This window comes from Haliotis rubra, unplaced genomic scaffold, assembly GCF_003918875.1.
Source record: "Haliotis rubra isolate DU_JTF1 unplaced genomic scaffold, ASM391887v1 Scf524, whole genome shotgun sequence".
NCBI lineage: Eukaryota > Metazoa > Mollusca > Gastropoda > Lepetellida > Haliotidae > Haliotis > Haliotis rubra.
The window spans coordinates 722,895-794,983 of NW_025767218.1; the positions used below are offsets into that span (position 1 = coordinate 722,895).

At 41.0% G+C, this 72,089-nt stretch overlaps 1 protein-coding gene and 1 long non-coding RNA gene across 2 annotated transcripts; both read left to right on the top strand.

The window, feature by feature from the left end:
- Positions 1-2,473: 2,473 nt before the first annotated feature.
- On the top strand, positions 2,474-58,416 carry LOC124252781 (uncharacterized oxidoreductase MexAM1_META1p0182-like). The gene is made up of 10 exons (XM_046686438.1): positions 2,474-2,494; positions 5,427-5,568; positions 7,399-7,529; positions 7,772-7,867; positions 55,166-55,304; positions 56,117-56,157; positions 56,839-56,908; positions 57,159-57,195; positions 57,705-57,765; positions 58,025-58,416. The coding sequence occupies exons 1-10, from the start codon at positions 2,474-2,476 to the stop codon at positions 58,187-58,189; spliced, it is 903 nt and encodes a 300-aa protein (XP_046542394.1). The 3' UTR covers positions 58,190-58,416.
- Positions 47,032-48,314, top strand: LOC124252797. Its single transcript, XR_006892030.1, has 2 exons — positions 47,032-47,780; positions 47,846-48,314. It is a non-coding gene; the product is annotated as an uncharacterized LOC124252797 (long non-coding RNA).
- Positions 58,417-72,089: the final 13,673 nt, after the last annotated feature.

The window sequence follows — 72,089 nt, forward strand, 5'->3', positions numbered from 1 at the left end:
GGATCTTTTTTTATAAAATATATCATTTTGTCACTTGAATCAATATGCCTCGATAAATTGTTTAACACGCTTCTTATTTTAGATATAGATATGTATACTTTGATCATAAAATCTAAAACATATGTATTATATTTTTTTTCTGAACCATTTCTTCAGTCAATATAGTCCATACAACGACTTGAGTAAATAGAGTTCCTACTCCCGTGGTCGAATTCTGCAAGTCATTCAACGGATATGTCGAACGTTGTGAATTTTTTCATGGGCAATCTTTCAGACTGCCCCAAGTGGTGATCGTTGCTGCACGTCAGACCACTGATTTTTGGTTTGCTACGTATTCGGTGACAGGCTAGGCGAGTTACGGTGTGCACGCTTTCCGCGAGTGATCAGTCCCATGACTCCATTCTGCACGTTCCTTTCCGCGATCGGAGATTATCATTACATTACCGTTATGCAGTCACAACAATCGTTTCACAGGTGTCCTACTTATCTGAAAGAGAATATCGCGCTCACATACCTGTGTTGTAGTGCACTAATGCTCCGGGAATGTTCACGTTAAAGGGGCACTGATCCAGAGCGATTAATGTTTCGTAACAACAATCTAATTACGAAAAAAACTATTTCTTCATCAACTTTGAGGTCAGAGATTTTAGAAAAACATTGATAACTCACATATATGGGTTATCAACTAGATAAATTGATCTTTTATCCTTTTAATGACACTTATGAAAACATGAAGTACTCACATACAAAGGGAGATTGAAAGGACGTATTAAATATTTAGATGGGTCTTTGATCTTTTACATGACATTTAGAAACATGAAGTACTTACATTTTTGGATTATATCTTTAAAACAATATTTTCAAAGGCATAAGTTGTAAGTGGCAAAGTGTCTTACATTTACATGAAGTACTTATATTTTGTGATTATATCGGACAGAATAGATATTCAAGTTCATCTTTGATCTTTAAAACAATGTTTTGAAGTATGAATGAATACGAGTCAGTAGACATTAATATTCATCAATAATCTGTAGTAGGAATGAAGCTGAAAACCCCTGTAATGTATATAGGATCTGTCTATTTTACATTTATTGTATGAACATACAATACATGAAAGTCAATAAACGCTATGAAAAACTATAAAAAAATAACAAATACTTTTAATTCTTTTGTCAAAAATTCCTTTTTCAAAATAGGACTTTTCCGGAGGACTTTTTTTCCTAGACAAATTTAGGACTTTTTTTTCGGTACTTTTTTTCTGAGGACTTTTTTTCCGCACACCGTCATACAGACCTGAAGCAAATATATCCGCGAAAGCCCACGCAAGTCTAGAAAATGTGGCAAGTCTAGATTTCCACAGAAAATGAATAAAGTCTCGGGCTCCTTTTCGTCATATATTTTTTTTACAATGATTTTTTTCTGTAGAATGTGTTCATTTCAGAGACTAGTTCTTAGTCTAGAATCCTAGCTGCTTGGTGGCCAGTCCCTGATCCCTCGACCGTGATGGACACGGAGACTGGGCTACTGTCCACCTTGGCAGGGACATTAAGAAGGGGGTGGGGGGTGGGGGTGCCCAAGAAATGCTGTTATTTGAAAATATCTCGTGTGGTTCTTGTCTGATTGTAAAGTATCCCAGCAGTGTAGGCTTTTTCGGATTTTGTAATGCGTGGATGGTATGATGACTGATCCAATTTCACGTCATGTTAAAATGACATGTCTATTACCTATGACATAAAAACACACATTTGATTTATTTCATACCGTAAACTAACAACCCCACATTGCCATTGCTAGAAAAATCTGAAAATGAACTTCGGTAATTAGGTATGTACAGTTCTTAACTTTAGCACACAACAAGGCTTATATGTATTCCTTATGCAATAATGAAGTTCCGTTAGTATCCTCAAAACAATGTCCACCCGTCCATGGTTTAGGCAATTGAAATTGCATGCAACGCAGCGTTTACTATTCCCTTGCTGAAACCCATGTCAAGTTGGTGGTATAAACCTACACTTGTATTTGTCATCGATCACTTGACGCTCATTCAATGAATTTATAGCAGGCATAATTAGTGGTAACACCATTCTGATTACCCGACAAAGGTTCCCATTTGGCATTTCTCGTGTTTGGCGGAACTACTCAACATTATGAATTGAGGTCTCATGTGATAAATATATTACATGTTATGTAGAATGCCCATGGAAGCTGAATTATTAGCTGAGTTGAAAACAAAAGATCGATCAAAGGATTAACCGATAACACGCTGATTGATTAATTACTTGCACAGCGGATTGGTCAAAAGGTAGTGTTCATGTATGGAGATTTACTTCCGTATACTGAATACATCCACATTCTGCCCTAAAGTGCATGTGTAAAAACAACGTCCTTCATTCAAATGAATAACCGCCAATACGTTGATTGTTTGCTCATTGTTGGCTAACTAAATTACTTTTTTTAAAGAATATTGGACATTATGCAAATAGTTAGTGTGCAGGTGAGCTATCTTGAATGACCATTGAGACTACACACTAATGTGAAAAACCTGAAACAGTGACATTAGTTACAACGATATATACATTTTGTGCATATGAGACTGTTAAAAGACACGTGACATGGAATAGGTTTCTTTGTCAGCTGCATATGAATGGCATATCGTTCCTTTATGTGGATATTGACGGACACATTCCTCGAACAAGGTAATAGAGTGATATCATTGCTAGAAGTTTAGTCGTTTTTAATTGTAATATTTGTCGGAATGTCGGGTGTCGATATACCATGGATAACATAATGTCAGGTGCAGATATACCATTGATAACAAAATGTAAGGTGTAGACTTACCATGGATAACAGAAAGTTATGATCAGGTGCAGATATACAATGGATAACAGAATGTCAGGTGTAGATATACCATGGAGAACAGAATGTCAGGTGTAGATATAACATGGATAACAGACAGTCGGGTGTAGATATACCATGGATAACAGAAAGTCGGGTGTAGATATACCATGGAAAACAGAATGTCAGGTGTAGATATACCATGGATAACAGACTGTCGGGTGTAGATATACCATGGATAACGGAAAGCCGGGTGTAGATATACCATGGATAACAGACTGTCGGGTGTAGATATACCATGGATAACAGAAAGTCGGGTGTAGATATACCATGGATAACAGAATGTCGGGTGTAGATATACCGTGGGTGACAGAATGTCGGGTGTAGATATACCATGGAAAACAGAATGTCAGGTGTAGATATACCATGGATTACAGAATGTCAGGTGTAGATGTACCATGGATAACATACTGTCGGATGTAGATATACCATGGATAACAGAAAGTCGGGTGTAGATATACCTAGATAACAGAAAGTCGGTGTAGATATACCATGGATAACAGACTGTCGGGTGTAGATATACCATGGATAACAGAAAGTCAGGTGTAGATATAACATGGATAACAGAAAGTCGGGTGTAGATATACCGTCGGTGACAGAATGTCAGGTGTAGATATACCATGGAAAACAGAATGTCAGGTGTAGATATTACATGGATAACAGAATGTCGGGTGTAGATATACCATGGATAAAAGACTGTCGGGTGTAGATATACAATGGATAACAGAAAGTCGGGTGTAGATATACCATGGATAACAGAATGTCAGGTGTAGATATACCATGGATTACAGAAAGTCGGGTGTAGATATACCTTGGGTGACAGAATGTCGGGTGTAGATATACCATGGATAACAGAAAGTCAGGTGTAGATATAACATGGATAACAGAAAGTCGGGTGTAGATATACCGTCGGTGACAGAAAGCCGGGTGTAGATATACCATGGATAACAGACTGTCGGGTGTAGATATACCATGGATAACAGAAAGTCGGGTGTAGATATACCATGGATAACAGAATGTCGGGTGTAGATATACCGTGGGTGACAGAATGTCGGGTGTAGATATACCATGGAAAACAGAATGTCAGGTGTAGATATACCATGGATTACAGAATGTCAGGTGTAGATGTACCATGGATAACATACTGTCGGATGTAGATATACCATGGATAACAGAAAGTCGGGTGTGGATATACCATGGATAACAGACTGTCGGGTGTAGATATACCATGGATAACAGAAAGTCGGGTGTAGATATACCTTGGGTGACAGAATGTCGGGTGTAGATATGCCATGGAGAACAGAATGTCAGGTCGAGATATTCCATGGATATCAGGTTTAAAAGAGGTCCCATGCTTTATCTCGAGGATGACTAAACGGAACGGGTGATCTAAGTCTTGGTTCAGGGTATAAAGTGTACTCGAGAATAATAATGCCTCATAATATCAACCACTAGGATGTCAGGTCCAGGCGAACTGGTCAACAGAACACCGTCTCTTATCTCGACTATACAAGATGTGAATAAACGGGGGGTTAAGGACAGACGTCGAGCAACAGTGAAAACACGTCCGTACATTACGCATGTACAGAGCTAGGACAGGGTGACTCCATGTGCTCAAATGTAATGTTCTGGGTGTAGATATACCACAGATATGAGGACCCGTGAAGATCCGGGGTAGACTAGATCATCAGCAACCCATGTGCTTGCCATAAAAAGCGACTATGCTTGTCGTAAGAGGCGACTAACGGGATCGGGTGGTCAGTTTCGCTGACTTGGTTGACACATGTCATCGGTTCCCAATTGCGCAGATCGATGCTCATGCTGTTGATCACTGGATTGTCTGGTCCAGACTCGATTATTTACAGACCGCCGCCATATAGCTAGGATATTGCCGAGTGCGGCGTAAAACTAAACTCACTCACTCACCACAGATATGAGAAAGTCGGTGCGGATATACCATGGGTGACAGAAAACAAAATGTAAACAAACAGGTCTTTCATTGTTAATGAATGTACAAAGCCACGACAGGTTGATATAATATCCTTAATACAATATTCTGGTCTTGTATATACTGTGAGCAACAGAAAGCCGGATGTAGATATGCCATGGATAAATGAATGTCGGGTGTAGGTTTTCCATGGCAGAAAAAAAAATGTAAACAAACAGGCCGTTCATTGACGCCACGACAGGTTGGTGCAATGTCCTTAAATACAATATTTAGAATACATCCTTTCTCTGTGAACAATTTAAGCTGTAATAGAAACACAGTCTTCAATAATTAATCAATCAACACGTGACATCTGTACATAACCTTAAAGTAGTTGATGATGGATACTAGCCGTCCTGGAAAATCACACTGGGACAAGAAATGGTGACAGGGTCAAGTCTTGTCAAAATGCATGGACGTAAATTGCTGAGTCATGATCTGGGACGGTATCTTACTACCAGCGTAAGCAGTTGTGCGCATGCGTTGACATTGCTATATATAACATGCTGTTGATTACAAAGTTACCTTACTCGTCGCCGTGCAGGTATTGAAACACAAACAGGACCTCGACAAACAGGACCTCGACAAACAGGACCTCGGCAAACAGGACCTCAAACAAACAGATTTGCTTGACCAGTCACCTCCTGTTGAAATGGCGCTGAGAGGAAAAGTTGCTATCATTACAGGTGAGATATTTTATTGTGTAATGCGTATAAAGGATATGTTTTTCATGGGTTTGAATCCTCGACCATTGGTATGTCAACAAGCCTGTGAGCAGACCCAGGCTGTAAGATGCGCAAGGAGGCTCAACTAACCGCATCCCTGAGTCTGGCCATCTGACCCTTAAGTCACCAGCATACAGTCAGACTTATGGGGCTAGATTCTAAGCAAGTGGAAACAAAACCTGCCGATGTTGTGGTAGTGATGTTGTGGTAGTGATGTTGTGGTAGTGATGTTGTGGAACTGATGTTGTAGTACTGATGTTGTGGTACAGATGTTTTTGGTGCTTCTAAACGTTCCCATATTACATCCGTGTTGAAAGAACTGCACTGGCTACCGGTTAGGACCAGAATCGAATTTAAGATCCTCTGTCTGACTACAAGTGCCTCCATGGTTTGACTCCATCCTATTTGTCTGAGCTCTACATCCCTATGTTCTCGCACATAACTTGCGCTCAAACACACAAAATCTACATGTCATCCCACCCTACAAACTGAAACCCTCTGGATACTGATCGTTTTCTTACTCTGCACCTGTGCTTTGGAACTCTGACACAACTGACATTTTTAAGTCCTGACGTAAAACCCACCTTTTCTCAGCATATTACTTAAACTGTAAATACTCCTGTGTAAATATTCTGTAGCGCTTTGAGCATGCCTTAGGGTGTGGAATAGACGCATTATAAATATGCATTTATTATTATTGCTGTAAATGTTATGTGTGTCGTTGAGTTTTGTTCAAAAACTAATGTCATTACATACATTGAAATTAAGTGTAGTTACGTAAAATGTATAAAAGAATTCGGAGGCGTGATCTATCTGCAGATCATGTTTACGATTAAAGATTGAAGACAGTCTAATTATTCAGTAAAACTGCCTAGATGCATACGTTTTCTGTCCACGTGAAAAGGGGTGTTGTTTAGACTAACGCTTATTCCCTGAATATATATAATTTAGATAGCAACAAATAAACCCACTCTGACTTTAAAACAAAATGGTTATGTCTCTTTCAAGTCAACTACATTTTAGATTAGCATGGTGAGTTTCTCTCTTCTGCACCCTTACCTCTCACTTTCCCTTACCTCTCACCTTCCCTTACCTCTCTCTTTCCCCATCCTCTTTATTTTTTATCTTCTTTTTTTCATCCAAGTTATTAATAACGGCATCAATAATTCATCAACTGTAACATGCGTCATGTTATCTGTATTACCTTGATGAAATGTAAAATACCATGTACCGTTATTAGTAATAATAATATAAAAATAAATAAATAAATAAACCCAGATCGAAAAGGAGCCCCAGTGTGCCGGGAGAACCTGGAGAAATCTTGAGACTTGCTTCATTTAAGGCTTAAGCATTGCAGGGAAGGCAAGGCAAGGCAGTTGGGGAAATAATGTAGTTCAGGGACTGTGAAACAGATTAGGGTGTTGTGTGTTGACATGAATATATATTATGTAACCAACCGATAGCACCAATTTCTCACCGAGAAAAAAATGTTCAGTACTTTGTGAAAAAAGATTTGTAATTCACAAGGACGTAATATAATGTAATCCCTCGTGAGTTGATTGTCAAAACAGACATGTGACATTTTCTTACGCATCAAAATATGATCAGATCCTTACTGGATGAGTTTGACAGTCAAATGATAGTGTCAGTCCAAGGGCACATAATTCAGCCCAAAGGTTTCTCCTGCTCTTACACATGGGTATATGGATTACTTCATACTACGCCATTAATACACGAGGAATTCTTTGTGTGTTTGATATGAGTCAACACAATATTAATCTCCTCTTTCAGGTTCCAGTTCAGGAATTGGTGCAGGGATTGCAGTAGCGTTTGCAAAAGAAGGGGCCAAACTGTCACTGACTGGTAGGAACCAGAAGAATTTGGAGGACGTGGTCAAGGACTGCAAGAAGGCAGGGTCTCCGGTAAGCAGAGCGCGATGGAGGAAGTCCTCATTCAGTACATCCCCAGAAGTCCAAGGCGCTGCAATTAGGCTTTCAATGTCGTGTCCATTAAGCGAAACAGGTCCGCAAATATACACTGGTACAGTTTGCAATCATGTTAGAAAATAAGTGCCTAAAGCCCTCGATGTCTAACCTCACTGCCACATCGAAGACGGTTATATAGAATAGAAATTATTAAGGTGACGATTACCTTTCTATTTCAGGATGTTCTCATAAACGTGGGAGACGTCACGAAGGATGCTTTCAGAAGGACTCTCGTGGAGGCAACCAAGAAGAAGTTCGGGAAAACAGACATACTGGTGAGTATACTTTAGGTATCGCAGACGGGATGGAAGGACATATGTATGCATATATTCTGTATCACCACGACACATTGGAAAGTCAAAATTAAGTATATCTGTGTTTATTTAGAAGTTGTCACACACTGAGACTCCACAGAGTCACATCTATATGCGTTCTTTGGAGTACTCGAGTTTTATCCCTATTGACTGAACTGTATGGCAATATCGCGATGGGCTACACGGAATTGGGTTTCACATAATGTACCCGTGGGGAATCGAACCAGTCATCAGTGCAAACCCGAGCAAACCCTTCAACCACTAGGCTAAATCACCAGATGGGTTTTAAAGAGATTTGATAGTCAGTGGTAAATTGGTTGATAACGAGTCATAATACCTTGGGGGCGTGGATTGTTGCTCATATTATCAATCACTGGGTTTGCAGACACTTTACATTACCCGACAATGTACAGCCCAGACGCTACAGATGTTGGCGTTAACACCGTGATACAAAGACACAAGTTCTATCATACATGTATGTCTGTGTTTAGGTGAACAATGCTGGGGTCTCAGACCTGAGTCCCCTGCTATCAGCGACCAAAGAGCAGTACGACAGAATGATGGCTGTCAACGTGGAGGCACCTTTGTTTTTGACACAGTTAGTTGCACCGCATTTGATTGAAACAAAAGGTACTTTCTAAATGATTGTGGATTCATGTGTGGATTTATGCCTCGATTTCATTTGTGAAAACAATGTATTCTGAACAAAATTGAAACAAACAGCTTCAGGATTTAAACACAAAGACAGATTACCACTAGACAATTTGCTGTATGCCCTGGAAAAAGGTGTTGTCACCACAAATTGTTCAACTTCTCGTTTCAGAGAAATCATTGTATGTCGTGAAGCTGTAAGTAAAATAGATTCAGTCCTTAACAAATGTCATATAGAACTAGAACTAATTATAGTAGCTGTATGTCCTTTCGACTGCCTATAAGATGTTAAAATGAACACATGATATTTCCTGCTTTCTTCCTGAAGATGTAAAGTCATTAGTTTTAGTCATTAGCTGATTAAATAATTTTGTTTCAGGAAACGTGGTCAATACGTCGTCTTGCGGAACGACCATGATTGTGAGTGTGATGTATATAAGAATAATTCACAACCTGTAAAATGAACAACTTTAAACACCCCATAGCCCTTTGGGTTTATAATAGGTCACACTCTTTACATACGAAGCCGAGCGGATGGTGTATGACCAACATGAGTGCTGTGTAAGGAAAGAGTGAGAGTGTTGGCAATAGAAGTTTCTTTCCTTTTCAAGTTCAGAGACCCTTAATAAATATCATCCTTTTCACATCTATATAAAATGAAGTGAACAGACTGATATTTTCATATATCATGCAAATATGTGAACAGATTTTCAATCTTCTTTCCCGTTCAGATGCCGAATGGAGGTGTCTACATCATGTCGAAGGCGGCCACAGACACATTTACAAGATACCTTGCTCATGGTAAGTATTTATTAGAGGATCAGTAAACCATGTTACCCACTCAAGGCATATCAATCTTATGGAAGCCAAAGCTTTTATCTTACTTGTCTTGAACACTTGACAATGTAAGAATCTGAGATTTAATAGATGCTATATATGCTAATTTAATTCATAAAGAATCTGCGTAACAGTTTGTCCAAGACTATCCTCCCCCGTCACAGAAGTCAAAAGCATAGTTAAGCAACAAATAAACAACAAACACAATTTCTTTCCACAGAACTGTCTCGACATGGAGTACGTGTCAATTCAATCAAGTAAGTACAACCAGAAAACAATAATTGTTGTTGAGGAAAGGTTATGGGGAGATGAGGAATGGTGTAACTTTCACTTGAGTTCAGTTTAAAATGAGATTCACTAACCTGAGCAATATACATCATATGTTTTCATTAGTTGTCATTCCTCCTGGCGGGACGGTTAGTGGAGGCGTCTTACTCAACTCAGTTCAGAATGTCCAATATTCAAAAGATCTTCATTAATATTTCAGAGGCGTCAGAGTCACGCCGACCCTTTCTGGAGTCAGTCACAGATCAATATTATGTACTTTGTAGGCGAGTATTTCAAAAGTCGTACAACTGTACAATATCATCTTCATACATATATATGGTGAAGGTCATTATGTAGTAAGTTGACGTTATTTGACGTTATTTTGTGAATGTTTTATGCAATGACAATGGTGTGTTTTACATTTGTGGTTGATAATGAATATGTTATTCTTCGTTTCTTGCTGTTATTCCCTATACTTTCGACTGTTCTGTTGGTTTATTCTGATACATCGTGACTGTATTCTTTTACCGTTTTACCTGTGAAGGTCCGGGTTAGAATGAGCCTTCAGTAACCCATACTTGTCGTAAGAGGCGACTAACGGGATCGGGTGGTCAGGGTCGCTGGTTTGGTTGACACATGTCATCGGTTCCCAATTGCGTAGATCGATGCTCATGCTGTTGATCACTGGATTGTCTGATCCAGATTCGATTATTTACAGACCGCCGCCATATAGCTAGAATATTGCTGAGTGCGGCGTAAAACTAAACTCACTCACTCACTTTTACAGTTTTACATTCATTGTCAGTGTCGCGTTCATATAGATAGCTGTAGTCACTGTGCTGTTTTCATTGTTTCAGTCCAGGCTTTGTACCCAGTAACATGACTAAAGACGTACCCCCCCAGATAAATACATCTAACCCAGCACATCCTGTTAGGAAGCATGTGATTGAGTGTATACGTGTGTGAGCGAGAGAGAGATAGACATTGTACATATTTCTCCATAAAAATCGTTGTCACCGCCCCCTCCTCTCCCTGGCCCTAAACTTAGCAGTATTCCAGCAACATCACGGCGGGGGGCACCAGAAGTGAGCTTTACACATTGTACTCATGTGGTGAATCGAACCCTGGTCTCTGGCGTAACGGGCGAACGCTTTAACAACTAGGCTACCCCACCGCCCGTCTAAATTATGAACGACCCCTAAGCGTATAGAACCAGCGCCTAAAGTACTCTCTGATCATGGTACAAATACTACATTCTTTCACTATTTAATTCACTCACTTTTTTTCAGATGGCGGAAGCGATAAGAAAGGTGACGCCACTTGGTCGAGCGGGAATCCCAGAAGAAATGGGTCACATTGTGGCCTTCTTAGTCTCGGATAAGGCAGCATTTGTAACTGGAGAGAGTGTCAGGGTCGATGGTGGGTTGACAATGACTACACCAGCCCTTGGATAGAAAACGTTGAGGGAAGCTTGAGGTCTACTTGGATGCTCCATTAGTAGATTGTGTGAGGAACATACTCATGTGTACCAAACACATTCGCCCAACAGACAAATAACAGTGAAATCTGACAGTTGACTTTATTAACAGATGATATAATGCATGGGAAAAGAAATATTTTATGTATTTACTGGAACATTCTGAAATTGTTCTGAAAAATTAAAATTACTAATATGAATACAATGTCATGTATTTAATTCTGTAAGATATTGTCCCACTTATGTTAAACAAATAAATATGTATTCTCAAAACTTTCTCAAAGTTTGTTTTTCTGGTTAAGCAGTGGAGCAGATGTTGGTGATGGGGAGCTTCAGTTGCCGTATCCCCCATCTGGTCATCCTTATTGTGAGCATCAGTATTTTAACTTTTTAAATATATTGTCAAATATTGATTAGTTACCAACTCCATGAAGGCAGTCCGCGTTAGGCGCAGTCGGTAAGGGATGTTCATGATTCAGAACTTCCACCGATAAATCACCGTTAGACAGGAATATGTTGACAACTATGTTGGCTTGCAACACAACTGCTTGCATGGCATAAATATACGGCTGGTTTGCACAGAGCACAAATACTGGAGCGCGTGTGTTGTCTCAGTTTAACAGTCACGTGACAAAATTAATGTCGTTTTCAACTGATAATGAACCCCAATTTAGCATGGGCAAGAGGAACCTGGATGCAGATTTATCATGAATAACAGAAATTCGGGTGCAGACAATGTCCCTTCTAGGATTCCATTCCTGTAGGATGTTCGAGCTATGGTTCAGATACTATTACCCAAAGGCCGTTTTGAAATAGCTCAAATATTGCCAAACAAAATTCAACCATTCGAGTTTTACATCGACAAGAACAGGACACTCCGAGGGAATACTGGTTTGTCCCATACTTTCCATGAAGATGACTTTATGAAGATGTAGTCAGTCGAGGTGACTTGGTTCTGTGTGTGCAGTAATACCCTGACGGTGCTCATAATACCAGTCAGTAGTTTAACGGAAGTAGTATATACAATGGGGGTTCTGGATCACTTTCAACAAAAGCCTCTGCAAAGCCTTATTTGTGAAATAAGGCTTTGGTCGGGCCCTTAGCCCTTGCTACCATTACCCCTACTATAAAAAAGTTTGGGGTGATAGCGGGATACGAACGCCCAATGTTACACCTCCTAGCCACACCACTTAACCGACTGAGCGACCGGGGACATGGTTGAAATGTGTTGGTTTAATGGGTCTATCCTGGGATTGCATCATCCAATACTGGGCTGCGTCTAACGTGCCGCTAGGACACTATTGTGCCGCTATGCCATGTTTACCTCGATGAAACAGTTTAATGTGAATCGCCTATGATCTCTTTGGTGTTTGTAATAAAGGCTTGCTGGGCTTTTTTCACCCCTTGTTCTAGGTACTTTTTTTATCATCATCGCTGATAGCAGACTTACGAGACTTGGATCGAATCTCTTGTTTCATTTTGTTATATTTTGTGAGTTCAGAGAGGATTGAACTAAACTCCTCCTCTGAGATCTTACTGTCAGTGAGTGCAGTGGAAATACGCTCACTTACTGTGTTCAGCTTTGCTTCGGCCAGAACCCTGATCTCGTCGTGTTTCAATGCCTTACGATGCAGTCTGCGTGATGCAAACTTAAGCCACCCCAGCTGTTATTTCAATGCCTAGCACTATAGGTGCAGCCACGATGGTAGCTAACAACCCAACACCTGCCGCCCCTAGTCCCATGCTGATTGTCATAAGGGCAGTATCAGCCCCGTCCACGGTATTGAAAGCTCTATGGTACTTCTTACATAGTGCTTTCCGCGTGTCGCGGTCTTGTTCTAGTTGACGTTTTACATCTCATAACTGTCTCAAGCGGAACCCGTCTACGGTTTCCAGGGTCTTCGCTACTTCCTCTACGACTGGGTACAGCCCCATTCTGTGTGCCTATAATATATCTGACAAAATATTTTTTAATTGGGTATCAGTTAATAGCCGATCAACGTACTTGAGGTTTGTAAGGCCTACGTTCCCAGGTAGGTAAATAGTGCAAAGGTCAATAGGTAAATTTTGGCCCCTTACATCAAATACACAGGGGCTTGCTGAGCCATAGTCAGATAATATTAAGGGGGCAGCAACCCCTCACCAGGCCCCGAGTCCCGTCGTATAACGATACTACAATGGCGGTCTTCATAGCCAATAAAATTTTGGGTTATTTGCACCCCAGATAAAAGGTCCCATGAGGACCCCCCATGGATGTTTTTTAAAAAGAGTATTATGATTAATGTGGAGCCTGGGGGCATAAACTTAGGAAATGGTAGGTCAGAGTATATCTTAAATTATAACTGTGCATCTAACATGTAACCAGGGTGATTTGGGATTTGGGAAATTCTAATTTTTTTAGGGCCATCGGATTGAAACCCCCCGAGCAAGATACCGCTGTTCTTAATTTCAGCGATATCCCTACCATTACGAACAGAGACGTAAGGTGTGGTGAGGGTTATGTTGAGCAACCATTTGGACTCCATAAAGTGGTTGTGCAGACTTCTCATAAAGTCGTCTGGCAGGAGCCTCAGCACGTACACACCACCTATTAATTGTAGGACGTACAAGGCATCTTCCACACCAGGCTGATCGAATCCCTCTAGGTCCCTGAGTGTGAGTTTGGGTAGATGATCGGCTATTGCTGCCCGCCTATACACGTTGTCTTTTAAGTGTAGGACGTATGAGCCACCTTCCTCACCAGGCTGATCGAATCCCTCCGTGTCCCCTAGGTCGTTAAGCGTAGTGTTGGGGCGATGAGTGGTCATTGCTATAATACTACTACGATATAGTTTCCAACTGGTTTTCTGATAATAGGTCAGGGGTGCACTTCACCCCCATGAAGTGTATGTTGTCCGGTAGGAATATCTTGGTTAGTGATATCGTGTTTTCCACGACCACTGTGACTCCCTGCAGACTGGTTTTGGAGTCGACACCCGCCCGCACGTAAACTGTGCAAACGTGATACTGGTGTCATTTCACCCACCCGAGTTTGATCCCCTTCACGATCTCGACATCATTCCCCGATGGTTCCCCTAGGTAGACTTTGATGATCAGTGTTGAGTTCGCCGGTAGACTCTCCAGTATCCTGACCACGCCTTCGAATTCAGACACCAACTGCAATGTCACGTTTTGCATTCCCGGTTTACCTGATAGCATATGGGCTGCCATACTGGCGACTGGGCTGATGGCTACGCTACGTCTCTGAGTCGGGACGTAAGCCACGAGCAGGGTTCCGTTGTTCACAACTTTGTTTAGGTGGTTGTCTTTGTTATCCGTGAACACGTAAGGGGAGCCGAGCCTAATATTGAGAAACCAGTCATCTTTATCGGGTAACAACACCCACTTGTCATGGCTTGTTTCGGGCGACGGTAGTGCTCTCAACATCATCTAAGTCGAACAGTTTGCCCCCGAACGATGGGTATATTATCCATTTATCATCCCCGGTGGTGACTAGGGTGTACCGAGTGTTGACTGTCGCTCTTGTGGTATCTACTATATCACCTAGGGCTTCACCAGAGGGGACTTCAACGCGTTTGTAAATGTTGTTTTTCAGTTGCAAGGCGTACAATTTACCATCTACTCTGGGAGCGTCGAAACCGCGTGTGTCCCCGAGGTCGGAGATCCCCACATTGACGCATTTTTTCACCCCGGGCCCTTGTGCGCTGGTCATTTTATGTGAAGCGTTAAGCTGAGGTATCCTATATTCACGGGATTATGATTTATATCGAACACCGATATTATCAGCTCAGGTATGTTACCCTGAGTCAACCTCTTATACTGCCGCGGTGAAAACGACTCGGTTCTACCGTCTTTGTATTTCTCCGTTTTCACCGGCACTGCTCTCAGTATAGTGGAAGGGTGACCCCCTTGAATGTTGTACGTTGTGCTCACTTGACCGAGATGAATGTACAGCTCTCAGTACGGTACTAGGTCGGGTAACTTCATACCTGTGACGGTAGTTGTTGGTTTAATATCGTCAGGTGACATACCGAGTGTCCTCGGCAATGGTCTACCGAGCCTCAAGGAGTTTCTTCCGTTGTTGATTAACACCACTGTGCCGTTTGAGTCGTTCATCTTGAGTTCGGCTCCCAGGGGTTTGAAGACCTCGTCGCTAAGCGAGCACACACTGTTGTAGCTGTCAGTTATCTGACTGCGAGCTCCACTGACGAAAAGCTTATTGTTGCTGGCGTTGATATTAGTCCATTGCGGTAGGTAGGTGATATCGCAGAGTGCGACTTCGAGTTGACCCGACGTATTATCGATCGCGTGCGTCAGCTGAACGGCCTCGCCGCTGGTTATTCCTGGAAGTGTTATGTACATGTTAGAGTATATATGCTCATTACATAATAGTTTTATAATGTATTCCCCTGGAGTGTCTTACTCCCCTGGAGTGTTTTACCCTAAACTGGACATAGATTTCTCACACATGAAGATCGCAGTCGCTAATGGGATGTATTTCAACGCCCAGCTTTTAGATGTGTTCAGCCTGTATAAATTTTCGGTGACTAATGCTAAGGTAGTTCATGCTTGGTTCAACAACCCGATGCAGTTCTGGCAGAATCAACTCAACTTCGCCGTGTGGTGCGCTACAACGGGGTGTGGTGTGACATTGACCGACACTCGGCGCGGACCGCTGAGTCAGTCTGTGTTCACGTTTCACGTGTACTACCAGGTCAGGCGTATCCTTAAAGAAATCAGCGCTCCGGTCCCACAGGACAACGCATGGAATGCAGTAAACAACAAGTACGATAGACGGGCCTACGAACGTATTTGCAACGAATTCGAACTAAACCCGAAGACGGATTGGTGTTTGCCGGGGCCGAACCACGGGTTGGGTATCCCCATCGTTCACAATATGCACCTCGTGGATGCCAGCGAGAAGTTGAAAGAATGGGGATACAAGTCGTATCATCACCTAACAACCAACGAGTGGGATGATCGTTACATGGCTTTCGCCAATAGCAAGGATTACCGAGTCTGGAGGTTCGAGCAGGGGGCAGCGGATGACTGGAAAAAGTTCATGCTAGACACGTCGAAAGGGTTCACTAGTGCCGGGGTAATCAGGTTAAACGACTCGATTCGAACGTATGTGTGGGCGCTGTTGGGTGCGCAGACGCAAACGCGTTCCAACATCCTCGGTAAGGGGACTGCTTACGACGCTCAGAAACAGTTCGTTGTCAACGTAGAGGATGCTATCAATGCTCCAGTTGATCTCCCGAGTGCCATCAAACGCTACCAAAACGTGTTGGAATATGCCAGGTCGAAAGTCAACTACGTCTTCGACGTGGGACTGTACATGGCTCCGAGCGATATGCAACTGAGAGTAAAAAAAGTGGTGGGCTACAACAACGAAATAGTCATAGCCACGGCGGACCAAAAGTTGGGCGTCAACCTCGATGTCAACATCCCCCACGTCCCACCACCCACGACCGGTGAAACGGGTATAGTGGTGCCACCCCCGGAGCCTAGGGTTCAACCAACACACACACAGCCTGAACGTGTGCAGGCGTCCAATCAGCAGCACATCGACCGTAAAACAGCCCTGGTGGTTGGTGGGGTAGCTTTGAGACTTATTTGGTTAAAAATTCCTTAACCGCTACGTACACAAAACCCGCCACGGCGACGATGGCTGCCCACAGGTTTTGACTAAGCCACGTGGCAGTTTTAGCCAGAGCGCCCAGCAACCACGAGACGATGCTACCCAGGATGCCGGGTAGGGCTTCGGCAGCCTTACCAGCCAGTTTAGCCAGGGCCTCCCCGAGTTTTTTTATCCAGGATTTGACGCCCCCACCACTTGGTGGTGTGCCGCCACTTGGGGGTGTGGGGGTACCCCCACTCAATGACACCACCAGGGTTGATATGATGAAGCCCAATGCAGTCAGAATGCTGGCGATGGTGATGCCTTGCTCCCGGAACAGGATCCGAATCCTGTCAGCTAATGTGGTGTCCTGGTAGAGGACTCGATCGACGGTTTCCCGCACACGGCTGACCTGGGATCGAAGCTGATCTCGGAAGGAGGATGCCGTTTCCAGCCGGGTCTTCCTTTCCTCTTCCAAATTATGTATTCGTTCCTCGATGGGGGCTTTCAGAGACTCATCCTCCGTTTCACCGAGTTTGACCTTTTCATGGGCGATGTGGTCGTCTATCGCGTCCAGTTTGGCCGTGTTGTTTACGAGATGTCCGCGAATGGTTTGCATGGCCATGTCCAGCCCCGCAGTTCCAGAGCGGTAAATTCGAACCCGGGTAAGGGCTTGTCATGGTAGGTGGCCAACAGCTTTTCAATGTTATCAGTCATGTCTTGATCCGATGTGGCGTCCCTGATGTCTTGCAGAAGGGTTTTAGGCCGTGCGCCACCATAGTCTATGAAACCTAGTTCATCGCGGATCAAGTCACCCCCATGACGACTGCCGAGTGTTGATAAGGCAAGCGGTTCTCTCGTGCGCTTATTCATGAGATCGATCTCCGGGCGAGCCCTCAGTCGCAGCGTGCCATTGTCATCAACAAAAAACTTGGAATAGTCTCGCCCCAACGGCTCTACGTAATTTTTATCCCCTTTTAAACCATCGTAAAACCCGGTGACGGCCTGCTTCACGAGTTCGTTACCTTGTGAGAATGTGGTGTCATCCTCGAATGCCTGGGCACTATTATCCCATATATCATCCATAGGGATATACTCATAACCGCCTTCAGCCATTATTTAGTATTAAAACTTATATATTTCATTTATATAACAATGTATGGTAGAAAACTAGATCCTTTCAGAAGATCAAGAGAGCCTCTAGGCGTCAGAGCCGTGCGCCAGTCGGTGATCATCACCAACAATCCCAGCAAGATAGACCAGAATCAAACGCTGCTGGTTAGATTCCCAAACCTTGGTGAGAATGACCTTATTGTACCAGGCACGGTTCGACTGGCGTTCAACCTCACGTTGACCTCCACCAACGACAAACGCGAGCTAGTGCGGAACGTAGGTCGAGCCATTATCAAGAAAACCACCATCAAGATCAGCGGTAACGAGGTGTTGAGTATTGACGACAGCGACGTGTTTCACTGCTACGGGGACCTCTGGAAAAGCGAGGGAGAACGCGTCAATGACGTGTACCAAGGTATCAGCAAATCAACTCGGTTGCGTATGGGGTATGGCTTCACGCAAGACCAGCTAGACAAGCTATCGGACGGTGAAAAGGCCATCGCTCAAGCGTACGGGAACCGGTTCTGCGTGCCGCTCGACTTCGAGTTGCTCACGGGACACGCGCCGTTTTACCAGGCCGCGCTGGGTGATAGGCTTGAATACGAGCTCACATTTAACGACTACAGCAAAGTAGTGCGTACGCCGAACGGTGATGAGGCCAGTTACGCCATAGACAACATCTCTCTGGAGTTCGACATGGTCACTAGCCCAGAGCTGGCCAGGCAGGTTCGAAGCCAGTACTCGGAGAAGATGGCCATCCTGTACGATCGCATACTGAGGCATAGATCAGTCGTGCGAGATAAGAGCGACACTGTGTGGAATATCAACCTGAACGTGCTGGCGAGATCGATGAAAGGCATCCTGGTCGTCCCCGTGGAGGATTACGAGCCGTTCCGGAGCGAGAAGTTTTTCAACCCCGAGATTAAAAAGGTGGAAGTGACCATAGAGGGCGTGCCCAACCAGCTGTTCAGTCATGATATGAGACCATACCAGCAGTGGGATGAGATAAAAAAAGCTACTGAGCAAACAACATTACATAACCAAGGACCTGGACCTATCCTCCGTGCAGATCGGTGAATACGTGACCACCAAGTACGGGCTGTGGTTGGACATGCGATCCACAGATGATGATAAACTACACGGTAGCGGTCGTCGCATAGACAATGGCAGTGAGGGGATTACTATCCAGATTACCAAGAAGGCTCAACCCGCTGGTAAGTTGAAATTATATCAGTACGTTATTATGGAAGCGCAACTTAATATGGACAATGGGAGATTCGTGCAAGCCATCTACTGATGGAGGCAAGCCATCTACTGAAGGCAGTAGGCCACTGCCTGCCGGCAGGCCATCTATTAATATACCCCGCGACCCACACTGCGCCATAGTGTGCGGGCAGACTGGCTGTGGGAAGACCGTTTTCGTGTTGGATATGTTGGAGGGGTACTACAAGGATGTGTTTGATAACATCGTTATCATGTGCCCTACTCTGAGCATGAATAAAACGTACACGGAAAGACCTTGGGTGATGACGGACCCGGACGTACACAAAGTCGACCCGGGAACACTCCTGCAGGACTGGTTGAAAGCTCTTCACGAGAAATTTAAAGGGGAGTCTACACTGTTCATACTGGACGACTGCAGCGCTAATCGCGAGATAACAAAAAAGAGAGACATGCTATCGTACCTGGCCTTCTCTGGTCGGCACACAAATCACAGCGTCTGGGTGCTAACGCAGAAGTTCAACTCGGTGTTGAAAGACCTCAGGGAGCAGACGCGGTGGGTGGCTTTATTTCACTGCAAGGACAGGGATTCGTTCGAGGAGTGTTTGAGAGAGAACGATGTGATGAATAAATTAGAACGGGAACGGGTGAAGAAACAGCTCGCTGAAACTAAACACGCTAAGCTCGTGCTCAAGACCGACCAACCAGTAGCCTATAGGGTGTTTTAGCTTAGCAAAGCTTAGCAAAGCTTAACAAATGCTTAGCAAAGCTTAGCAATGCTTAGCAAATGCTTAGCAAAGCTTAGCAATGCTTAGTATAAATACTTAGTGTTTAGTTATAGCTATGATATTTGAAGTGTTCGTGTGCAACTTAACCTTCATTTCTCTGTGTTTCGCCTATATCGTATATTATATAGTTAAAACTAAATCTTACTTGTTACATTATAAGATGGAGTGTGATGAACTGCTCGAACAATTGTTGGTACCCCAATCACCACAGGTGGACGATGATAAGCGAGAGAAACTGGTGGCGTTGGCTGTTGGCGGCAAAGCCAAACATTACTTTGGGGAGTACACTCCAGATAAAATTCACAAAATGTCAGCTGAAGAAATCGATAAGCTGTACGCTAGATACGAGTCCCGTCTCGGAGCAGAGATGACAAAGACAATAGGATCGGCTATGACCCAGATATACACTGGTATTGCGTCATACTTCCTTCCCATTCCCCAGGAACGCCGACTGTGGGAAGACCTCGAGAAAGACCCTTTTATCGAACACGCCTTGAGCTCTATTAGCTGCGAGCTGTACCACAAATACGGTATGTTGTTAGCCCCGGTTACGGCGGCGATTATCACAGCAAAGCATTGTCAATTTGAGAGGAAAAATAATAATAATAGTATAGATGGATGCTGCACAGGAGACCCCACAACTGGTGGAAACCCCCAGGGGGGAGACCCCACCCCAGACCCCTTCAGAGGAAACCCCCAGGGAGGTGAACCCTCCAGAGGTGAACCCAAGGTTGGGGGAACCCCAACCCCCTACAGTAACCAGGCAGAAGAATCCTAAGAGAGTAGCTGCCGGTAAAAAACGGTGGTGTAACCAACATAAAATTATCACGTTGACTCACCCAACTCGACTCTTGTTGGCTGTAGGCGTAACTGCTGCCGTGGTTATCTCGTGGTTATATACACGACACAGGAATCCCAAGGATTCCGGGGAGGGAAACCCTCACAGAGATCCCAGGGATTCCGGGGAGCCTCCACAATTAGAGGTCAACCCACATATCATGTTATAATTTAATATTTTATATCATATACATAATGTCTGAGGGGAAAACGTTCGTCAACGACGCATACCACGCCACCGTGGTCGCCAGTCTAGCCGTAGGGTATGCTCGGTTGACCAAAATGGTGCTTAAACAACCAACTATCAAGCTAGATTTCAACCTGCAGGATATGGGTATGCTTATAATGAACCTTGGTATGGCGATGGCTACAAAAGACATCCTAATAAAACAAGGGATACTACCTGAAAATATTATGAAATAAACATAGGATGGCTACGGTTGCGATGATGGTTGGTGGGGCGTTAGTAAATGCCCTAACATTTTCCGGGAGTAATTTCCTCTTCTCGAAACTACGAGAGTCACACGCGGCTGAAATACAGGCAGAGAGGAAGTGGCACGATCTCGCTATTGAGAAATTACAAACAGCACAGGCTGAGTACACTAAAAAACGCCTCCAGGGGATCGATTACATTAACGAACAACTCAGGCGTGAAAACCATGCCGTTCAAACATTCCACGATGTCCACGAGACAGCAAAAGAATACTACTTACTAACTGGTAAACGATTGGAACCACTCAATAAACCCACACTCGCTCAGTACTACACACAATCCAAGGGGCAAATGGACCGTGAACTGGCCTTCATAGCGCTGGGTATAGCAGCTACTGCGTTGGTTGCGAAACAATTAGACTAAATACTCATATAAGTATGCTAAACATGAGACCTGCTCCATACCGATGCGAATATATACTTATGGGGAAGACCGAGACCTGTGGTAGGAAATGCAGGACTCAGGGGTACTGTTGTTTCCACATGGGAAGCCCTAACTACGCGTGTTCTGTGTGTGGTATCGGGGTTAAAGGGCACTACTGGCTATGTAAAGCTCACGGGGCGAACGTAGTCAGACATCATCTCATCTACGAGAATAAAAAGGCCTACATAAAAGAACGTAGGCGACTTCTCAAGATAGCAGTGTAAGGCTGGAGGAGTTACCTCCCTTTGACTGTGCCCCAATTAGAGATTATACACACCTACGTATAGCTATGTTTGTGGAAATTGAGCCCAGGGAAGGATGCCTGAGCAGCTGGCAGATGGATGTGGGGAAAAGTATAGATATTAGTGTCCTCAAACCCATGATTATTAGTGAACTATATAAGGGGTGCTCGTTTACAATCATGGTAAAAGTAGGGTTTGATGTGCCATGGGCTGGGCACACTTGGAATTACTTTGATGGGGGGCGAGTAGATGTGCATGGGGATATAGATATACTTGTTGACGACTCGTTGCAAGTAATACAAAACACCCTACTATGCTGCGCATATTCCGGGTGGGTTGAGGGAATAATCGATAAGGTGTATCTTGATTTTTTACCTTACGGTGGGCCAATTAGACATTGGTTGTCTTAGGTGTGTACGCAATTATGACTACTATACGCGAGCTCAAACAAATCGCAAGACAGAGAGGTGTGATCGGGTATTCTCGAATGCGGAAGCCAGCCTTGTTGAAATTACTAGGTTTAGAAGCCCCTCCCATGGTAAAACAATTAAAAGCTCAAGCAAAACAGCTTGGGCTCACGGGTTATTCAAACCTGGGGAGAGCCGGGTTAGTCGCATTGTTATCACATGCCCCCGTAGCCAAACCTCCCACTGTAAAACAACTGAAAGTTCAGGCACGTGATTTGGGGTTAGGGGGGATATTCCCGTATGAGGAAACCACAGCTTGTAGAACTATTACGGCAGAATAGAGCTATTGACCTACAGTTCGTGCGCACTGAGCGCACTGTAGGTAATTATTTAAGAGGCTGGCGCATGCATGTTGATAGGAACATAGATATTATAGATATGAAGCCTCTGATAGTTGATAAAATAAACCAGGAACTAAACAGTCTAGGAAGTATCAAATTTCAAATCACAGTGAAAATGTCACTCGATAAGCAGGCAGGGGGCGTGGGGGGGGGCCCCCACTGGGGTCACTGAGTACGTTCAGCCTTACTTCCGGGGTAAACAAGAGGTCGTGACCCATATAGAGACCATAGACGCATCAATCTATACTAGTTTTCAGCAGATACGAGAATACCTAGAACGCTACACACACTTGGGGTCCGGGTGGGTTGTAGATAAAATCGATAATGTCTTTCTAGACATAGCTAACTACGTGCCGTTCAGAGGCGGGTCATACCTAGACTTGCCCCCCTACTATAGGAAAAAACATGCCATGGTCAACGTCAGGAATAGAGGAGACGATTGCTTGAGGTTAGCTATCAGGTCAGCCTTGTTTCCAGCTGACACTAATTCGAACAGGCCTTCTAGTTATCCCCAAGACGATGGGCTCAACTGGGATGGTATAGATGAACCAACCCCCATATCCCAGATAACTAAAATAGAAAAACAGAATAATCTAGCTATAAATGTCTTTGGGCATGAAGGTAACACAACAATAGTGCACAGAGTCAGCCCATCGTTGGGGAAACCCCAACTGGGGGAACCCCAAACCCCCCCTCACGTTATCAATATATTCATGATTCAGCGAGGTGACAAGTACCACTACACATGGATAAAACACTTTAGCAGGCTGTTGTATGACCAATCAGCACACAGAGAAAAGACCCACTTCTGCGAACGGTGCCTACATTGCTTCACACGAGCTGATTTATTAGAATCCCACCGGGAGGATTGCCAAGGTGTGGGGCAGACGGCTATACGAGTCGACATGCCTAAAGAAGGTGACAATATCCTAAAATTCGGTAACCACAAGAACCAAATGTCTGTGCCTTATACCATATACGCCGACTTTGAAGCCTTGGTCAAACCTGTTGAGGCTGCCGCTGTTGGGGATACCCCCACAGGCGGGGTTGTTGGGGGGACTCCCAATGCTCTACCCACAGGTGAGAGCTTCACACTCAAAACACAAGAGCATGAAGCTCACGCCTGTAGCACTAATTGCCACGTGTGTGACTCACCACTTAACGGTGATTCGGTGAGAGATCACCGCCACGTAACCGGTAAGTATAGAGGCGCTGCTCACAGCGCATGTAACCTCAAGCTTAGAATCATCCCTAAGACAATAAATATCCCTGTGGTCTTTCACAACTTGAGAGGGTACGACTCTCACTTAATCATGCAGGCCATCGCGAAAATCGATGGTAATATAACGTGCATCCCCAACAACATGGAGAGATACATCTCCTTCAGCTTAAACGGCCTTAGGTTCATAGATTCAGTACAATTCTTATTGTCGGCGCTAGACAGTCTGGTCAAGGCCAACGATACCTTCCCTATTACTGATCGATACACAGACGCCGAGACTAGACCCCTGCTTATGAGGAAGGGTGTGTATCCCTATGAGTACATGGATGGTTGGGCCAAGTTCGCCGAGACCAGCCTACCCCCCATCAGAGAATTTTACAGCAATCTGACAGACTCGGAAATATCCCAAGATGATTACTCACACGCTATTAATGTATGGAATAAACTGGGTTGTAAGAATCTGGGTGACTATCACGACCTGTACTTGAGGACAGATGTACTGCTGTTAGCCGACGTGTTTGAGACGTTTAGGCAGATATGTTTCAACCAGTATAAACTCGACCCCGCATGGTAATACACCAGCCCAGGTCTGTCGTGGGATGCCTTGCTCAAAAAGAACGGAGTTAAGTTGGAATTGCTTACAGATTATGACATGCACCTATTCATTGAGAAAGGCTAGCGAGGCGGGATCTCCATGGCAACTAAGCGATACGCGAAAGCAAATAATCAATACGTGAAAGGTTACGACCCGAGCAAGCCAACCAATCATATTCTCTACCTCGACGCAAACAACCTGTACGGCTGGGCTATGAACCAGTATCTACCCACAGGGGGATTCGAATGGGTGCCACAGGAGGTCGATGTTATGAGCATCGCACCAGATTCGAATAAAGGTTATATCCTCGAGGTTGACTTGGAATACCCCAAAGCATTACACACATCACACAACAGCTACCCCCTGGCCCCCCGAACGTATGAGGGTTAACCCAGACTGGATGTCTGAGTACCAACATAACTTATTAGGTGGGCGGGTGGCAGACGTTGAAAAACTCGTGCCTAACTTAATGAATAAGACCAAGTACATCGTTCACTATCGCAACCTACAGCTGTACCTGTCGTTGGGTATGAGGCTGACTAAAATACACAGGGTGCTCGTGTTCAACCAGAGCCCATGGATGGAGCCCTACATCAGAATGAACACAGACCTCCGAAAGCTTGCCACCAGTGACTTTGAGAAAAATCTCTACAAGCTCATGAACAACTCGGTGTTCGGTAAGACTATGGAGAGCCTGAGGAAACGTGTGACTGTGAAGCTGGTTCGGTCAAATGAGGAAGACAAGCTCAGGAGACTGATAGCCAGTCCGGCATTCAACCGCAGCAAGATATTCACCGATGACCTAGTTGCCCTACACATGAAGAAAAGCCACATAAAATTCAACCGGCCTGTTTACGTGGGGATGAGCATCCTCGATTTATCCAAACACCTGATGTACGACTTTTACTACAACGAGCTTAAGAAACAGTACGACGACAGGTGTGAAGTGCTGTACACTGATACGGATTCCCTGCTGATGGAGATTGGAACCGAGGACGTGTACGAGGACATGAAAAAACACCTCGATTTGTATGACGCCAGCGACTACCCCAAGGCCCATGCCATACACAGTACGGTAAATAAAAAGGTCCTAGGTAAGATGAAAGACGAGTGTGCTGGCACGCCCATAGCCGAGTACATAGGTTTGAGGCCTAAGATGTACTCCATACTGAAAGCTGACAATGGTGAGATCCGGAAGGCTAAGGGTGTTAAGAAGTACGTGGTTAAACAACACATCAAACACGCTAGATTCAAGGAATCCCTGTTCAAGACCCGTACCTTTAGACATAAAATGAACACACTTAGAAGTGATGGGCATAAGATGTACGGACTTACTATAAACAAGACGTCCCTGTCGCCGATGGACACTAAACGTTGGATAGCTATTGATGGGATAAACACGTACGCGTACGGGCATGAGAAAATTGAACCAAGAACGGAACCAGAGAAAGTTTGAGGCTATTTACTATAGCCTGCGTGGGTACTGGAAAGGAGCTAGTGCTGTAGATAAGCTGGCTAAAATGGCGCGAGTACCCCCGGAGGAGGCCAAAGCATGGCTTGAAAAACAAGCCCTGTGGCAGATCTATTTACCGGCACCACGCTACGTGCCTAGAAGGAGGTTCGGTATTAACATACCTAATAGCGTTCACCAGGCAGACCTACTGTTCCTACCCCACGACAAGAGGTACAAGTATGCCTTAACCGTAGTGGACGTAGCCAGTCGCTACAAGGAAGCCGAACCCTTGACCGCGAAAGATTCAGCCCAGGTAGCCAGAGGATTCGAATGCATATACAAACGCAGTCCGCTGACATGGCCAACAGAGCTGCAAGTTGACCCCGGGTGGGAGTTCATGGGTGACGTGTCACAACTGCTAGACAAACACGATACAAAGGTCAGGCGTGGCACGGCTGGAGCCCATCGCAGCCAAGCCATAGTTGAGAGATTTAATAGGACTTTGGCTGAGCGCTTATTCGGCCATCAGTATGCGAGGGAGATGGCAACCCCGGGAAAACGATCGACTGAAGGGGTCGTGAGGTTACCCAAGGTGGTGTCGGCAATCAACCATGAAACCACCCGGCTCACTGATAAGAAACCGGCAGACGCTATCAAACTAAAATCAATAGTGGCAGAGTCGGCTGCTCCATTGCATGGGAAGGAGAAACAGATACCAGATAGGGCCCTAGTTAGGTATCTATACCAGCCGGGGGAACACGAGGGTGATAGCCGTAAGCGAGCCACCGATCCTATATGGTCAGTCAAAACTTACAACATAGATAAAGTGGACATGAAAGCCGACGAGCCTAACTTGTACTACTTGAGGGATGGGCCAGGTAGGGGGTTTGTAAGAGCGGAATTATTGATCGTACCGTACGGCACAGTGTTACCTCCTGTCAACGCGGCATAGCCGCACGAGGAGCGATGATGCAATACCCCCCGTAGCTCAGTCGGTTAAGCGGCGCGGTTATGAGGTATACATGTGCAGTTCGTATCCCGCTAGCGTCCCAAACTTTTTCATTGTAGGGGTAATGGTAGCAAGAGCTAAGGGCCCGACCAAAGCCTTATTTCACAAATAAGGCTTTGCAGAGGCTTTTGTTGAAAGTGATCCAGAACCCCCATTGTATATACTACTACGGAACTAGATGCGGTCATTTAACCTGAGTATTTAATTGGGGCGCTGAACAACGTGTCTGGAGTGGATAGTGAGTGAGTGAGTGAGTTAAGTTTTACGCCGCACTCATCAATATTCCAGCTGTATGGCGGCGGTCTGTAGATATTCGAGTCTGGATCAGACAATCCAGTGATTGAACAACAACATGAGCATCGATCTGCGCAAATGAGAACCGATGACATGTGTCAACCAAGTCAGCGAGCCTTACCGCCCGATCAAGTTGGTCGCCTCTTACGACAAGCATGGGTTACTGAAGGCCAATATTCTAACCCGGACCTTCACGGGTCCTAGAGTGGATATAGATCATATATGAGTGATCTTCAGCAACCCTCGCTTGTTGATTGTTAAAAGAAATGACAAACCGGATCGGGAAGTCAGCCTCGCTAATTTAGTTCATGCATTTTATCACACATCGATGTCAATCGCTTCAATCACTAGATTGTCTGGTCCAGACTCCATTATTTACAGGCCGCCATCATACAGCTGGAATATTACTGAGTGATGCGTAAAACAACAAACAAACAAAACAACAATCATGTCTCTAGAAGTAGATACGGTGATCAGATTCAGTGACTTGGCTGATTACTGCAAAGGTGGAGACCAGTGAAGATCCACGTTAGAATTGGTCTTCAGCAAGCCATGTTTGTCGCAAGAGGTGACTTAGGGGATCGGGTGGTCAGGCTCGCTGACTTGGTTCAGGGTATGCAGTCGTACCCCGACGGTGCTCATGATATCAATCACTAGGATGTGTCTTATCGACAGAACGCCGTCACTTATCCCGACGTTAAACAAAATGTGAACAAAACGGGTGGTTCAGGACAGGCGTCGAGCAACAGGCAAAACACATCCGTACATTACGCATGTACAGAGCTAGAGTGACTCCATGTCCTCAAATATAATATTCTGAGTGTAGATATACCACAGATATGAGAAAGGATGGACATACCATGGGTGACAAAAAATGTTAACAAACAGGTCTTTCATTGTTAATGAATGTACAAAGCCACGACAGGTTGATATAATGTCCTTTATACAATATCCTGGTCTTATATATACTGTGAGCAACAGAAAGCCGGGTGTAGATATGCCATTGATATAAGAATGTCGGTTGTAGGTTTTCTTTTCTATGACAGAAACAAAATGTATACGAACAGGTTGTTCATTGAAGGCACGACAGGTGATGCAATGTCCTTAAATACGATATTTAGAATACATCCTTTCTCTGTGAACAATTTAAGCTGTAAATGGAAACACAGTCTTCAACAATTTATCAGTTACTACGTGACATCTGTACATAACCTTAGAGCAGTTGATGATGGATACTAATATGTCTGGAAGATGACAGTGCGGCAAGTAATGGGGATGGGGTCAAGTCTTGCATGAACGTAACTTGCGTCATGATCTTGGACGGCATTTTACCGCCAGTGCAAGCAAGCGAATGTGCGCATGCACTGACATTGCTATCTATAACATGCAGTAGAAAACCCAGTTACCTTACTCGTCGCCGTGAATATAGTACAACACAAGCAGGACCTTGAATCTCAAAGAGTGAGAGCCACCTCCTGTTGAAATGGTGATGAGACTAAAAGTTGCTGTCATTACAGGTGATTGACCCGTGAAGATCCGGGTTGGAATTCATCTTCAGTAACCCATGCTTGTCGTAAGAGGCGACTAACGGGATCGGGTGTTGCTGATGCTGTTTGTTGCGACAATGCTCTTTGTGGTGGTGTTGCTGATGGTGTTTGTTGCGACAATGCTGTTTGTGGTGGTGTTGCTGATGCTGTTAGTTGCGACAATGCTGTTTGTGGTGGTGTTGCTGATGCTGTTTGTTTGCGAGAATGCTGTTTGTGGTGGTGTTGCTGATGTTGTTAGTTGCGACAATGCTGTTTGTGGTGGTGTTGCTGATGCTGTTTGTTGCGACAATGCTGTTTGTGGTGCTACTAGAGATGTGAAGTTTTGTTCAAATACTGATGATTGTTGAGACACTAATGTTTGTGGTCCTGCTTCTGTTGTTTACTGAGATACTGCTGTTTGTGGAAATGTTACTTATTTTGCGTGTGCACTGTCGGTGTTGTGTGATGTTTGTCTGTGGTGCTGTTGATATTGTTTGATGGGCTGCTAATGAGCTCATGATGTTTGCAACGTTCCGTCTGATGTGGTTTGTGTTGCTGTTGACATTGTTTCTGGGTCTGCTAATGTTTTCTACGCAGATGCTGGTGTTGTTCCTGGGTGTTTTCATGGGTGACGTTCTATATTCAGGTCATGTTACAATTAATATGTTCCGAATTCTGGTATTATTCATGAGCCATCTGCTGAGATGACATTGTGGCCTTTCGTATTCCTCCAGCCGTTCCTTTCATAATATCATACGTTCATTCTAAACAATTATTCATCATATATTACTGTTGCAGATATTGTGATACTGAGATGACATTGTAGTTGTCTCCTGTATTCCTCCAGCCGTTCCTTTCATAATATCATACGTTCATTCTAAACAATTATTCATCATATATTACTGTTGCAGATATTGTGATACTGAGATGACATAGTAGTTGTCTCCTGTATTCCTCTAGCCGTTCCTTTCATAATATCATACGTTCATTCTAAACAATTATTCATCATATATTACTGTTGCAGATATTATGATACTGAGATGACATTGTAGTTGTCTCCTGTATTCCTCCAGCCGTTCCTTTCATAATATCATACGTTCATTCTAAACAATTATTCATCATATATTACTGTTGGAGATATTATGATACTGAGATGACATTGTAGTTGTCTCCTGTATTCCTCCAGCCGTTCCTTTCATAATATCATACGTTCATTCTAAACAATTATTCATCATATATTACTGTTGCAGATATTGTGATACTGAGATGACATTGTAGTTGTCTCCTGTATTCCTCCAGCCGTTCCTTTCATAATATCATACGTTCATTCTAAACAATTATTCATCATATATTACTGTTGCAGATATTATGATACTGAGATGACATTGTAGTTGTCTCCTGTATTCCTCCAGCCGTTCCTTTCATAATATCATACGTTCATTCTAAACAATTATTCATCATATATTACTGTTGCAGATATTGTGATACTGAGATGACATTGTAGTTGTCTCCTGTATTCCTCCAGCCGTTCTTTTTCATAATATCATACGTTCATTCTAAACAATTATTCATCAAATCTTACTGTTGCAGATATTATGATACTGAGATGACATTGTAGTTGTCTCCTGTATTCCTCCAGCCGCTCCTTTCATAATATCATACGTTCATTCTAAACAATTATTCATCATATATTACTGTTGCAGATATTGTGATACTGAGATGACATTGTAGTTGTCTCCTGTATTCCTCCAGCCGTTCCTTTCATAATATCATACGTTCATTCTAAACAATTATTCATCATATATTACTGTTGCAGATATTGTGATACTGAGATGACATTGTAGTTGTCTCCTGTATTCCTCCAGCCGTTCCTTTCATAATATCATACGTTCATTCTAAACAATTATTCATCAAATCTTACTGTTGCAGATATTGTGATACTGAGATGACATTGTAGTTGTCTCCTGTATTCCTAAAGCCGCTCCTTTCATAATATCATACGTTCATTCTAAACAATTATTCATCATATATTACTGTTGCAGATATTGTGATACTGAGATGACATTGTAGTTGTCTCCTGTATTCCTCCAGCCGTTCCTTTCATAATATCATACGTTCATTCTAAACAATTATTCATCATATATTACTGTTGCAGATATTGTGATACTGAGATGACATTGTAGTTGTCTCCTGTATTCCTCCAGCCGTTCCTTTCATAATATCATACGTTCATTCTAAACAATTATTCATCATATATTACTGTTGGAGATATTATGATACTGAGATGACATTGTAGTTGTCTCCTGTATTCCTCCAGCCGTTCCTTTCATAATATCATACGTTCATTCTAAACAATTATTCATCATATATTACTGTTGCAGATATTGTGATACTGAGATGACATTGTAGTTGTCTCCTGTATTCCTCCAGCCGTTCCTTTCATAATATCATACGTTCATTCTAAACAATTATTCATCATATATTACTGTTGCAGATATTATGATACTGAGATGACATTGTAGTTGTCTCCTGTATTCCTCCAGCCGTTCCTTTCATAATATCATACGTTCATTCTAAACAATTATTCATCATATATTACTGTTGCAGATATTGTGATACTGAGATGACATTGTAGTTGTCTCCTGTATTCCTCCAGCCGTTCCTTTCATAATATCATACGTTCATTCTAAACAATTATTCATCAAATATTACTGTTGCAGATATTGTGATACTGAGATGACATTGTAGTTGTCTCCTGTATTCCTCCAGCCGTTCCTTTCATAATATCATACGTTCATTCTAAACAATTATTCATCATATATTACTGTTGCAGATATTGTGATACTGAGATGACATAGTAGTTGTCTCCTGTATTCCTCCAGCCGTTCCTTTCATAATATCATACGTTCATTCTAAACAATTATTCATCATATATTACTGTTGCAGATATTGTGATACTGAGATGACATTGTAGTTGTCTCCTGTATTCCTCCAGCCGTTCCTTTCATAATATCATACGTTCATTCTAAACAATTATTCATCATATATTACTGTTGCAGATATTGTGATACTGAGATGACATTGTAGTTGTCTCCTGTATTCCTCCAGCCGCTCCTTTCATAATATCATACGTTCATTCTAAACAATTATTCATCATATATTACTGTTGGAGATATTATGATACTGAGATGACATTGTAGTTGTCTCCTGTATTCCTCCAGCCGTTCCTTTCATAATATCATACGTTCATTCTAAACAATTATTCATCATATATTACTGTTGCAGATATTGTGATACTGAGATGACATTGTAGTTGTCTCCTGTATTCCTCCAGCCGTTCCTTTCATAATATCATACGTTCATTCTAAACAATTATTCATCATATATTACTGTTGCAGATATTATGATACTGAGATGACATTGTAGTTGTCTCCTGTATTCCTCCAGCCGTTCCTTTCATAATATCATACGTTCATTCTAAACAATTATTCATCATATATTACTGTTGCAGATATTGTGATACTGAGATGACATTGTAGTTGTCTCCTGTATTCCTCCAGCCGTTCCTTTCATAATATCATACGTTCATTCTAAACAATTATTCATCAGATCTTACTGTTGCAGATATTGTGATACTGAGATGACATTGTAGTTGTCTCCTGTATTCCTCCAGCCGCTCCTTTCATAATATCATACGTTCATTCTAAACAATTATTCATCATATATTACTGTTGCAGATATTGTGATACTGAGATGACATTGTAGTTGTCTCCTGTATTCCTCCAGCCGTTCCTTTCATAATATCATACGTTCATTCTAAACAATTATTCATCATATATTACTGTTGCAGATATTGTGATACTGAGATGACATTGTAGTTGTCTCCTGTATTCCTCCAGCCGTTCCTTTCATAATATCATACGTTCATTCTAAACAATTATTCATCATATATTACTGTTGCAGATATTGTGATACTGAGATGACATTGTAGTTGTCTCCTGTATTCCTCCAGCCGTTCCTTTCATAATATCATACGTTCATTCTAAACAATTATTCATCATATATTACTGTTGCAGATATTGTGATACTGAGATGACATTGTAGTTGTCTCCTGTATTCCTCCAGCCGTTCCTTTCATAATATCATACGTTCATTCTAAACAATTATTCATCATATATTACTGTTGCAGATATTGTGATACTGAGATGACATTGTAGTTGTCTCCTGTATTCCTCCAGCCGTTCCTTTCATAATATCATACGTTCATTCTAAACAATTATTCATCATATATTACTGTTGCAGATATTGTGATACTGAGATGACATTGTAGTTGTCTCCTGTATTCCTCCAGCCGTTCCTTTCATAATATCATACGTTCATTCTAAACAATTATTCATCATATATTACTGTTGCAGATATTGTGATACTGAGATGACATAGTAGTTGTCTCCTGTATTCCTCCAGCCGTTCCTTTCATAATATCATACGTTCATTCTAAACAATTATTCATCATATATTACTGTTGCAGATATTGTGATACTGAGATGACATTGTAGTTGTCTCCTGTATTCCTCCAGCCGTTCCTTTCATAATATCATACGTTCATTCTAAACAATTATTCATCATATATTACTGTTGCAGATATTGTGATACTGAGATGACATTGTAGTTGTCTCCTGTATTCCTCCAGCCGTTCCTTTCATAATATCATACGTTCATTCTAAACAATTATTCATCATATATTACTGTTGCAGATATTGTGATACTGAGATGACATTGTAGTTGTCTCCTGTATTCCTCCAGCCGTTCCTTTCATAATATCATACGTTCATTCTAAACAATTATTCATCATATATTACTGTTGCAGATATTGTGATACTGAGATGACATTGTAGTTGTCTCCTGTATTCCTCCAGCCGTTCCTTTCATAATATCATACGTTCATTCTAAACAATTATTCATCATATATTACTGTTGCAGATATTGTGATACTGAGATGACATTGTAGTTGTCTCCTGTATTCCTCCAGCCGTTCCTTTCATAATATCATACGTTCATTCTAAACAATTATTCATCATATATTACTGTTGCAGATATTGTGATACTGAGATGACATTGTAGTTGTCTCCTGTATTCCTCCAGCCGTTCCTTTCATAATATCATACGTTCATTCTAAACAATTATTCATCATATATTACTGTTGCAGATATTGTGATACTGAGATGACATTGTAGTTGTCTCCTGTATTCCTCCAGCCGTTCCTTTCATAATATCATACGTTCATTCTAAACAATTATTCATCATATATTACTGTTGCAGATATTGTGATACTGAGATGACATTGTAGTTGTCTCCTGTATTCCTCCAGCCGTTCCTTTCATAATATCATACGTTCATTCTAAACAATTATTCATCATATATTACTGTTGCAGATATTGTGATACTGAGATGACATTGTAGTTGTCTCCTGTATTCCTCCAGCCGTTCCTTTCATAATATCATACGTTCATTCTAAACAATTATTCATCATATATTACTGTTGCAGATATTGTGATACTGAGATGACATTGTAGTTGTCTCCTGTATTCCTCCAGCCGTTCCTTTCATAATATCATACGTTCATTCTAAACAATTATTCATCATATATTACTGTTGCAGATATTGTGATACTGAGATGACATTGTAGTTGTCTCCTGTATTCCTCCAGCCGTTCCTTTCATAATATCATACGTTCATTCTAAACAATTATTCATCATATATTACTGTTGCAGATATTGTGATACTGAGATGACATTGTGGCCTCTCGTATCCCTTCAGCCGTTACTTTCATAATATCAAACAATTATTCATCATTTATTAATGTTGCAGATGTTATTTGTGATGCTGTTGCTGTGGTTGCCTGCTCATGAACCTGTTTGTGGGGTTACTGGCAATATTGTTGTGATCACTCTTGCTATTTCCTGCGTGAATATTGTTGCAATATTTCAGGAGTGAATGTTGTTATTAGGTATTCGTGTTTGGTCATTCATGTTTAGTCGAGTAATCCGATTTCATCAGGATAGTGAAGGGTGCCTGATTCGAGATGGTGAACATAATATTATAATCAGTGGTCTAATGTCAATACATATATTGAAATTTAACAAGTGTAGTTACGGAAGAATTCGGAGGCATGATATATCTAGAGACCATGTTTACGTTTAAAGATTGCAGACAGTCTAACTACCTATAGTCCGTTTGGCTCAAAATCGGACCGATGAATTGCAATCTAACTGCAGAGAAAGGGACAGCCAGGTGTTCGAGAACGGATGTAGACGGCACAGCACGGGTTAATGAATAAATAACTTTCACAGCACCAAAAACCGGATAGTAAACCATTGAAATATACGTAAATACAGTAGGAAATACATGCCATGACCGGGTTTACGTATGTTTTCAGATATTTCCTAACTTCGGGCATATATTTCATATGAATCTATACCTTTGAAACATATGCTCATTGTACATTTTCGTATGCACAAGCACCTCGTTCATGTATGCCCTGACCGGATTGTCGGGGATTTCCAAATATGAATTGCAAAACAGATACCCCGGTAAATACATGATCATACAGTATTTCCAATGCATTCCTTTGAATTTCAGTGGGTGCTGAAATTTCCGATTTTGTTCTAAGTTTACTCGGGTTGGAAACATGTGAATTTACTTAGGTGGGGAAACACAAGTAAATTTTCAAATTTGCAAATGTTTACACACCTTAGATATTTATGTATCATATCGGATTTCAGGGGTATGTATATGAACGGTTCATACACCATCATGTTACCTGTATTCAAGCAAGATGATCATATGTTTCCATCATGTGAATTACTTGGCCATGTACTTTCACTTTCACACATTTTAGTACGTTTGAAATCAACGTTCACATGACCTAAATATTCTTATCACCAAAGAGCCTGACAAAGAAAGCGGTATTACGCAAGCTAACACGGCTTATTAAGCTGCACTCGCTCTTGCTACCAGTATCAGTTACGCCTTGTCTGTGGTGTTGGCAAATCTTGTGAGGTGCATGTTTCGAGGGATTGAAAGGTTCAGTGGTGAACAAAGGGCGATGCGTTGCCCCTTTGACCTAGCAAGTGTCCCTAGCTGCCCAAAAAGAATAGCACTTTGTCTCTCTTGGAGCACAGTCAAATATGCTACACGAACCAACTCGTAATTTCTTAAGTCTGTTCAGCTCGCGCATCACTACTGTACAATAATTGTGGCAGTACATAATTGGAATATTATTGCACTTGCTGTAATAAACGCCATACATAAACTTTAAAGTTTGTTTCACTAACGCAAAAGTATACAATAAGAAACAATGCCATATCAAATTATATATTCTGTGAGACATGAAATGAAAAATGTTTTATCGAGTAGCGATTATGACCGGATAGCACAGGCGGGTGCGTTCTCTGAGTATATCACAGACATGTTGGATCTCCGTGCCTTTTGTGAAATTCGTCTATATTGTCCTGTTTAAATTGACGATCCATAACTCAGATTGCGAGTAAATATCACGTAATTAATTGTGATGTCGCATTGCTGTAAATTTCCCTGTCGAAGAAATCATTCTCACAAGATGTATATTCCCTTGTTTGGAGAAGATCTATGGCTATTACGCCCCAGTGTTGCTAAACATCTTATAGGCCTTTAGTCTGACACAGACGCGGAGTGAGTGAGTGAGTTGAGTTTTACGCCGCACTCAGCAATATTCCAGCTATATGGTGGCGGTCTGTAAATAATCGAGTTTGGACCAGACAATCCAGTGATCAACATCATGAGCATCGAACTGCGCCATTGGGAACCGATGACAAATGTCAACCAAGTCAGCGAGCCTGACCACCCGATCCCGTTAGTCGCCTTTTACGACAAGCATCGTCGCCTTTTATAGCAAGCATGGGTTGCTGAAGGGCTATTCTACCGCGGACCTTCACGGGTCCACAGACGCGGACATCGCATGTTCAGGTCCTGATCTGACAGATGCTGAAAATATCATTCCGACATGAATACAATATCTCAGTGTTTTCCTAACTAAGTGGAGATCTTTCTACAACATTGGAAATAACTGTATCGTTGTCCTTCTGATATTCCCCCGAACGAAAGCTCTACCCATTTAGGGTACAACGTGTAAGTTACAGAATTGTAGGGAATAGTCAGAAGACTTTTCTACTTGGACCAAGCTTCTTCGAACTTGTAACAGTCGTTTGAGAAGATCAAAAGAGAAAAGGGTAGTGCGCGATGTATATGACGGACGTATATGGAGAACGTTCAAAGAACTTTATAAATACAATAATAGAAATACCGGTTATGTTTAAAACGCACCTTCAATCTGATAGCCAGAGGGATTATTGTGAAAGATCGCAGTATGTATCATCATAAACGGGCCAAGATAAAAGTACATGTCATTCATCTCCACATTATATCCCTTTTATAGACACGGGACATCGTTGTTACAGGTAGGGCAAACACTTTATTCTAAAGTATCTGCCGGTTTCACGCTACATACATGTGTTCAGATTATCGAGAAAACTAGCGACGCAAGTTCTCCTCCATCACACCAGAGACCACATAATCTATCATATGGCCTTTGATCACACATATAATTGTATAGATACCCAGTGTTTATTGATAGCGATGAAGCAACTTATCAAAATTTACAGCCGACAGTATCATCTGCATTACTCTCTTACATAAGGTGAAATATCACAGGGTTGTCATTGTAACGATAATTTGGCATACTATTTATTGTGTTGTTCTTTAATCTGTGATTAGAATTTAAATCAGTTTTGACGTGAGCATGTTAAGAAAAGAGAAGCTGTTAAACAAAATGTATTGTGATCGAACCTATAGGCCTTTGTAAAAGCGAGTTTCAAGTCACCTACATAAAAACCTGTTTTCATGATAAGTATCTGCTAATCCGTGGCACGATTCCGATCATATCGTGGGCATGTGTTTGTGAATCATAATCAAATAGTGATGTTACAAGCAGTCCATGCCGCGTCAACAACACATGCAAACAGGGGCGTAGCTACCATTATAAAAACAGCTCGAGCATTCACATGATCTTTGCTAAAAATAATTAACAGTAAATTACAGTAAACAGGTTATTCTTCATATCATAGCTTTCAGTGATGATTGTTTTTCCATCGACATGTATGAGGATGTTTTGTTACACTCATGATTATATGTGAATCATCACTGAAATGCAGTTGTTTATTTATCATTTGTTTATCAATTATTTTAGAAAAAACACCAAATACTCGATGTATGGTATTGTATCAATGCAGCTGACATGTATAAAATATGTCCAAACATATTTGTATATGAGGAAATCACACTTGAATTTCCATGGTGGTAATATAATATTCTTTTTTTACTATCAACTTTTTTTCTGTAAAATATGTTCATATCAGAGACTAGTTGTTAATCTAGTTCTGACGGGTAGAAGACAAAAGACAAAATGGATACTAGTGCTGTTACATTTTTTAATTATATATAAACATTCGTCCTTGTCTCGGGATAAATGTATATTTTCCACCAAATGTACATTCGGAGGATATCGAAATCTAGGTTAAGCTAGTTGAATTATATTTACAATTAAAAGACCCAAACAATGGTGTGTTGTCCACATTTTTGGTTTTCCATAGTCACAGAACGATATTTTCTCCCCTTCCGTCGCTAGGAAAACGCACTGCAGGGTTCGGGTTATGGAGAGCCATACCGAGCACCCACAGCTGGCGGGACCAACATCTCCAGTAACATTTACATCTGCCAACGCTTAATTCGCAAGTGGTGAGGCAATAACCTAATGAGGCTAAGGGTCCTGTACCATGTTTGTGAAATATCTGTGATGCCTTATATGAAGTCTATCATCTAAGCAAGTCTAGCTATGTATGGCGTTAAGTCACTGCTTTAAGAAAGGCTCCTTTAGAATTTTATCTGGTCAATATTAGTATTTCCATTATATCGGAAAATACATAGACTAACGCTTAGTGTCTGAATATATATAATTTTAATAGTAACAAACAAGCCCATTTAAATTGAGCCCCAGGGAGACACGAGATTCAGTCCGGCTAGCCATGGCTGCAGTTAGCTATAGATATGTTTACTTTGTAACCCGACCCCCAAAGTGAGTTAGGGTTCTTGCAGATGTGAACAGACCCTGGACCTGAGGAGATCTAGACTTGCTTCATTTAAGGCTTTAGCATTGCACAGAGGGCTTGGCAGTAGGGGAAATAATGTGGTTCAGGGACTGTGAGACAGACTAAACAGTAAGGAAAATAATGTGGTTCAGGGACTGTGAGACAGACTAGAAAATGCATGGCAACCTACACTTCATTGTGCCTATCACTTTAAAACACATGGGTTATTTCCTTTGGGTTAACTGACAGGCTTTCGGTGTCAAATTATTTGGAACTCCAGCCAAAGGTGATGTTATGCTGTCTTGAAATATGGCCTTTTTGAAATGCCATAATAAAAAGGGATTGTTGTACATATGATGTTTTTGAAGGATAATATCAGCGTACTAATGCTTTGCACGTGTTTCCTTCCCCTCCCCTCTTTCCATACCCGTAAACCCGTAAAAGTTAACTTTCCAATATATGCCTGTAAGAAAATACTGTAAAGTATTGGGATTGCTGAATTTGGCCACCGGAGGTAGTGACCACAGCACTCTGGTTATACTGCATTGGGAGAGGACAGAGCTTGGCAAGATACCAATAAATATGCTTGTCATTTAAACCTTTATCTGATATTTGTGGAATGTGATTTTATAATCGAAGATGCTTCCTGCACCTGTAGCCCCAATATAGATGTTGTTAGTCCAAATTACTTCGTCTCTTTTTTTTCAATTGAAATTAAAATCTTTGCCTTTTATCAAAATAATATATTTTCAGTCTTAATGTGCCTTTGTCGGGAATCATACACCTGTTTTTAACCTGACAAGCGAACGCTTTAGCCACGAGCGTACCCCATCATTCCTTGATACTGTTGGTACATTTATTATACATTCAAGATTGAACCCAGTTTTGTCACCATATACCCTTCAGTTTTTATGTTAGTGACATGATCTTCACACTGATAATTTAAAAAGTGGAATATAAATAATGATTGTTTGCGATCTTTATCCAATTTAGTTTTCCATTGATCTAGTAATTTTCAGTTTCTGTTTTCACGAAATTCTGTATGAAGGTACTTTTAACACTTTCACCCAATAACAGTAAAGCATACAGATAATACGTTTCGGTACTTTGATAGATTAATAAGTACATATTATATTCCATGATATTGAGATACCAAAATGATTAACATGATTATATAATGTATAACAAATTAGACAGCAAAAGCAAAAGCAAAAAGAAAACGCATGAGCAACACAATGCTGTCAGGTAGTAAGCTTTCAACAATTATCGAAACTGCTTAGTTATGAGCTAATTGCAATCACTACAATTTCCTATAGTCTGCCCAACAGATGAAAACAAAATAGGTCTAATATGAAAATTATGAGCTTATTGCAATCACTACAATTTTCTTTAGTCTACCCAAGAGGTGGAAACAAAATATGTCTACAGTATATTCCGTCGGGTAACTGAAATTTGAGAAAACGTCCGTATGGAATAATACCTGTATTCCGAATCAAAAAGAGGTCACACCAAGTATGTGCATGTTCACACATTTACAAAAGTAATTTACACCGGGAATCATTAATACATTGTAATAATCTTTTATGAAAGTATAGATAATGAAATTTGTTCAGTTATGATCAGTCGGATAACTCATACAAGTGAGCACTAAAATTAGGGACCTACCGGTTCATGTCTGTGTGAACACATTCGTCTAGATCTGTGTTTTATTGTAATTAGCAGTGTCTCCTAGTATAGCATATATAAGAAGTGTACCTAAGGTCAGTTATTTAAACTGTTATGTAATTTCCATTACAAAAGTATAAATGATATTACCTATTGGTCAGAAAGACTTATCAGTACCCCAACACCGACCACCGCCACCACCCCACCCTAGGCCTACCCCATGCCACACCCTCTCCTCGCACACACACACACACACTCCCTAACATACATATCGCTCTGGCCCATAGACCCGATATTTGAACCTTTTAAACAGACACCATGTGTATGTCAAGAAAGACACGTACGTTATTAGTGGTGCTCAGTCATGGGTATCACTTCACCATGTGTTACTAATTATCTCAGTACATTATGGCGTGGTCGGACGCGCTAACGAACCCTATGTGACAGTTACATTATAGCACCATTGAAATACATGTTAAAGTAGTGCTAATCTTGTAACACTATACTTACTCATTTCCAACCATTTACGCATGTACAAAATATATGACAAACCTAACCCTGGTCATACGAGATTTCAAGGGTATTGAAATGCATGTCCTACAATCACAGCATTTACATATGTTACACATGTTAGGAAACACATGCAAACAATGGCCAGATTTACACACCTGTGAAATACATGTAAATGCAGAGTCGAATGTTCGTTTATTTTAACACCCTTTTAAACGTGTGTAAATCTGACGGCCAGATGATACGTAGATTTCAAACGTTGTTCATATGGCCGCCGGATGAAACGAGTATTTCCTGACGTTAGTAAATTTGGGTAATACAGTCATTTTGTGTGGTGTTTGTCAGTGAACGTGCTTCTCGAACACCTGGCTGTCCCTTTCTCTGCACTCCTCCCTCGTAACAAACAGTGAATTGTGTCAATATTTTAATGATAGTTTGTTAAACAACTTTTTTATTTTTAGAACAAAAATTCTGCAAATAAATAACAGAGTTGGTATGATGTTTCGATTATGATCAGCGTTTCATTGAGTATTTTATGTTTATTGGTTTTCGAGTTAGATTGCAATTCATCGGTCCGCTTTTGAGCCAAACGGGCTGTAGATGCATACGCTGTCTGTCCATGTGAACACGGGTGTTGTTGTGTACCGACATAAATATATAACTCACCAATACACCAATTTTCTCACGGAGAGAAACATATTCAGTACTTTGTGAAAGAAAATATAATTCAAAAGGACGTTACATAACGTAATCCCTCGTGATCTGATTGTCAAAACAGAAAGGTGACTTCCTGACATATCAAAATGTGATCAGATCCTTACTGGATAAGTTTGACAATCAAATGATAAGTGTCAGTCCAAGGGCAGATAATTCAGCCTAAAGGAAACTTGGTCAGTAGGCGTATTTGTCACACTTCATAAGCAAGTTTCGTTAATAATACAAACACCTATACAGACTTCTTTGCTTAGTATCTTCAACATACTGTTCCAGCATATTATGAATAAATGACTTGTGTGTTAGGTTGATTATGATTGTAAAGTAGCAGTATCCCAAGCCGACTTCGGGAAAGGATACACTACCACAGAAAATATATGTTTTTTCATGCTCTACTTCAAGATATCTTTTGAAAAAGGGAGATAAACTGTTTTCAGTTTTTATAGAATTTACTAAAGCCTTCAACTCAAAGGGAAAAATGGCGGTGAACACTTCTGAATCGGGAAACAGTTCAAAGGGCCAAAGGACAAAGGGGCCAAAACTGAAAAAGTCAAACGGGCCAAGGGAAAGTCAAAAGGGCCAAACTAAACATTCAATGACCATATTATCCATATTATCATATACTAATATATCATCATATAACATATTGTATACTTCATTTTCAATACCCGTGAAGGTCCAGGTTAAAATATTGATCTTCAGTAACCCCTGCTTGTCGTAAGAGGCGACACATGTCATAGTATACCAATTGCGTAGATCGATATTCATGCTGTTGATCCCTGGATTTTCTGGTCCAGACTCGATTCTTTACAGACCGCCGCCATATAGCTGGAATATTGCCATTTGTATATTGTAACAGCATCCAATGCTTTGTATTCGATTTGACATCTAACAAAATAATCTGTTCGCTTTGCCACCATGTATAGTGTATGAAAGTACAGTCTTTCCCCACGAACCTTTGTGACGTTAAAGAACTGGGACGCAAACGGAGTTTAAATAGAATAGTTCAAGGCAAAACTGTACTTTAGTACACTATAAATGGGCGTAGAGCAAACTGTTTTTCTTCACTAAGTCACTCACTAACTGCCTTCCAATATCACCAGATTAACAAATAGCGAATTTCCTCTAATAAGGGCCCGGGCGCTTATTATTTCAACGGACTTCCACACCGGCGCTTATTTGAGTCCCGGCGCTGATTAGAAGAAATACGATACGTCCTGCTTCGTCCGAGGGGACGTATTCACACCAAGAAGCACCGCCTGGGAATCAACATAGACAGTTAAAAAAAGGAACAGGTACGGCGGGAGAGCTTAATGGTTAACGCGTTCGGTCGTCACGGGTTCGATTCTCCACATGGGTACACTGTGTGAAGCCTGTTTTTGGTGTCCCCCGCCGTGATATTGCTGTGAACCACTTCTGCATTCTTTAATATAACTTACTCTGGGTTTCAATTAATTTAAAGTTTGTCCTAGCAGGGGCGATGGGGTAGCCTAGTGGTTAAAGAGTTCGCTCGTCACGCCGAAATCCCGGGTTGGATTCCCCATATTGGTGCAATGTGTGAAGCCCATTTCTGGTGTCCCCTGTCGTGATACCGCTGGAACATTGCTAAATGCGGCGTAAAATCCAACTCACTCCCTCTGTCCTAGTAAAATTGACATGTTAATGTCTATGCTGAAATTGGCACTCGACCGATAACACACCATCACCTACAATGAGCATCGGATGAAGAGCAGCAGAGGCGGCAAACTTGTTTATACAGTCTTCTGTCAGGGAGGGTCTTGTGTCTTCTGTCAGGGAGGGTCTTGTGTCTTCTGTCAGGGAGGGTCTTGTGTCTTCTGTCAGGGAGGGTCTTGTGTCTTCCGTCAGGGAGGGTCTTGTGTCTTCTGTCAGGGAGGGTCTTGTTTTTATTTAACCTTTATCTGTATGAACTGGAGGTTGAATATAATTCTCGGTGTAGATATTAGCATATTCATCGTTATGTGACACATTGTTTAGTAATAAACATATTCAATAACTTGGACGTTGGAAACTACCCCACTCAGAGAAATATACTTGCAAAGTCATTGTGCATAGGTACAGTATTGATCCTAGTCTCAACATATACAGCTAGAGACATACACATTACTTTGAATTTATTGATTACTGTTCCAACAAGATTAATGATCTTAGTTAGGTGAGGTATATGGCACGCAACATTTAAATCGATTGGGTATTGAAAAGATAGCAAAGCGGCTAGTCGGATCATGTCCCGAATCCCCCTAGCACACGACCAGCCACCCCCTTTACATTTCATTTACTGATACACTATTACATATACCTGGAACAGATACCAGAAACTAGTAGATATCCTATCAATGTGTACGATCTTAAACGCTCTATTGCTTACTGGTTAAAGCTCCTCTCCAGATTACAACTTGGTTCGTCTAATTTTTAGGCCTTGACTATACCTGGAGTGTCTAACCACGCATGAGTGATTTCTCCATGGGTCAGTGTGAGCCGTGGAGTTACTGACCCGTAAAATCTGTTTGGGAGAGGCTATTGGAGATCTTGGGGGTCTCAAGATGCTTAGTAATGAGATTAGATTAACTAAAGGGGTTTATCAATTAAGATACATGTATGTCCAAGTGATCTGACAATAAAGAGATTACAAGCAGTAAGTTTATTTTCAAACACTTAGTAATTAATGAAAGTTATTATTTTAATCAGGAAATGCAAGTTAATTAAGTAACTGCATAGACTGAGATTCTAGTTGGAGTATAGACGAACATAAAAAAAAGTTTCGAGGGTAGAGTGCTTGTTTGCAATATGAGAGATAAAGATTCAAAATCTCGGACTTGCAGCAACGTATAAAGAGAAAGGAGATTTTTATCAACTGGTCCATTCATTCATTATTCATTCACTTATCCTATCTCATTGAAGCTGGACGTACTGGTCCATCAATCCTACACCAAATCTACCCTCCTCCTCTCAACCTCAGACACCCACATCAGCAAAGCGACCGGTCACCCCTACCCTACCGGCCGCTAACCGCGGCCACCCAATCTGGGACTAACAATCGCAAGTGTGCGCCATTTTTTCCTTGTTACTCTGTGCAAATGGATGATCTGTAAATAGACAATCAAATAATTCAAAGACAATTCCTCACATTTCTCCCAGTTTATTTTGTTTACCTTTCATTTGTATATATGTTCATTTGTAATTTGTTTCTATCATACCTATATATTGTGTACATACCCAAACCGGACACCTGGAATCGAGTCCTATTTCTAGGAATCGTGTACCCGGAAAGGGAGACCTGGATTAACAAGGGCAGATGATAACTTGTCTTTTTCATAATTGAAGTCACACATCATTGGTATTGTCCGGTTAATGAAGGTTATTATTAACGACTGTAATTTATCTACGCATGAGCGGCGGGAACGAAAGGTTCTGTGAATGTAAGTAATGCTGTCACTCTTTATGTTGGTTAAATAGACGTAAATTAAATAGCCTAAGATCTGTTTTAATGTCTTATTGCCATCCTTTCAAGTTTCTATAATAATCTCTGTCAACTCGTGATTGAATATTCAGACAGTTGACAGAAGCGCTGTATTCCTTACATTTCCAGGTACTCGATTCCGATCGGGTAAGCACATGTGGGTACTCGATTCCATTTTTTCCTACCCTTCCCAGCCCTACACCACAGCCCACAAAACAATTCTACACCCCTCCCTCCCCCTGCCCCCTCCCCATGCATCATGGCCTCCCCCTACCCCAACTCATCCCTATTCTCCACCCCTACCAAAGACTTTCCGCCACTCACATCCCCCCACCAAGTCGACCCAATACCAATAAACTTCGGAATCGACCTAGAAACCATCCTTCTTGACCTCCAAACCACAACAACTCACTAACACTACCAAACACGCACTCATTGATGGAAAACAAATAAACTGGCAGCTGCCACGATGGCAATCATCTATACAGGGGGTAATTCACATTGATGCCAGGGAATCACAAACAGAAAACTACATAGACATTGCAAACACTATCCCAACACAACCTAAAATCACCCAATACCGCACAATCAATAACAAGCAACCCACCATGTACAACTCACACACCCAAACAACCTTTCTGACCTTCGACACCATCACACTCCCCACTCATATCACATTTGGAGCACTATCATACAAAGTACACCCACTCAGGAAAAACCCACAACAATGCAGATACTGTTTCTCTTACACACACACAACCAACACTTGCAAATCACCAATGATATGCCCCAAATGCGGGTCGGACAGCCACACAGTAGAAGAATGTACATGGCAAAAATATTGCATTCATTGTGACACACACGGACACACTTCAACACAAAATACATGCCCCATCACGCAAAACCACATCCTCAAACTAAACAAACACATAAAACACACCGACCTGCCGAATCACTCGCATATCACTCTCTACTCTCAGCGTCTTCCTCCACACCCTCTGCTAATACTTCATCAAGCTCCATCCTCCACCCCATCCCCCCAAACCCCGCCCTAACACTGCCCCACCATCTCCCAAGCCCACAAACCAACCCCCACCTACCAATACTACTCTCCCCAAACCACCCATCACCCAAGCTATCCAACCCCACCTCCACACAACCAAAAAACACACTGTCCCCCACGCAAACCCAACCTCACTCTCACACCACAAAAATTAAATCAAAACCTCAACAAGCTCATAGAATTCATATCTGCAGCCATTCTCCTCAAAGATCCCACAGCTAAAAAACTACATACCCTCGCCCACAAACTCAAACTACCACAAGGGTCTAGCCAGCCTCCTTATCGCCATCTAAAACCTCTCTTAAAGGTCACATGCAACCAAAAATCAAACATAATTAAAACACAATTATCACTTCTTCATGACATATAATCATTGCTGATTATGAAAAAACAAATAAACAAAATTATAAGCGTATAATCGCAAATCAAAAGTGCAATATTTTGTACTTGGGTTTACCTCCCTCGAAACGAAGCAGCCGGGATACCGATATCCAGAGCGCTTTATTTCTGCTATGAGATCCGCGCCTTCTCTCAGCCAATCAGTAGCCACTAAATTGTAAACAAACCAGCACATCCTCTCCAGTACAAGGTCACGGCCTCTCAACCCAGCCAGCTCACTCACAGCCTTTCAACTCACAGCTGCGGCCTTTGCCTCACCGCAGGAGGCAGGTGCTTTAGTCCCTGTTACCAGCTATTTATATTTTAATGTTAAAACCCACCTGCCCCGTCGGCGAAATTGGCGCCCGCCAGAAGCGGATGCTAAACCACTTAAATCATTCATTTATCAACTGGTGAGCCGAGCTAAAGCCCTTCCCTTAGTGCCCCTTGACCAAGTCGAAAATGTGTGGCTAGAGGCTATCAGTGAAAGTCCCGAGGGAGAGGCCTGTGTCAAGTTTATGGACTATGTGACAACAACATGGATTGAGGGAGCCTGGGACCAGCTGGCTTGGAACCACTTTGCTAATGATGGCCACAGAACAAACAACAACATTGACGGTTAGCACAACAAGATCAACTCCCTCACCCCATGCCACCCGAATATATTTGATTTCATTCAGCTCATCAAGAGGGGACAGTCTACAACTGAGGTGAAACTTGTACAGAAGAGAGGAAAGTACAGAAGAGAGGAAACAGACGTGGACCATCAGTGGACCATCAAGAGGGAACAGTCTACAACTGATGTGAAACGTGTACAGCAGAGAGGAAACAGACCTGGACCATCAAGAGGGAACAGTCTACAACTGAGGTGAAACTTGTACAGCAGAGAGGAAACAGACGTGAACCATCAAGAGGGAACAGTCTACAACTGAGGTGAAACTTGTACAGCAGAGAGGAAACAGACGTTGACCATCAGTGGACCATCAAGAGGGAACAGTCTACAACTGTGGTGAAACTTGTACAGCAGAGAGGAAACAGACCTGGACCATCAAGAGGGAACAGTCTACAACTGAGGTGAAACTTGTACAGCAGAGAGGAAACAGACCTGGACCATCAAGAGGGAACAGTCTACAACTGAGGTGAAACTTGTACAGCAGAGAGGAAACAGACGTGGACCATCAGTGGACCATCAAGAGGGAACAATCTACAACTGTGGTGAAACTTGTACAGCAGAGAGGAAACAGGCCTGGACTGGTAAGACACGTTGATGTTTCATAGTTTTGAAGATGCCAGATGTGTTCCATAATTCCTAAGAATCGTAATATGAAACTGAACCATTGATTTTGTGATGTCAATTTGTCTTGAGTTCTTTTTATATGTACAGTGGTGGAGCTGTGATTGTTAATTATCTGAACAATGTGCAATGAAATGAATGAATGTGATAAAATAAATATTTTGATGGAGTGTTATATATTGATATACATTGTTTCAGACTTGAATTCTTTATACAAACTACCCTAATAAATCCGGACTACAGCCTCAACGGAGTTGTGTCATTGTGAAAGAGCCATCCCCGTTAGATATATACCTGTACTATGGGCCCGTCGCCTTCAGTTCTGAATATAGATTGACTGATATATACCTGGTAAAAGGTTAAGCACCCCTCCATATGCTTACCGCTGACAGAACTATGTTAAATTTCAGTTTGTTTATGATGATACGTGAGATCATATGGTCATTTACGCCATTATTGCAAGTGTACGTGATGGAAACCCGTGAAGGTCCTGGTTAGAAATGATCTTCAGTAGCCCATGCTTGTCGTAAGAGGCCACTAACGGGATCGGGTGGTCAGGCTCGCTGACTGGGCTGACACATGTCATAGTATACCAGTTGCGCTGATCGATGTTCATGCTGTTGATCCCTGGATTGTCTGGTCCAGACTCGATTCTTTACAGACCGCCGCCATATAGCTGGAATATTGGTGAGTGCAAACTAAACTCACTCACTCACTCACTCACTCACTCACGTGGTGGAAGCTTTGCATCATGAATGGCGACGGTTTCTTCTGCAACGGATACGGCAACTGACGGTGGGATTACGACGTGATCAGACTCAGTGACTTAGCTGATTACTCTAAAGGTGGAATCCGTGAAGATCCTTGTTAGAATTGGTCTTCAGCAAGCCATGTTTGTCGCAAGAGGTGACTTAGGGGATCGGGTGTTCAGGCTCGCTGACTTTGTTCAGGGTATGCAGTCGTACCCCGACGGTGCTCATGGTATCAATCACTAAGATATGTCTTATCGACAGAACGCCGTCACTTATCCCGACGTTAAATGTGAAGAAACGGATGGTTGAGGACAGACGTGGAGCCACAGGGAAAACACGTCTGTAAATTACGTATGTACAGAACCAGGTGAGGTGGACTCCATGTCTTAACCCGGCGGTGATCATAACAGAACTATGTTACGGCGACTGACGGTATGTACGTGACGTAGGGCAGTTACAGGCAGTTATCAAAGCACGTAGAGTGTGCACTAATATTGATCCTACAACGTTCCAAGGTTACAGCTCCGGTGTTTTTGTCTCATCACATACATCTTCTCTCTAGCTCCATACTTGTGACAGGTATATATTTGAGCCAAAACAGATGATTTGTGTATTGTGTCGTATCTAGTATCAAAACGTTGACGGAAACTGTCCTTTGCAATTTTCTTGTAGTAATGACATAATCTTACAGAAAAACAGGCAGCTTTACCAACGTTCTGTGCCTGCACACCACTGATCGATGATAGTCGAAAGATACAACTTTGTGCAAATTACCGGGGACAGGCCACATATTACCAATAGCACAGAGTTCCTGTATTGACCTTCGCCGAAGTTTGCAACTCATTTAGCAGATATTTCGAACGTTGTGATTTTTCTCACGGGCCATCTTTCCGACTGCTCACTTGTGGTGATTGTTATTGCAAGCCAGACCACTGATATATTTGGTTGGTACATGTTCGTCGATAGGCTAGTTAGTTACGGCGTACATGCTTTCAGTGAGTCATCAGTCCCATGATATCATGTCAATTGCCCTTATACAGTCACAGCAATCGTTGTACAGGTGTCCTACTTATCTGATAGAGAACAGCGCGCTCACATACTTGTGTTGTAATGCACTAACACGCATGCAAAGTCCACGTTATAGTAGAGATATCGTGGCAGCTTCGGTGAAAAAAATACTCGGTCGATTTTACTTGTATGGTACAGTAAATGCTTAGATTTTAAAGAGCATGATTAAGCCGTATGTATCTTAATCTAAAATAATAAGTACATGTATGTTAAAATCGAGAAGTGTATTTATCGACTGTGTTTATCCCAAAGAAAAAACAATGGTGTGATTGGTATCCCAAGTATAACATGGGTTACATCTGACCACTTTCAAATTGGCATTGTGTATTCAGAACCCCATGTGTAGATATTCCCTGGATTCCATTATCCACAGGCCGTCGTGATTAAGATGAAGTAATGCCAAGTGCGGCGTTCAACAAAATTCAACCAATAAAGCTTTCCTTCAACAAAAGGGCACTCTGGAGGATACCAGATATAAAAGAGGTCCATGCTTTACGTAGAGTCTGAGGATGACGACACGAAACGGGTGGTCAGACTTGGTTACCTGGTTCAATGTATGCATTTGTGCTCATAATATCAATCATGAGGTTGTCTTGTCCAGACATCGACAGAACGCAATCACTTATCCCAGCTAAATAAGTGATGCTGTAAACAAACAGGCCGGTCATTGTTAATGAATACACAATGCCACAAGTGGTTGATGCAATGTCCTAAAATGAACATCAGAAAGTCGGGAGTAGATAAACCATGGGTAACAGAAAGTCGGGTGTAGATATACCTTGGGTAACAGAAAGTCGGGTGTAGATAAACCATGGGTAACAGAAAGGCGGGCGTAGATATACCTTAGGTAACAGAAAGTCGGGCGTAGATATACCATGGGTAAAAGAAAGTCGGGCGTAGATATACCATGGGTAACAGAAAGGCGGGCGTAGATATACCATGGGTAACACAAAGGCGGGTGTAGATATACCATGACGGAAATCAAAATGTAGACACACAGGTCGTTCATTGTTGTCGAATGTACAAAGCCACGATAGGCTGATGCAGTGTTCTTAAATACAAGTTTAGAATACATTCTCTGTGAACAATTTAAGGTGTTAGTGGAAAGCCAGTCTTCAATACACCAAATCTATACATAATCTTAGAGCAGTTGAGAGATGGATAGTTCTGGAAGATAACAGTGCAGCAGGTCATGGCGACATGGACATTATCGCTGAGTCATGATCTGGGGCAGCATATTAACACCGAGTCCACCCGGGCAAGCAAGGGTGCGCATGCGTTGACTTTGCTATATATAACATGCAGTAGATAACACAGTTAACACACAAACAAGACCTCGACTCTCAAACACAAAAACTTGCTGAATCATTCACCCACTGTTGAAATGGCACTGAGAGGAAAAGTTGCTATCATTACAGGTGAGATTTTGTCATTGTGGAAAACGTATAAAGTATTTGGTTTTCATGGGTTTGAATCCTCGACCATTGGTATGTCAGCAAACAAAGCATGTCGTAAGGATCGATAAAAGAAATCGGGTGGTGAAGCTCCGTCAACCCAGACGACAGTGGCTCGTACATTACAGACATCAGACCAGCAAGTACACTGGTTGTCATTGTGGACAGGCCAGCTGGGTCTAGGTTTTCTCTCTTAGCGCTAAGATAGTCGTCAGGTAATATTAATGAATGGCACGTACGACTATCTTAAAGCTAGTAGAGCCTCGAAAATCTAGGTCCTGGGCTGTAGATGCGAGAGGATACTGCAACCCCAGAGTCCCCTGGTGCTGCTGGAATTGTTTCTTGCGCTGCTAATGAGATGATCATGTTTATGAGTTTCCTTCTGATATTTTCTATGCTGCCGAAATTGTGTCGTGGGCTGCTGATGAGCTGATCATGATTGTAAAATTCCTTCGATGTGTTTTGTGTTGCTGTTGAAAATGTTTCTGGGTCTCTAATGTTTTCTATGGAGATGCTGGTGTTGTTCATGGATGTAAGGGAGACGTTCAGGTGTTATTCCGATTCTTTTCCTGGGAATTATGGTAGTGTTCGAGAGGCATTGCTGACATTGCCTGTGATACTAAGATGGTTTTATGGTTGCCTCTCTTATACCTCCAGCTGTTCTTTTCATATCATCATACGTTCATTCCAAACAATTATCCATCATATATTACCGTTGCAGATGTTGTTTGTTGTGCTGATGTGGTTACCTTCGGGGCTCATGAACTTGTTTGTGAGACTGCTGACAATATTGTGGTGATCAGTCTTGCCATTTTTCACCAGCTGCTCCTTTCTGCGTGAATATTGTTGCAATGTTTCGAGAGTGAAAATGTTATTAATTATTCTTGTTTAGTTAAGCAATCAGATTTCACCAAGCTAGTGAAGGATGCTTGATTCTGAATAGTGAACATAATATTTAAATCAGGGGTCTAATGCCATTACATACATAGAAATGTAGCAGGTGTAATTGCAATGCCGCCCGGTAATTCCGCGCACCTAAGCACATCGATTGCAACACGGCAACTGAAGTCTCTTATTTTTTGTGGTTTACGTGATTAAACATGCTGGAATGCATCATATTTACCTAGAAATATAAGTTTTACTGACGACTATAAGATTCTAACGTTGCATTATGCCATACGATTCACCTTACCAGCGTTCTGACGATATCGCTTGCTGTCCGGTAATGCTGCGCAGCAACTGATGCGCATAACATCCAGCTGGAGATCCGAAGTATGGAAGCGTATTAGGGCCAGATTATTTTCAAAATCACTTCATCAATGTGAGAAAGAGTGTTTCATATTAAATCCAATTATGAATACTGAAGAAAAAGGTTTAAAAGTCTGAAGAAAACGAATTTTCATAAAACTGTCAATTTATCTGCCAATTACAGTTATTTACTTACCTTTAGTGACTAAAAGCCAGTCCCTTATAGAAATGTCCCGATTTCAAGCGTAAATGTGGTAGCAGACAATGTTTACCTTTGTTTACGATGTATTACCGGACGCGCGACATTACCGGACTCGCTTGTACACGCGCGCGCGCACGCACACACACACACACACACACACACACACACACACACACACACACACACACACACACACACACACACACACACACACACACACACACACACACACACACACACACACACACACACACACACACACACGCGTGCGCTTTGTGAAGCAAGATTACTTCTCGTGTTGTTATAATGTCTGGCGTTAATTCTAAATAGAATAATTTCAATGTTTCAGTAGTGAATGTTGTTACTATAGCCATTCGTGTTTAGTTATTCATGTTTAGATTAGTAATCAGATTTCACCAGGACACTGAAGGATGTCATAACATACGTTGAAAGGAGCACGTTTCATCACAGAAATGTACATATAAATTCATAGATCTACTGATAGCCGATGCACATAAGGATGAAAAAGAGGTCCACACGCATACTCACACACACAACACGATGAATACACGAGGAATTCTTTGCGTGTTTGATTTGAGTCAACACAATCTCCTCTTTCAGGTTCCAGTTCAGGAATTGGGGCAGGGATTGCTGTAGCATTTTCAAAAGAAGGCGCCAAACTGTCATTGACTGGTAGGAACCAGAAGAATTTGGAAGAAGTGGTCAAGAACTGCAAGAAGGCAGGGTGCCAGGTAAGTAGAAAGCGGTAAAGAAAGTCATCATTAAGTACAGCCTCAATAGTCCAAGGCACTGCAATTAGTCTTTTAAAATCGTGTCCATTAAGCGATACAGGTCCTCAAATCAATATTGGTACAGTTTCCAAACATGTCACAAAATAAGTGCATAAAGCAATCGAAATCTGTCCACACTGCAAAATCGAAGATGTTTATACAGAATTGAAGTTATAATTTATCAAGGTGATCAGCTTTCTGTTTCAGGACGTTCTCATAAACGTGGGAGACGTCACAAACGATGCTTTCAGAAAGACTCTCGTGGATTCAACCAAGAAGAAGTTCGGGAAAATAGACATACTGGTGAGTATACTTTACATACTGCAGACGGGATGGAAGGACATATGCATGCATATATTCTGTACCACCACGACTAATTGGGAAAAATATAATTAATTATAGTTCAGCTAAACGTTTTGTTTAAATTTTGATGTTATTTGTTTCTTCTTTATAGCCGCAAACAGTAATGGCTAATCCACATATGCACAACCAGAACATCCTGTGATTGATAGCGTCACCGAGCTTCACCCGATCCATTAAATCGCTGCTTTGCACAAACACGTGTTTCTGGCCATCACTTTGAATATCCATCTCTGTCATCGTCTCGCATGGTGACAATGACTGGACTGGACTGTCTGGTCCAGACTCGATTGTTTACAAACAACATCGTACAACTGTAATACTGTTGAAACAAATACTACCCGTGAAGGTCCGGGTTAGAATATTGATCTTCAGTAATCCATGCTTGTCGTAAGAGGCGACTAACGGGATCGGGTAGTCAGGTTCGCTGACTTGGTTGACACATGTCATCGGTTCCCAATTGCGCAGATCGATGTTCATGCTGTTGATTACTGGATTGTCTGGTCCAGACTCGATTATTTACAGACCGCCGCCATATAGCTGGAATATTGCTGAGTGCGGCGTAAAATTCAAGTCACTCACTGAAACAAATACATGTTCATGATATAGTGTCACAATTATACAATCAAATCTGCGTTTAGCAGAGATTTCTTATGCATGTGGAAAGAGCTTTATCGCTTTTGTTCTGTTGATCTGATTTCAAGGATGCCAATGTGTCACCAGCGTAACGATTTTCTCAGTGCAAAAGGAAAATGGAACTATTTGAAAAATCGCAACAGTCTGTTTATAAGGATGTACAGGAACATCAAATGAAAAGGATTTGTAAGGATAAAAGAGGTCCCATTAACATATGCGTGTTTTGGAGTACTCGAGTTTTATCGATCATCCCTATTGATTGAACTGTGTAGGAATACCGAGACGGGCTACACAAAACTGGGCTTCACAAAATGTACCGTGGGGAATCCAACCAGTCATCGATGTAACGAGCCAACCCTTTAAGCACTAGGTTAAATCATTAGATGGGTTTTAAGAGATTTGATAGTCAGTGGTTAATCGGTGGATAAAGAGTCATAATACCTTGGTGGCGTGGACCGTTGCTCATATTATCAATCACTGGGTTTTGCATACACTTTACATTACCCGACTATGTACGACACAGACGCTACAGATGGTGGCGTTAACCCGTAACACAAACAAGCTAGGTATATCATATGTCTGTGTTTAGGTGAACAACGCTGGGATCTCAGACCTGATTCCGCTGACATCAACGACCAAAGAGCAGTACGACAGAATGATGGCTGTCAACGTTGAGGCACCTTTGTTCTTGACACAGTTAGTTGCACCGCATTTGATTGAAACTAAAGGTACTTTCTAAATGGCTGTGATTTCATGGGTGGTTTTATGTCTGAATTTCATTGTTGAAAACAACTCATTCTAGAAAACAAGACGCTAAAGACAGTACTCAACTCACCGTACAATTTGCTGTATGTCCTGGAAGGGGTGAGGAGTGAGTTATTATTTAATGTCACATCGGCAATATTGCAGCCATATCGTGACGAGAACATCTGACATGGAAATAGAATATATATAGATATTATAAAAACCTGCCGACGAAGGACAGTAAAACAACTAGAATATCACAAATTGAAGTAAAACTAGCGTAGAAAGTTAAAACAAATAGCACTAATTGGACAATACAATATAAAAAAGTGGCTAGACATCGCCAACAACTGAAAGGAGATCACCAGACTAGGGACTTACATTACTTTTGCTCCCTGCGTGGACCCTAGCTGGATTTACACCATCGCTTCAGCCACTGGCGTTGATGCTGACATTAAGCCATACATTAAAAACACAACAATAGTACGATTAAAAACCTGGTACACTTAAATTGACTTCAAATGTTTTGGGACTTACATACCCTCGCAGGAGGATACTGTATGTCCTGGATAAAGGTGTTGTCACCACAACTTGTTCAGCATCACGTTTCAGAGAAACAACTGTACGTTGTGAGGCTGTGACTAAAATATATTCAGTCCTTTACAAACGCCATATAGAACTAATTATAATAACTGTATGTCTTTTCATTAGATAAGATGTTAACATGAACACACGATATTTCCAGCTTTCTACCTGAAGTCACTAATCTTTTGCTGATCAAATAATTTTGTTTCAGGAAACGTGGTCAATACGTCGTCTGCCGGAACGTCCATGATCGTGAGTGTGATGGTTATAAGAATAATTCACAACCTGTAAAACAGAGCAACTTTACACATCCCGTAGCCGTTTGAGTGTAGGATAGGCCACGCGTATAACACAGGAAGCCGAGGTGATGCTGTATGGTGGTGGTGGAATTGGGTTTAACGTCGTGCTTGAGAATATTTCGCTCATATGACGACGTGCATGCGTGTGTATGTGCGGCTGCTTGTACTAGCCCAGACTGAAGCTGGTTTTATAGTGCTAGCCCACTGAGATACCATGCCGCAGTGAAGCATGAATACCCCACTCAGATACATTATACTGACTCCGAGCCGACCAGTCCTTGTTGTACCCGTTAATGCTGAACGCCAGGCAGGGACCAACAAGTACCATATTTTAACGTCTTTTGGTATGACGCGGTCGGGGATCGAACCTGCGACCTTCCGCACTCCGGGCGGACGCTCTAACCAGTACACCAGGGAGGCGGTCGGATGCTGTATGACCAAAATGAGTGTTGTGTGAGTAAAGAAAGAGTTAATGGTCACAATGTGAGTTCCTTTCCTTTCCAGGTTCAAAGACCCTGAATATACATCATCCCTTTTGCACATCTAAATAGAATGAAATGAACAGACTGCTCCTGCTATTTTCGTATGTCATATAAAGGCCTTTGACCAAATGTTTCATTCTTTTTCCGTTCAGATGCCGAATACAGGTGTCTATATCATGTCGAAGGCGGCCTTAGATACATTCACAAGATACCTTGCTCAAGGTAAGTATATATGAGAGTATCAGTAAACCGATTTACTCACTCAAAACATATAAATCTAATGGAAGTCCTTCATGTCTTGAACACTTGAGGATGTAAGAATCTTAGATTTAAAAGCGATGCTTTTAATTTAATCATTAAAGAATCCGTGTTAGATTGTGTCCTAAACCATGCTTACCTGTCACTGAAGGCAATCTTACTGTCCAAGCATCGGTAAGGAACAAATAAACAACAAAATAATTTCTTTCCACAGAACTGGCATCACGTGGTGTACGTGTCAATTCAATCAAGTAAGTACAACCAGAAAAAAACAATATTTGCTGTCGAGATTCCTATGGCTATGAGGAGATGAGGAATAGTGTCACTTAGATTCATTTAAGTTCAGTTTAAAATGAGATTCAATAAACTGAGCATTATACATCATATGTTTTCATTTGTCGTAATTCCTTCTGAAACGTTGTAGAAGATATTGCAAATGAATATCACATACATAATATTGCATCACATTGCTCCAAAAAATGTTTTCAAAGCTGTCGACTTACTCTGCAGACTCAGTTGTCAAGGATGCACATGACGTCAACTGAATTGTGTGAATGTTTTATGTCATCGTGCATGTCTTTTACGTTTTTGGTTGTTAGTGAGTTACACTTAATTTCTTGCTATTATTCCATATACTTTCACCTAGTCTGTTGGTTTATTCTGATATACCGTCATTGTATTGATTTAAAGTGTTACAGTCACTGCTAGTGATGCATTCGTGTTGATAGATGTTTTTACTGTGTTGTTTCCATTGTTACAGTCCAGGCTATGTACCCAGCAACATAATGTCAAAGGTGTTGACTAAAGAAGTATCCGACCAGGTACGTTTAACCCACCACACCCTGAGTGGAAACCTGTGATTATAGCATGGGAACCTTTCACGTTGTTTTGATATCACAACACTCAGTGGTAACGAACATGATCATGCAACAAACAGATCCTACCGTATTGTAAATCGCAGACTTCCCAAGTGGGGCGGGGAAGAGCTTATAAGCGTATAGAACTAGCGCCCAATTTACTCATTGATTACGATACATATACTACATTCTTTTTCTAATTCATTCACTCTTTTTCTTTCAGATGGATAAAGCTATAAGACAGGCGACACCAATTGGTCGAGCGTGTACCCCAGAAGAAATGGGTCACATTGTGGCCTTCCTAGCCTCGGATAAAGCAGCCTTTGTAACTGGGGAGTGTTTCAGGGCCGATGGTGGGCTCTCAATGACCACACCAGCCCTTGGATAGAAAATGAGACCTACACCATTACATTTTGTAAGGAACATTCGTATGTGTGCCACTGACAATGTAACGACATGGAAAAAGAGGTAATTTTTGTGTTTACTGGACAAATCTTGAAAATTCTGAAATAATTCTGAAATATTATAATTACTAATAAGAATACAATGTTATTTATCAAAATCGTATATTGTTCCACTTGTGTTAAACAAATAAATATTTATTCGGGAAACGTTTTCTGAAAGTCTGTTTTTTCTGGTAAAGCACTGGTGTTGATGTTGGTGAGGGAGGGGGTGGGTGGCTACAGCTGCAGTATCCCCTCACCCGGACATCCTTCAGCATCAACATTTCTAAACGTCACTACAGGTTGCTATTGGTTGTAAATATATGTCAAATATGATTAAAGTCCGTTTGATTTCAATTGAGACCGATGAATTGTTCACTAACACAACATTTAATCACTGCATAAAATTGGTAGAACAGCCAGATGGCCGTGCAGCAGGTGTGAATTTGAAATTACACTACACACGCTTGTTGATTACCTGGCTGTTCTAATAGCAAGTGGTCCCCCTCGCAAACATAGAGAAAAGTGTCAACAAAATAATGATAGCATATATTATATATATTCGGGTGTCCAAAATTATGAGACAAATCATCAGAGTTGGTCTGTCGATTTCATGTGACTGTGCAAAATTCGGCTTTGTTGCAATTATTAGACTTTGTGGTTACACATCACCAAATGTTTTCCCATAGACTTCTATAGTAACCTTATAATTTTAAAAAAAATAGACAAGCTATCAACAGCCATTCCATGTACACTCTGGCCTTTAAACTACCATAAAAACACAATATCTGGCCAATTTGTTAGGCTCGTTTTGCGAGCAAAGGAAGCGGAACACATCAACCCCAGTTCCGCACCAAATGTCACCTACTGGAAAATATCTGTACACACAATAAGCATAAGTGATGGTGATAAAAATGACAGCATTAAATACTTAAAATTGTGGTCAGTTTTAATTACTGGTTGGATGTACTTTTAAAAAACAAACATCTTACACTATTTTATCCAATCACATGTCTCTGTCTCTCTTGACTTGCACGCGCACGGAGCATGTGATACTGATTTATAAAAAAAAAATATATATAAAATTGCATGAAGCATCAATACTTTTTCCTGTCCAACATATCTATATGGCACAAGAATATAGGGATTTGCTGCACTGACAGAGCTGTAAGAGTTATATCATGTCTATTTCACCAAAGCTATACAAAATGCACTTCTGCATTAATAGAGAAAGGTTTCAAATCATAAATATACCATGGGAGTTTACTCTTATTTCACAAAAGAAGGGGGGCCATGGGTGAATTCCATGCATGACTGGGACTGCCTTGATCATATCAATCCCAAATATATTTTGAACGACAAAAATCATGGAATTCAGGCCAGAAATTGGACAGGTTTAACATTAAACAGCTTTAACATCCTGACATATGTAAGGCTGGATGATGAACTTTGCCAGAATGTAATAAGTGAGGGGTTGGATTATGCCTAGCAGTCTGAAACACTGACCACAGTACCCTGCCGCCGGTTAGTCGATCAAGGCAAATGACCCCTTCAACAGATGAAATCACTTTTAGACCACAGCATGATAAGAACTTACACTTGAATCTATTGATTCATCAAGCTAAGACTTTGAAATACTTCCAGACATTCAAAATTATTGACTGTGTATTGTTTTGAGGCTGTTAGACTTGCCAATGTCATGTATAAGCCAGTTTAGAGGGAACAGAGTGAAAAAGACCACATAACTTTGGAAATGTATTGGTTACCCTGCCCCAAACTGAATATTTTTAATTACAATTAACAGTGTTTGGCAATATCAGCTAAAAACAGAGCTTCTCTGCAGTAATTTATGGGTTACTGGGTTAGAGAAAGACACAATGTATTTGCGTAAACAGGGGAGATAATTTTAAGATATCGAACACTCTCATGTCAATAAAATGTGAATTCAGACCCCTAATATTACATTCCACAAGGGTCAGTTGTTATTATTTACATCTAAGCAGCTTCTGGGATTGATGAACAGCCCTTATTTCATGTCTGGGAAACTGAAATACTACACACTGAGGCATTAAGGGGACACTGTCAGAAATTTCTAATGGATGAGGATGACCGAGTGATGGAATTTGGTAGTGAGACATTGTTTTGCCTTAACTGGACTGGGACACTTAAATGTACTATATGTACCTACATGTCCAAGTACTGCAACTTCTACAAGGCGGTAAAGCATATCGAAGCAAAGGGAGTATGCTTGATTAGACACTGCCAACAACAGACTTCGGGCCGGCTTGTCCAAATACCACATTGGATGTGAAGGCTTCTTTTTCTGCTGTATTTGTGAAGATACACCTCCCCATTCACCAACAGGCATTCTACAAGCTGAAAATAGTGTTGAGATTACATTAAATGTCAAATCATAAAATCCATAACAGCAATGAGACAGTTGTTAATAAAACAGAAATTCATTTTGAAAGTCCTATGGGTGAAAAAAGGGTATATTTTTAAAAAAGGAAAAGAAAATTAGGTCGTTGCATATTCAAAAGGGGACAGACAGAAAGAATTGATCATATGCTACACTGTTTGCATTTAAAACAAGGGTTTGTGACATGTTCTGTTGTCAGCAGTGAACATATTTCATGATATTCATATCATTTGACTTCAAATTGACCCTCAGGAGATTAACTTAGACACTCACATTGTTGTGGCAGTGGTGATTTTAACCTAATTTGTTATCAAATTCATCAGTTCCAACAAATGTAGAAGCCAGGGAACCACTACTTGATGGTAAGACTCACCTCGAGGGTCTTTTCCCACTGTTCGACCACTAAACGAAGCAACGTTCATATTCTGGACACTAAAACAATCTATTCCACTCAAAACAGCCCTATCTTTACTCCCAGTACCTTTAAATTTGCCTCTACATTAATGCTCACATGTTTCCATGGTGAAATAAACACAGGAAATCGTGTAAAGTATGAATTACTGAAAAGTGCTCGAACACTACAGGAAAATTTAGAAACATTTGCCCTAGGCAAATCTGTGATTTATGTACTGTATATACATGTAACTTCTCAGAAAAAAATATAAAATTGCATGAAGCTTCAATACTTTTTCCTGTCCAACATATCTATATGGCACAAGAATATAGGGATTTGCTGCACTGACAGAGCTGTCAGAGTGATATCATGTCTGTTTCACCAAAGCTATACAAAATGCACTTCTGCATTAATAGAGAAAGGTTTCAAATCATAAATATACCATGGGAGTTTACTCTTATTTCACAAAAGAAGGGGGGCCATGGGTGAATTCCATGCATGACTGGGACTGCCTTGATCATATCAATCCAAAATATATTTGGAACGACAAAAATCATGGAATTCAGGCCAGAAATTGGACAGGTTTAACATTAAACAGCTTTAACATCCTGACATATGTAAGGCTGGATGATGAACTTTGCCAGAATGTAATAAGTGAGGGGTTGGATTATGCCTAGCAGTCTGAAACACTGACCACAGTACCCTGCCGCCGGTTAGTCGATCAAGGCAAATGACCCCTTCAACAGATGAAATCACTTTTAGACCACAGCATGATAAGAACTTACACTTGAATCTATTGATTCATCAAGCTAAGACTTTGAAATACTTCCCGACATTCAAAATTATTGACTGTGTATTGTTTTGAGGCTGTTAGACTTGCCAATGTCATGTATAAGCCAGTTTAGAGGGAACAGAGTGAAAAAGACCACATAACTTTGGAAATGTATTGGTTACCCTGCCCCAAACTGAATATTTTTAATTACAATTAACAGTGTTTGGCAATATCAGCTAAAAACAGAGCTTCTCTGCAGTAATTTATGGGTTACTGGGTTAGAGAAAGACACAATGTATTTGCGTAAACAGGGGAGATAATTTTAAGATATCGAACACTCTCATGTCAATAAAATGTGAATTCAGACCCCTAATATTACATTCCACAAGGGTCAGTTGTTATTATTTACATCTAAGCAGCTTCTGGGATTGATGAACAGCCCTTATTTCATGTCTGGGAAACTGAAATACTACACACTGAGGCATTAAGGGGACACTGTCAGAAATTTCTAATGGATGAGGATGACCGAGTGATGGAATTTGGTAGTGAGACATTGTTTTGCCTTAACTGGACTGGGACACTTAAATGTACTATATGTACCTACATGTCCAAGTACTGCAACTTCTACAAGGCGGTAAAGCATATCGAACAAAGGGAGTATGCTTGATTAGACACTGCCAACAACAACAGACTTCAGGCCGGCTTGTCCAAATACCACATTGGATGTGAAGGCTTCTTTTTCTGCTGTATTTGTGAAGATACACCTCCCCATTCACCAACAGGCATTCTACAAGCTGAAAATAGTGTTGAGATTACATTAAATGTCAAATCATAAAATCCATAACAGCAATGAGACAGTTGTTAATAAAACAGAAATTCATTTTGAAAGTCCTATGGGTGAAAAAGGGTATATTTTTAAAAAAGGAAAAGAAAATTAGGTCGTTGCATATTCAAAAGGGGACAGACAGAAAGAATTGATCATATGCTACACTGTTTGCATTTAAAACAAGGGTTTGTGACATGTTCTGTTGTCAGCAGTGAACATATTTCATGATATTCATATCATTTGACTTCAAATTGACCCTCAGGAGATTAAGTTAGACACTCACATTGTTGTGGCAGTGGTGATTTTAACCTAATTTGTTATCAAATTCATCAGTTCCAACAAATGTAGAAGCCAGGGAACCACTACTTGATGGTAAGACTCACCTCGAGGGTCTTTTCCCACTGTTCGACCACTAAACGAAGCAACGTTCATATTCTGGACACTAAAACAATCTATTCCACTCAAAACAGCCCTATCTTTACTCCCAGTACCTTTAAATTTGCCTCTACATTAATGCTAACATGTTTCCATGGTGAAATAAACACAGGAAATCGTGTAAAGTATGAATTACTGAAAAGTGCTCGAACCCTACAGGAAAATTTAGAAACATTTGCCCTAGGCAAATCTGTGATTTATGTACTGTATATATATGTAACTTCTGAGAAAAAATATAAAATTGCATGAAGCTTCAATACTTTTTCCTGTCCAACATATCTATATGGCACAAGAATATAGGGATTTGCTGCACTGACAGAGCTGTAAGAGTTATATCATGTCTATTTCACCAAAGCTATACAAAATGCACTTCTGCATTAATAGAGAAAGGTTTCAAATCATACATATACCATGGGAGTTTACTCTTATTTCACAAAAGAAGGGGGGCCATGGGTGAATTCCATGCATGACTGGGACTGCCTTGATCATATCAATCCAAAATATATTTTGAACGACAAAAATCATGGAATTCAGGCCAGAAATTGGACAGGTTTAACATTAAACAGCTTTAACATCCTGACATATGTAAGGCTGGATGATGAACTTTGCCAGAATGTAATAAGTGAGGGGTTGGATTATGCCTAGCAGTCTGAAACACTGACCACAGTACCCTGCCGCCTGTTAGTCGATCAAGGCAAATGACCCCTTCAACAGATGAAATCACTTTTAGACCACAGCATGATAAGAACTTACACTTGAATCTATTGATTCATCAAGCTAAGACTTTGAAATACTTCCCGACATTCAAAATTATTGACTGTGTATTGTTTTGAGGCTGTTAGACTTGCCAATGTCATGTATAAGCCAGTTTAGAGGGAACAGAGTGAAAAAGACCACATAACTTTGGAAATGTATTGGTTACCCTGCCCTAAACTGAATATTTTTAATGACAATTAACAGTGTTTGGCAATATCAGCTAAAAACAGAGCTTCTCTGCAGTAATTTATGGGTTACTGGGTTAGAGAAAGACACAATGTATTTGCGTAAACAGGGGAGATAATTTTAAGATATCGAACACTCTCATGTCAATAAAATGTGAATTCAGACCCCTAATATTACATTCCACAAGGGTCAGTTGTTATTATTTACATCTAAGCAGCTTCTGGGATTGATGAACAGCCCTTATTTCATGTCTGGGAAACTGAAATACTACACACTGAGGAATTAAGGGGACACTGTCAGAAATTTCTAATGGATGAGGATGACCGAGTGATGGAATTTGGTAGTGAGACATTGTGGTGCCTTAACTGGACTGGGACACTTAAATGTACTATATGTACCTACATGTCCAAGTACTGCAACTTCTACAAGGCGGTAAAGCATATCGAACAAAGGGAGTATGCTTGATTAGACACTGCCAACAACAGACTTCGGGCCGGCTTGTCCAAATACCACATTGGATGTGAAGGCTTCTTTTTCTGCTGTATTTGTGAAGATACACCTCCCCATTCACCAACAGGCATTCTACAAGCTGAAAATAGTGTTGAGATTACATTAAATGTCAAATCATAAAATCCATAACAGCAATGAGACAGTTGTTAATAAAACAGAAATTCATTTTGAAAGTCCTATGGGTGAAAAAAGGGTATATTTTTAAAAAAGGAAAAGAAAATTAGGTCGTTGCATATTCAAAAGGGGACAGACAGAAAGAATTGATCATATGCTACACTGTTTGCATTTAGAACAAGGGTTTGTGACATGTTCTGTTGTCAGCAGTGAACATATTTCATGATATTCATATCATTTGACTTCAAATTGACCCTCAGGAGATTAATTAACTTAGACACTCACATTGTTGTGGCAGTGGTGATTTTAACCTAATTTGTTATCAAATTCATCAGTTCCAACAAATGTAGAAGCCAGGGAACCACTACTTGATGGTAAGACTCACCTCGAGGGTCTTTTCCCACTGTTCGACCACTAAACGAAGCAACGTTCATATTCTGGACACTAAAACAATCTATTCCACTCAAAACAGCCCTATCTTTACTCCCAGTACCTTTAAATTTGCCTCTACATTAATGCTAACATGTTTCCATGGTGAAATAAACACAGGAAATCGTGTAAAGTATGAATTACTGAAAAGTGCTCGAACACTACAGGAAAATTTAGAAACATTTGCCCTAGGCAAATCTGTGATTTATGTACTGTATATACATGTAACTTCTCAGAAAAAATATAAAATTGCATGAAGCTTCAATACTTTTCCTGTCCAACATATCTATATGGCACAAGAATATAGGGATTTGCTGCACTGACAGAGCTGTCAGAGTGATATCATGTCTGTTTCACCAAAGCTATACAAAATGCACTTCTGCATTAATAGAGAAAGGTTTCAAATCATACATATACCATGGGAGTTTACTCTTATTTCACAAAGAAGGGGGCCATGGGTGAATTCCATGCATGACTGGGACTGCCTTGATCATATCAATCCAAAATATATTTGGAACGACAAAAATCATGGAATTCAGGCCAGAAATTGGACAGGTTTAACATTAAACAGCTTTAACATCCTGACATATGTAAGGCTGGATGATGAACTTTGCCAGAATGTAATAAGTGAGGGGTTGGATTATGCCTAGCAGTCTGAAACACTGACCACAGTACCCTGCCGCCTGTTAGTCGATCAAGGCAAATGACCCCTTCAACAGATGAAATCACTTTTAGACCACAGCATGATAAGAACTTACACTTGAATCTATTGATTCATCAAGCTAAGACTTTGAAATACTTCCAGACATTCAAAATTATTGACTATGTATTGTTTTGAGGCTGTTAGACTTGCCAATGTCATGTATAAGCCAGTTTAGAGGGAACAGAGTGAAAAAGACCACATAACTTTGGAAATGTATTGGTTACCCTGCCCTAAACTGAATATTTTTAATGACAATTAACAGTGTTTGGCAATATCAGCTAAAAACAGAGCTTCTCTGCAGTAATTTATGGGTTACTGGGTTAGAGAAAGACACAATGTATTTGCGTAAACAGGGAGATAATTTTAAGATATCGAACACTCTCATGTCAATAAAATGTGAATTCAGACCCGTAACATTACATTCCACAAGGGTCAGTTGTTATTATTTACATCTAAGCAGCTTCTGGGATTGATGTACAGCCCTTATTTCATGTCTGGGAAACTGAAATACTACACACTGAGGAATTAAAGGGACACTGTCAGAAATTTCTAATGGATGAGGATGACCGAGTGATGGAATTTGGTAGTGAGACATTGTTTTGCCTTAACTGGACTGGGACACTTAAATGTACTATATGTACCTACATGTCCAAGTACTGCAACTTCTACAAGGCGGTAAAGCATATCGAAGCAAAGGGAGTAAGCTTGATTAGACACTGCCAACAACAGACTTCGGGCCGGCTTGTCCAAATACCACATTGGATGTGAAGGCTTCTTTTTCTGCTGTATTTGTGAAGATACACCTCCCCATTCACCAACAGGCATTCTACAAGCTGAAAATAGTGTTGAGATTACATTAAATGTCAAATCATAAAATCCATAACAGCATTGAGACAGTTGTTAATAAAACAGAAATTCATTTTGAAAGTCCTGTGGGCGAAAAAAGGGTATATTTTTAAAAAAGGAAAAGAAAATTAGGTCGTTGCATATTCAAAAGGGGACAGACAGAAAGAATTGATCATATGCTACACTGTTTGCATTTAAAACAAGGGTTTGTGACATGTTCTGTTGTCAGCAGTGAACATATTTCATGATATTCTTATCATTTGACTTCAAATTGACCCTCAGGAGATTAACTTAGACACTCACATTGTTGTGGCAGTGGTGATTTTAACCTAATTTGTTATCAAATTCATCAGTTCCAACAAATGTAGAAGCCAGGGAACCACTACTTGATGGTAAGACTCACCTCGAGGGTCTTTTCCCACTGTTCGACCACTAAACGAAGCAACGTTCATATTCTGGACACTAAAACAATCTATTCCACTCAAAACAGCCCTATCTTTACTCCCAGTACCTTTAAATTTGCCTCTACATTAATGCTCACATGTTTCCATGGTGAAATAAACACAGGAAATCGTGTAAAGTATGAATTACTGAAAAGTGCTCGAACACTATAGGAAAATTTAGAAACATTTGCCCTAGGCAAATCTGTGATTTATGTACTGTATATACATGTAACTTCTGAGAAAAAATATAAAATTGCATGAAGCTTCAATACTTTTTCCTGTCCAACATATCTATATGGCACAAGAATATAGGGATTTGCTGCACTGACAGAGCTGTCAGAGTGATATCATGTCTGTTTCACCAAAGCTATACAAAATGCACTTCTGCATTAATAGAGAAAGGTTTCAAATCATAAATATACCATGGGAGTTTACTCTTATTTCACAAAAGAAGGGGGGCCATGGGTGAATTCCATGCATGACTGGGACTGCCTTGATCATATCAATCCAAAATATATTTGGAACGACAAAAATCATGGAATTCAGGCCAGAAATTGGACAGGTTTAACATTAAACAGCTTTAACATCCTGACATATGTAAGGCTGGATGATGAACTTTGCCAGAATGTAATAAGTGAGGGGTTGGATTATGCCTAGCAGTCTGAAACACTGACCACAGTACCCTGCCGCCGGTTAGTCGATCAAGGCAAATGACCCCTTCAACAGATGAAATCACTTTTAGACCACAGCATGATAAGAACTTACACTTGAATCTATTGATTCATCAAGCTAAGACTTTGAAATACTTCCCGACATTCAAAATTATTGACTGTGTATTGTTTTGAGGCTGTTAGACTTGCCAATGTCATGTATAAGCCAGTTTAGAGGGAACAGAGTGAAAAAAGACCACATAACTTTGGAAATTTATTGGTTACCCTGCCCTAAACTGAATATTTTTAATGACAATTAACAGTGTTTGGCAATATCAGCTAAAAACAGAGCTTCTCTGCAGTGATTTATGGGTTACTGGGTTAGAGAAAGACACAATGTATTTGCGTAAACAGGGGAGATAATTTTAAGATATCGAACACTCTCATGTCAATAAAATGTGAATTCAGACCCGTAACATTACATTCCACAAGGGTCAGTTGTTATTATTTACATCTAAGCAGCTTCTGGGATTGATGTACAGCCCTTATTTCATGTCTGGGAAACTGAAATACTACACACTGAGGAATTAAAGGGACACTGTCAGAAATTTCTAATGGATGAGGATGACCGAGTGATGGAATTTGGTAGTGAGACATTGTTTTGCCTTAACTGGACCGGAACACTTAAATGTGCTATATGTACCTACATGTCCAAGTACTGCAACTTCTACAAGGCGGTAAAGCATATTGAAGCAAAGGGAGTAAGCTTGATTAGACACTGCAAACAACAGACTTCAGGCCGGCTTGTCCAAATACCACATTGGATGTGAAGGCTTCTTTTTCTGCTGTATTTGTGAAGATACACCTCCCCATTCACCAACAGGCATTCTACAAGCTGAAAATAGTGTTGAGATTACATTAAATGTCAAATCATAAAATGCATAACAGCAATGAGACAGTTGTTAATAAAACAGAAATTCATTTTGAAAGTCCTGTGGGCGAAAAAAGGGTATATTTTTAAGAAAGGAAAAGAAAATTAGGTCGTTGCATATTCAAAAGGGGACAGACAGAAAGAAGTGGTCATATGCTACACTGTTTGCATTTAAAACAAGGGTTTGTGACATGTTCTGTTGTCAGCAGTGAACATATTTCATGATATTCATATCATTTGACTTCAAATTGACCCTCAGGAGATTAAGTTAGACACTCACATTGTTGTGGCAGTGGTGATTTTAACCTAATTTGTTATCAAATTCATCACTTCCAACAAATGTAGAAGCCAGGGAACCACTACTTGATGGTAAGACTCACCTCGAGGGTCTTTTCCCACTGTTCGACCACTAAACGAAGCAACGTTCATATTCTGGACACTAAAACAATCTATTCCACTCAAAACAGCCCTATTTTTACAACCAGTACCTTTAAATTTGCCTCTACATTAATGCTAACATGTTTCCATGGTGAAATAAACACAGGAAATCGTGTAAAGTATGAATTACTGAAAAGTGCTCGAACCCTACAGGAAAATTTAGAAACATTTGCCCTAGGCAAATCTGTGATTTATGTACTGTATATATATGTAACTTCTGAGAAAAAATATAAAATTGCATGAAGCTTCAATACTTTTTCCTGTCCAACATATCTATATGGCACAAGAATATAGGGATTTGCTGCACTGACAGAGCTGCAAGAGTTATATCATGTCTATTTCACCAAAGCTATACAAAATGCACTTCTGCATTAATAGAGAAAGGTTTCAAATCATACATATACCATGGGAGTTTACTCTTATTTCACAAAAGAAGGGGGGCCATGGGTGAATTCCATGCATGACTGGGACTGCCTTGATCATATCAATCCAAAATATATTTGGAACGACAAAAATCATGGAATTCAGGCCAGAAATTGGACAGGTTTAACATTAAACAGCTTTAACATCCTGACATATGTAAGGCTGGATGATGAACTTTGCCAGAATGTAATAAGTGAGGGGTTGGATTATGCCTAGCAGTCTGAAACACTGACCACAGTACCCTGTCGCCTGTTAGTCGATCAAGGCAAATGACCCCTTCAACAGATGAAATCACTTTTAGACCACAGCATGATAAGAACTTACACTTGAATCTATTGATTCATCAAGCTAAGACTTTGAAATACTTCCAGACATTCAAAATTATTGACTATGTATTGGTTTGAGGCTGTTAGACTTGCCAATGTCATGTATAAGCCAGTTTAGAGGGAACAGAGTGAAAAAGACCACATAACTTTGGAAATTTATTGGTTACCCTGCCCTAAACTGAATATTTTTAATGACAATTAACAGTGTGTGGCAATATCAGCTAAGAACAGAGCTTCTCTGCAGTGATTTATGGGTTACTAGGTTAGAGAAAGACACAATGTATTTGCGTAAACAGGGGAGATAATTTTAAGATATCGAACACTCTCATGTCAATAAAATGTGAATTCAGACCCGTAACATTACATTCCACAAGGGTCAGTTGTTATTATTTACATCTAAGCAGCTTCTGGGATTGATGTACAGCCCTTATTTCATGTCTGGGAAACTGAAACACTACACACTGAGGAATTAAAGGGACACTGTCAGAAATTTCTAATGGATGAGGATGACCGAGTGATGGAATTTGGTAGTGAGACATTGTTTTGCCTTAACTGGACTGGGACACTTAAATGTACTAAATGTACCTACATGTCCAAGTACTGCAACTTCTACAAGGTGGTAAAGCATATCGAAGCAAAGGGAGTAAGCTTGATTAGACACTGCCAACAACAGACTTCAGGCCGGCTTGTCCAAATACTACATTGGATGTGAAGGCTTCTTTTTCTGCTGTATTTGTGAAGATACACCTCCCCATTCACCAACAGGCATTCTACAAGCTGAAAATAGTGTTGAGATTACATTAAATGTCAAATCATAAAATGCATAACAGCAATGAGACAGTTGTTAATAAAACAGAAATTCATTTTGAAAGTCCTGTGGGCGAAAAAAAGGGTATATTTTTAAGAAAGGAAAAGAAAATTAGGTCGTTGCATATTCAAAAGGGGACAGACAGAAAGAAGTGGTCATATGCTACACTGTTTGCATTTAAAACAAGGGTTTGTGACATGTTTTGTTGTCAGCAGTGAACATATTTCATGATATTCATATCATTTGACTTCAAATTGACCCTCAGGAGATTAAGTTAGACACTCACATTGTTGTGGCAGTGGTGATTTTAACCTAATTTGTTATCAAATTCATCACTTCCAACAAATGTAGAAGCCAGGGAACCACTACTTGATGGTAAGACTCACCTCGAGGGTCTTTTCCCACTGTTCGACCACTAAACGAAGCAACGTTCATATTCTGGACACTAAAACAATCTATTCCACTCAAAACAGCCCTATCTTTACTCCCAGTACCTTTAAATTTGCCTCTACATTAATGCTAACATGTTTCCATGGTGAAATAAACACAGGAAATCGTGTAAAGTATGAATTACTGAAAAGTGCTCGAACCCTACAGGAAAATTTAGAAACATTTGCCCTAGGCAAATCTGTGATTTATGTACTGTATATACATGTAACTTCTGAGAAAAAATATAAAATTGCATGAAGCTTCAATACTTTTTCCTGTCCAACATATCTGTATGGCACAAGAATATAGGGATTTGCTGCACTAACAGAGCTGCAAGAGTTATATCATGTCTATTTCACCAAAGCTATACAAAATGCACTTCTGCATTAATAGAGAAAGGTTTCAAATCATAAATATACCATGGGAGTTTACTCTTATTTCACAAAAGAAGAGGGGCCATGGGTGAATTCCATGCATGACTGGGACTGCCTTGATCATATCAATCCAAAATATATTTGGAACGACAAAAATCATGGAATTCAGGCCAGAAATTGGACAGGTTTAACATTAAACAGCTTTAACATCCTGACATATGTAAGGCTGGATGATGAACTTTGCCAGAATGTAATAAGTGAGGGGTTGGATTATGCCTAGCAGTCTGAAACACTGACCACAGTACCCTGTCGCCTGTTAGTCGATCAAGGCAAATGACCCCTTCAACAGATGAAATCACTTTTAGACCACAGCATGATAAGAACTTACACTTGAATCTATTGATTCATCAAGCTAAGACTTTGAAATACTTCCAGACATTCAAAATTATTGACTATGTATTGGTTTGAGGCTGTTAGACTTGCCAATGTCATGTATAAGCCAGTTTAGAGGGAACAGAGTGAAAAAGACCACATAACTTTGGAAATTTATTGGTTACCCTGCCCTAAACTGAATATTTTTAATGACAATTAACAGTGTGTGGCAATATCAGCTAAGAACAGAGCTTCTCTGCA

Coding starts and splice junctions, on each gene's coding strand:
- LOC124252781 (XM_046686438.1), top strand. CDS start 2,474: ATGCAAATAGTTAGTGTGCAG. Junction 7,530..7,771: donor GCAAGAAGGCAGGGTCTCCG/GTAAGCAGAGCG, acceptor TTTCTATTTCAG/GATGTTCTCATAAACGTGGG. Junction 56,909..57,158: donor CACAAGATACCTTGCTCAAG/GTAAGTATATAT, acceptor TTCTTTCCACAG/AACTGGCATCACGTGGTGTA.